At 41.1% G+C, this 72,089-nt stretch overlaps 4 protein-coding genes and 2 non-coding genes across 7 annotated transcripts; 4 read left to right on the forward strand and 2 right to left on the reverse strand.

The window, feature by feature from the left end:
• The first annotated feature begins 2,733 nt into the window (after window positions 1–2,733).
• Window positions 2,734–3,666, forward strand: LOC125308333 (putative gustatory receptor clone PTE03). Its single transcript, XM_048264759.1, has one exon. It carries the CDS (start codon window positions 2,734–2,736, stop codon window positions 3,664–3,666), a length of 933 nt encoding a protein of 310 aa, XP_048120716.1.
• Window positions 3,667–5,881: 2,215 nt separating this feature from the next.
• trnaf-gaa lies at window positions 5,882–5,953 on the reverse strand. The gene has a single exon. It is a non-coding gene; the product is annotated as a tRNA-Phe (tRNA).
• A 9,137-nt stretch (window positions 5,954–15,090) lies between these two features.
• Window positions 15,091–15,175, reverse strand: trnal-uaa. The gene has a single exon. It is a non-coding gene; the product is annotated as a tRNA-Leu (tRNA).
• A 5,829-nt stretch (window positions 15,176–21,004) lies between these two features.
• On the forward strand, window positions 21,005–22,006 carry LOC125308362 (olfactory receptor 52N2-like). The gene has a single exon (XM_048264819.1). The coding sequence runs from the start codon at window positions 21,005–21,007 to the stop codon at window positions 21,935–21,937; it is 933 nt and encodes a 310-aa protein (XP_048120776.1). The 3' UTR covers window positions 21,938–22,006.
• Window positions 22,007–46,265: 24,259 nt separating this feature from the next.
• Window positions 46,266–48,954, forward strand: LOC125308318 (putative gustatory receptor clone PTE03). Of its 2 annotated transcripts, XM_048264727.1 has the most exons (2): window positions 46,266–47,186; window positions 48,778–48,954. In XM_048264727.1, the coding sequence occupies exons 1-2, from the start codon at window positions 46,266–46,268 to the stop codon at window positions 48,838–48,840; spliced, it is 984 nt and encodes a 327-aa protein (XP_048120684.1). In that variant the 3' UTR covers window positions 48,841–48,954. The 2 variants fall into 2 exon arrangements, with proteins under 2 accessions (XP_048120684.1, XP_048120685.1); XM_048264728.1 differs by lacking the exon at window positions 48,778–48,954 and having other exon boundaries at window positions 46,266–47,204.
• A 17,114-nt stretch (window positions 48,955–66,068) lies between these two features.
• Window positions 66,069–67,001, forward strand: LOC125308298 (olfactory receptor 52N5-like). Its single transcript, XM_048264692.1, has one exon. It carries the CDS (start codon window positions 66,069–66,071, stop codon window positions 66,999–67,001), a length of 933 nt encoding a protein of 310 aa, XP_048120649.1.
• Window positions 67,002–72,089: the final 5,088 nt, after the last annotated feature.

A 72,089-nucleotide genomic window follows, 5' to 3' on the forward strand; every position in this document is an offset into this window, starting at 1 on the left:
ACTGAAAGTTATTTGGTTAACATATAAGGATAAAGAATAAAAACATAAAGGAGTATAATAATAAAAACAGAACAGTAAGAATAGAATGAAGGCAGTAGAATATGCCTGTGCATGAGAATAAATATAGTATGTACATTTGCAAATAATTAAATAGACAGTATGGGTTAGAGGTCTGAAACTGATTTTTCAGTCCCGCGCCCACCCACTCCCGCAATATTCTGTCCCGCTCCCGCATTACTGTGTCATTTTTAGTCCCGCTCCCCCCCCGCTAAAGCCCGCATGCAGGAGGGATGGAGGGATGGCCTATTCAGTTTTTCTTTCTGTCTCACGAAAGGAGCACACACACCTGAGAAAGACTCCAGATGTCTGATTTTAAGTTTCTTGGTTCTGAATGTAGGCTAACAACTGAAGTAGTCTGGTGCCCTCTTCCTCTGTCATGCTTTCGATTTCGAGTTTTGACAATGAGCAGCAGGAACAAATTGAACCCACGTAAACGACAATAGGCTATAGGCCTGCTATCCAAATCAGTTATGCTTAAACCCCGCTTTTTTTTAATGCTGCCTAACAGAACATCCAGCCGAACTATAGTTATGAACACTAGGCTACTTTAATAATTTCCATATTTAATTTTCACATTACATATTTAATTTTGGAGTGCAGTGAATCATCGGTTTGTCCCGCACCCTTAACGCACCTCTCTCATCCCGCCCGCTCCCCGAAAGAGCTTTCAAAAGTTGTCCTCCGCACAAGACTTTTTTTAGGCCAGGACCGCAGGTCTACCGGGGAGTGCAGACCTCTACTATGGGTGGTATGGTAGTGCAGTTGCCGGGGCGGGGGGGGGGTTGATAGCTGAGGATGATCGCTTCCTTGTTGTCCCTGTCAAGAGTGCCATGGCCGTGGACCCCTCAACAGACACAAGCAAGATGCAATATACAGTTGGAAGGATGGGGATAGTGCAATATCAGTATTTTGCGTTCAATGGTTGGGGCAATTTGTCAGTTGGTCTCTGTAAAGGCCAATTTATAGTTCAAAAATTGTGTCTGCTAGGGTGAATAACATTTGAAACAGCAGACATTGTTGCATACTCTGGACATCAAAGTTGTACTGGAGTTTGAGTTCTAATATATGTTGTCATGGTCACAGTGTATGGCTGTTTACTTTCCTTTCAGAGTGAGATGTAACGTTAATGTCCAAGTTGTTTTAGAAAGTAGTGGACATTGAAAGCCTAAAGCTCTGTGACATCTGTCGGCAACAATTCATTTTTGTTTGTTTGTCTTGTCTCCAGGGCTTGAAAACGAAATTATTTTTCAAACGTTCCGTTCCGAACGGTTCAGGTAGGCCTATGTTTAACGTTTTCGTTCTTGCATGCGTTCCGCCACCAACATATCGGTCCTGAACCGGTTCGGAACGCAAAATATCGTTCGTTCTTAAAGTTCCGGCAGTGTTTGGTGGGCCTATCAAGTCTATTTTTGTGGACTTTACCTTAGAATAGACGTAGGGCCTACTCATTATTTCCCCTTGATTCAGCCTATACCGTAGCTATGCCCAAAAATAATAAATCACAGGCGGCATCCAAAAACATTCAGATGGGCTATCCATCCCATAGCCTACAGACTTACTGTAGGCCTAACCTATGCCTATAAATAATTTCTTGTTAAAACATATTTCTGGATACGTGCTAAACTCCTTACCTGGTTGTAGCCTAAGTTTTATCCATATGGGGATCTTCAAAGGCTTGCACTATAATTCCAACCCTGTTTATAAACGAACCTGTCTGTTGCTGACAAGGCCTATCTCAAATTTCCCATTTAACTCTTCTACATAGAATAGGCTATAATTGCCCAAACATTTCAAATCCCGACAAGGCGTGGACAGGCAAAATAGGCTATTACGCATAGGCTACAAACAATTTCCAAATCAGTTTCAGTAGCCCACGCTACGAGCTGGCCTAAGATCCGAAGTGGCAGACGGATAGGTTACATTACAACAGCAAGACAAAATATACACATTTGGACCAAAGGTCCATTTATTCGGGGGGGTTTTTTCAAACTGCAGAAATCAATCCGTAACAACCACACCAGCTAACATTAAGTAGTTGGCTACATAGCGGCTTGTTAGCTCACATTAACAGTGTAGATGCGGGCTTGTTTTTCGCACAACCGGAAATAGTCTCCCTGACATAGGATATGCTTTTGTGAAATTTTATAAAATATATAGAGAACGAAAAAAAAAGGTTATTAACCGGCTTTGTGGATTTCAGAATAACGTTTCTGTTCCAAAACAGTTGAAGACCATTTTGTTTTCGTTTCCGTTTCCGCTCCTCGTAAAATTCTGTAAAATTCCTTTCGTTTTTGGTTTTCGTTTTTGTTCCTTGAACCGGTTCGGAGGCCTGCTTGTCTCCTCCTCCTGCAATCTCTTAGTGGATCTTAGTTTTTTTGCATGTTTGTGTGTGTGTGTGATGGGGTTGGCTGTCAGAGAATGTGAGATTGTTGGGATTGCCATCAATAGGATATAAGTAGTTCTGCAAGACAGGTGAGAGAAGTTGGGATTTCCATCGATTCTCACTGAGGGTAAGCTATTAATTTCTCATTCCAAATGCTAACCAATCTAATCTAATCAAAATTTTATTTTATCCACACATAATATAAATCTGTGCTCAAACAATAACTGTATGAAGAGAAAGAGTAATGTCGCCTATCTGATTCTGTATCCACAGTTGGTCAGGAAACAAGGATGGAGAACCTGTCCTACGTCAGTGACATTCTTGTGCTGGAAGAATTAGGACACCCTGAATCATTTGCAAATGTTGTATTTTACACACTGCTCTTTGTTTATATTGCACTGCTGATAACCAATTTTGGTGTTCTTTGTATCATCATTAGAGAGAAAAGCTTACACCAACCCATGTACTTGCTATTTTGCAACTTATCCGTCAATGATATCCTTGGTAACACTGTTATACTACCTCAACTGTTGTTTGACATGGTTACTAAAAACAGGTTAATTTCTTATAATGCATGTGTTTCACAGATATTTTTTACTCATACATTTGCCTCAGCAGCACACACCATACTAATCATAATGGCTATTGATAGGTATGTGGCTATATGTCATCCATTGCGATACAATTCAATAATGACAGCTAAGGCAGTTGCAGTCTTGACTGTGTCTGCCTGGAGTTTTGTCATTGTATTAGTCAGTGTATTAGTGGGCCTCACAATCAGGCTGTCTCGCTGTAGATCACTTATTCCAAATTTTTATTGTGACAATGCCTCCTTGTTCAAGTTATCTTGTGAAGATGTGTCTATTAATAATATCTATGGACTGTTTTACACTGTGGTGCTATTTTCCTCCTCAATGGGTACTGTTGTTGTCACATACATTAGAATTGGAGTCACATGCTGGACTAAGAAAAATGCAGAACTCAATAGCAAAGCCATCCAAACATGTGCAAGTCATTTAGTCTTGTATCTGATAATGTTACTATCTGGATATATTGTCATAATCATGCATCGGTTTCCAAAAGACCGCTTTTTAAGAAAATTCATGGCTATTCTTTTTCATGTTGTACCTGCCCATTTAAATCCAGTTATTTATGGCCTACAGACTAAACATTTAAAACTGAAAATTTTGCAACTTTTTAAAAGGAAAATAACTCACAGTTAGAATAATAACTCCTAGCATTTTGCCGCTCCTGCGTGTGCCGTGGTTGAAGTTCAACCATGTTGAACTTTGACCACGGCATCATAGATCTTATGTGCTGAGCCCGGTGGCAACCACAGCAAAAAATGTTGGGTTATTACCTCAACCAAGAGCAACCTGGCGGCAGACAAAGTGCATGCTGCATGCAATGTGAAGTCCCCTTGACAGCTAATAAGAATCCATCAAACCTTCAGTCATCACATTCACCAACAAGAGAGAGACTTTACTCATTATTGATCATGTAAAATCTTATAATTATAGTTATCTTTAGTTATCGTTCCTGGTGTGAACAGCCCTTTAGACTATATGTGTGAACCATTTCTTGTTGAGGTAAATAAGTAAAAATGCAATATTTGTAATATTTTTCATTGCATTACATGATTTTGTGACTTGTCAGCAACACACTTTGTAATAAAGTTGGAAGAGCAGATTTTAACTAGAAAACACAATTCCAGGGAATTACCAGTGCATGAAAATGCAAAACATATGGTGTGAAATATATTGTTAAAACAGATGATGTGCAACATGATGAGGTTTAATATAGTTGGAATGACTGAACTAGGTAGATGAGGTTTAATATAGTTGGAATGACTGAACAGTTAAATAGGTGGATAGTTTAAAAGGTTTAATTATTTGCTAGGTAGATAAGGTTTAATGTAGTTGGAATGACTGAACTAGGTAGATGATGTTTAATATAGTTGGAATGACTGAACTAGGTAGATGAGGTTTAATATAGTTGGAATGACTGAACAGTTAAATAGATGGATAGTTTAAAAGGTTTAATTATTTGCTAGGTAGATGAGGTTTAATATAGTTGGAATGACTGGACAGTTAAATAGGTGGATAGTTTAAATGGTTACATTATTTACTAGCTAGATGAGGTTTAATGTAGTTGGATTGACTGAATAGGTAGATGATGTTTAATATAGTTGGAATAACTGAACTAGGTAGATGAGATTTAAAGGAACCGTATGTAAGAAATGTATTTCAATTAATCATAAAATGGACCTGATATGTCACTAGACATTAAGAAATCATTTCAAATACTTATATCACTGACAACAGTAGTCCGGCCAGGATATTGTCATTTAAAAAGTGAAGTTGCAGCCCTCAACTGATGTTGATGTTGTCATGTGTTTTGGCCTGACGTGCCACCCTCCACCTATCTACTAATCACGAAGTCAGTAGTGTTTCGGCATCCGGGTTACCAGCTCTGCCAGTCAGGGGGGGGGGGGGATACACCACTCTACAGTAATTTGAAAGTGATTGCAGTACCAGTTTTGGTCACAATCTTACATACGGTTCCTTTAACCCTTAAAGGTGTAGGTTTTTGAACGTTCTAAGTTCCGCAACAATTGAAGGTTCTAAAATTCTATGTTGAATTCAATGAACCCAGATATTCTTTAGAACGTTCATTTCTCAACAACACCAGTGTGACGGTACTCCTTTAAGGGTTAATATAGTTGGAATGACTGAACAGTTAGTGGATAGTTTAAAAGGTTAAATTATTTGCTAGGTAGATGATGTTTAATATAGTTGGAATTACTGGACAGTTAAATAGGTGGATAGTTTAAATGGTTAAATTATTTTCTAGGTAGATGAGGTTTAATGTAGTTGGAATGACTGAACTAGGTAGATGAGATTTAAGTAATTATCCTGAACTATCTGTCAAAATAAGCCCCGCCCCTGAAACGTCATAAATCTATACGAATCATAAGGATGGATGGTTTAAAAGGTTTTATGCAAATTAGCCTGAACTAGGTAGGATGAGTGGTTGTCAGTTAAATAGGTGGATGGTTTAAATGGTTTGTTTGTTATTAATTATTGTTTTGTGATAGTTTCATGTGACAGTCATGTGTAGTCTGTAATTATCATGTGTCAAAGCCCCTGGGCAGCCATATTGGATGTAAAGTCATGTGACAGTCATGTGTCTGGTGTCATGTGACAGTCATGTGACTGGTGTGCCCCTGGGCATCCATATTGGATGTAGTGTCATGTGACAGTCATGTGTCTGGTGTCAAACCCTGCATCCATATATTGGAGTGTCATGTGACCATATTGGCCCCAAACCCCCATGTGTGTTTTGTGGATAATGGGGAATCAGATAAACTTTGTAAGAGTTGTATATGTTTAGTGGTAAATGGGGCTAAATACAAAAAAAAAAGAAAGAAAATGGAGTTGCCGAACCGGATTTGAACCAGGGATCTTTAGATTTTCAATCTAGCGCTCTCCCCAACTGAGCTATTTCGGCTGCAGGGCTTCAATGGTATGCAATGCATCCTACTTTGTAGGGATGGTGTTTTGTCGGGCATGTCTCTGAGTGTGTTGTTTGAGACCCCTTTCATGTCGGGGGTCTGCCTACTACCTACACATTACACTAGTGCTAATAACATTGTAAAAGACCTGTTTATGAGTAGTGGCGTCTGTATGCAGACACCTGGTTATCTATAAACCCTTTTGTAGTGGGTGTGTTTTGCCCGGCGTGTCTCTAGGATTGAGATTATAAATGCTGGGGGCGATGTATAGCTATCATTGTTAGCAGTGATTTTGAACAGAACTTACCATGGCTGACATGATTGAATCGGCAAAATCAAAGAGACGGATCACACTCACCCTGTTGGCGCTAAGCTATCGAATCCTGAAATGACTTATGCACCATAAAGGAGGAGACCTGAAACTTTTGTTAATTTTCTGAGTAAAACCTAATGATGGCGTGGAATACCAATGGTTGTTGAACGATGGGCGCATCGGAGGCTATGTTTTGACAAGGAAGATCGCGAGTGTGAAGCTATAACGCATTGACATCTCGATTTGGCGTTTTCAGGCGACATGCGCACATTACATTTCATTTTGTGATGCAGATTGGGTGATGTTTAGGGACTCTTGGAAGGATATTGTACAGCCTGCTATGGACAGTCGCTACACAGCATCATGGAATAGTCCAGCCTATGTCAAGTCTTACCACATGTATGCTAACTGTCCACAGGATTTCATTCGCCTGTCTAGCAGTGTATACAGAAGACCTACATATTATAATGAAAAAGAATTGAATGAATTCGCATATACACCTAAAGTGGAGTATCTTTGGAAAGACCGGCATGTTCTAAGTGATGTTTTCAAAAGGTTGATAGATTGTTCAAATGGAGTGCTGGTTTGGAAAGATACCAGGGCGTCAAGGCATGTCTCTTCCAGACGTGCCAAGATGATCTGGAACTGGCCAACCATTGTGAAGAAGCCGCTCCGGAATCAGCGCCCCCTCGTTCATGAAGCTTAAAAAGAGGTTTTCATAATGAAGGGTTCCTTTACTCTCAGAGCTGTTGTGAACATCATACAATGTCTCTATATGTGGATGAAGTTGAAATGACTGAAGCGCTTGTTCGGCCTGATGGTGTGGATCAAAGTTCAAGAAGTATGTTTCATCAAGAGGAATCAGTAATTGAACAAGAAATGATACATTATGACGTGGATTACTTGTGTGAGAGATTTGCGATGCTAACTTTGACGGATGATAAAGAGGATGTTAGAGAATGCCATCTTGTGGATGATGATGCGCCCCTGTGGGTGTACCTCCTACGGTAACAAAAGCGACTCTGAAGATAAAGGAGAGGTCACACATGATTGGGTAGCGGAGAAGTCGCCGCCCTCCAGACTACACCCCATGAATGGTTAGTGGTTGTATACGATCACACCAGCCGGATCATCGAGACGTTCAGAACTGTCGTGATGCCTTCAACAGATGTTAAGATGACTGATACGTGTGTATACTTTCAAAATACCTGTGGTGGGGTGGGCATGATGGATTGTTCAGAAGACTTAGAGATTGGTGTGTCATTAAACCCTGTATCATCAGCAGATGGAACCGGGACTTCTAAAGCTACTGGTGAAGACCTTGTTGGTTGTTTGGCAGAGCTACCTCTTGGACTTATCAAGGCCTGTGTGTGTATTACACTGCAACACATCATCACGCAGAAGTTACAGGAGGACTGTTTTGGATGTCAAGTAAGCCACCCCAGCCAGATTCAACATTCTTGCCTCTTTGAACCAGATGCGTACTACTTCCAAACAAATGTTGAGGATATAAAACATCGGCTATACAAAAGACCACTACTGCAAAGCGTGAATCATCTATTGGGACATTACGGCTATCAGACCCATCAAAAAAAAAAATTTGGGGGTCTGTAGAAGCTATCGTCTACTTAATTAACAGGGGAACCATACATCTGTGGGTATTTACACACTTTCAAGGAAAATCACATAAAGGATTGTGATACAAACATTATTCTTGAAACTCTGACATATTGGGACAATTAGCGGTAATGGGGAATTGGTGCTGTGGTTCAGGCCCACCAAAAGAGCGTGTGAAATATGAGCTAACAGCCTTACTGTGTAATGTCATAGCAGACGAATCTACATGTTATGCAACTGATATTGCTGTACCTTACCATCGTTTTAAAGCCTTAAAAATCAAATGACGCTTGCTAGATCATTGTCTGAAGAATGGTCCGATCTACTGAATATGGGATCCTCCGTTAACAAGGCGTATCATGTAACAGTGCATGAAATTTTAGAGAACATGTGTATGATTCGGCAAGGCTTTTTCAAGATAGGGCATATCGTAGCTCTTTGTACATATGTAACTGATGTATGTGTCATCAAGCAAAGTAAGAATGAGTCTGTGGATGTCTATGAGGTTGTGAATAGCCTAGTGGAATTTCTGGTTGCTAAGGACTTTGATGTGTGTGTTAAATTTTTAAACTACCTTGATTCTCTACCCATGATGGATATGTAAGCCTGCTTGCCAAATAAAAGATTGTGAATGCACATCGTGGTCTGTCATTAGTTGTATGGAGGGTGTCATGGAGGAGGTTCTAAATACAATCTACTACACACCTTCAAGTGAGGGTTCATATGGGGGTATAACTAGATTAAAAAGAAGCTGCCTTTAAAAAACAGGGATACATCTGTCCGATAAGGATGTTGCTGAATGGTTATCAGGGAGGATGCGTACACACTTCATAAACCTATGCGTGTCAACTACAAAAGGAATAGGGTGATTGTGTATGGTATCAACAGGCAATTTCAAACGGATCTGGTTGACATGTCCATATACTCCAGGAGAATGACCATGCTAAATATATGCTGGCGTGTATAGATGTCTTTAGCAAATATGCATGGGTGCGTATTTTAAAATCAGGGATGGCGGTTGCCGCTGCTTTTGAATCAATCATAGAAGAGGGTCGTATACCCCAGAAGTTGCAAACTGACCGTGGGAAAGAATTTGAATAAAAACAACATTCATCATTTCGCCACTGGGAGTGAATTAAAAGCTAGTGTCGTGGAGCGATTCAACAGAACTATTAAATCAAGAATGTGGCGTTATCTAACAGCCGCCAACTCTAAACGCTACTGTGACGTCTTACCTGATATGGTATCATCTTATAATAACAGTTACCATCGTAGTATCAAAATGAGACCTGTGGATGTGACAAAAGAAAATGAAAATGTGGTCTTTAAAAACCTGTATGGTGTAAAGACGGGAGCTGCCAAAAAATCTGTGTTCAAATACAAAATAGGAGAGCTTGTTAGAGTATCTAAGGTCAGAGGTGCATTCACAAAGGGGTATGAGGAAAACTACACACGTGAGTTTTTCACCATAGCAGAGTGTGTACATCGAAACCCACCTGTTTACAGGTTGAAAGACTATGATGGAGACATGTTAGAAGGTACCTTTTATGAAGAGGAGTTGCAGAAAATCCTCATAAACAGGGATAAGGCATTCAAAGTGGAAAAGATTTTGGAAAGCAAAAGAGTAGGTAGGACGCGTATGGTATTGGTAAAATGGTTAGGTTGGCCATCAAAATTTAACTCATGGGTCCCCTAAAAGATGTGGTTGATGCTTAAAAAAATGTCTTAAATCACAACACAACATACATATCCTTATTCACACTGGTGACATCATGGAGGACGAAGGGTTTTATGTGACTTTACCAAGCAATGCGTGCCGCGATATTTATCCTGACAACAGAATATCCAACTACAGAACTAAACTGGCAAAAACACTAACACTAAGGGGGGCTTGGGAGGTCGCTTTAATTGAGTTCATGTACCCCAAAACATGGGTTCCATTTCACAAAAAACATTCAAAATTCACAATTACCGATACAGCTACTAACATCCTTATTGTTGGTGAACTTCGTGAAGCTTTCTACAATAGCATTGCTGATATCATAGCAGAAATCAATAGTGTCGGGTCTCATATACAGTTTACCTATGATGAACTACTTCACAAAGTCCGTGTGACATCATCCGAAAGTGATGTTTCGCTAACATTCCGTGGGAAGCTAGCCAGGATTCTAGGTTTTGAAGATATGATTCCATTCGCGGTACCCCCCGGGAGCGTCGGTAGATACGCCCCCCACATTGCTGATTTGTATGGCGGGGAATATACATTGTTTGTCTATACAGACATTATAGACCACCAAGTTGTAGGTGACTATTATGTACCACTCCTGCGGTGTGTAGAAATAACGGGGGAGACCAAAAATATAGTCACAATCGGCTACGACAAACCACACTACGCACGTGTGTCTAAATCACACATTGACGACATTACCATAGAGGTGAAAAGTGATCAAAACCACAACGTGTCATTCAAGGCACGGCAAAGTGATTACAAAACTCCATTTCAGACCGGTAAAACAACTTCCAAGAATTTAAAAATGAAAGAATTTAATCCCTACGCGGACCCACATCGTTATGTTACATATTATCAAAACCAGGCGGGTGGCCATATTGATGGGTTCGCTGGGGCCCTGTCATGTATGGTGGATTCGGCTTGGGGGTCGCTCCTAAAAGGTCTGTACAGAATGGCTATGCCTCTATTGCGTAGGGGTATTGGACTCGCTAAACCGCATTTAAAAGCGGCAGCTAAAAATATCGTCAGTGATGTGGTGAGCAACGTCATGCAAGCCCACAACAGTCAAGAGGGTCGGGGTGTTAGTAATGCAACGTAGACACATGAAACGACCGCCAGGTGTGAGAAGAGGAAGATACACAAAGAAAAACAATGTAAAGGCTAAGAAAAGATCAGTGTCGAAAAGGAAGGCTCAGAGTAAACACCGGGGGAGTAGACCTGCTAAAAAGAGGCGTAAATCCATATTCTAACCATGGCTCTGATACACGGCATGTCGGCGGAGTGTGTCAAATCTGAGTTGGATCTTTTTACAGTGCCTATGACTCAAACGGCTATAGAGAAAAACACCTATGTTGAGATACCCCCCATATCAGCTCTGTCAGACACCGGACCCCTGGAGTTTTTTGTCGCGGGAAATGGTCAAGACTATATTGATTTGAATAATTCGCTACTGTATACAAGGTTAAAAATCACCTTACCCAACGGGGCGGACCTACCAGCGGGGGCGCCTATGGGTTTGATAAACTACCCTGGCGGCTCAATCTTCTCTCAGGTCGACATAACACTGGGGGATCGGCTCATATCGCAGAGCTCAAACACCTATCCATACCGCTGTATTATAGATTGTCTATTGAATTATGACCGTGAGGCCCTGGAGACCATTTTCTGCGGGCTGTTTTACAAAGATACAGCAGGCCATATGGATGTCGGGGGATCCTGGAGGGGCCAACGAAGGTCTCACAAAGAGAGCTGCATTTTCTGAATCGAGTAATGTTGTAGAATTGTTAGCTCCAATCCACAGCGACATATTTTTTCAAGAAAAATTGATGTTAAACGGAATTGATATCAAAATAAGACTAACTAGAGCGAAGGATGAATTCTGTTTAATGCGCAGTGATGCTGTAGCATACAAAATCAACATTCTTTCAGCAAGTCTTTTTGTGAAGAAAGTTTCTGTATCTCCGGCTGTGAGACTGGGTCATGCGCAAGCATTGCAGTCCACCACTGCTAAATACCCTATTGATAGAGTATGTCTAAAAAATTTCTCAATACCCGCTGGTACGCGGGTGGCTAATCAGGAAAACCTATTTCTGGGGGCGTTACCAAAATCCATCATATTAGCAATGGTCGATAATGATGCCCATACTGGATCATACACAAAAAATCATTATCGCGCTTTTAAACATTATGATCTGGAATTCCTAGCCGTTTATGTAGATGGACAACAATACCCGTCTAAGCGCTACAGCCGAAATTTAATGAAGCGCCTGCCCGTCACGGGAGTTTTACCAATTGGTGTTATCCACAGGAAGACATCTGAAAAACAAAGCACTGGTCATAAATCGTCAGGACTACTTGTCCGGTTACAGTATTTTTGCTTTTAATTTAACGCCTGACGAGGAGTGTGGCCAGCATCTGTCATTAATAAAGTCAGGCAATATCCGTTTGGAAGTTCGGTTCAGACAACCGTTGCCGAATACAATAAATTTGATTGTGTATGCGGTATTTGACAGTATAATTGAGGTGTCTAATCGAAGACAGATTTTGATGGACTACTACTGAAAGATCATGAATACTGTTGAATTATCGACTATTATGGATAATATATCCAAAAATACACATTTTCTAGGGTATTGGCTTGTGATCAGCTACCTAAAACACCCGTGTATCATCTACCAGCCTATGTGATAATTAATACACATAATTCAGACCAACCTGGTGAACACTGGTTAGCTATGCATTACATAACTGAAGAAGGTGATGTGTGTTTCTTCGACAGCCGGGGAACCGTCCAGACAGTGATATATTTCCTCCAAGCATATACACATTTCTGAAAAACATGGGTAAACGTCTGCTATATTCAAACCAGCAGGTGCAAGACTTTACGTCTATCACATGTGGTCAACATTGTGTGTTCTTTCTGTATCATATGTTGAAAGGGTTATGCTATGAAGATGTGATGCTTAAATACTCTGAAAATTTAAATAGAAATGATAATATGGTGTCATTAATTGTGAAAAAATTACAAGGTTGTAAATGCATGTGTAATATATTCACATGTGTGCAGCATGCACAGATCAATGATAAGTATCTAAAAAAGTGTTGAAAAGGCTTCATAATAAATAAACATGTCAAATGACATTTCAGAGTTGGGTGTTTTTATTGAAAAACAAAAGGATAGAAATACACACATTATAAGTCATACCTGTATCAAAAGTCATACAACCTTATAAAACATTATAAACATAAGAAAAACAAAGCAGAAAAATTACAATTTACAAAATATTACAACATCTGTGAACATTAGACATAAGCAATGCATAGTAATCATTACAAGATTTTCTAAAATTCAAGCCATGCTGTTGCATCTAATTGAGGTGTTGAAAAACCAGGGGATTCTGATACCGCTCTAACTGGTGTATGAGTAGGTGTACTATTTCTTTTCAGGGCTGTGATTGAATCTTTAACTAGTCTATTTGGTATTGTAGAAAGAGGGATGTTTAGCATAGCAATAGCCCTCAGAAATTCATGCCATCCTTGAGGTCGCCTGCGATGGCTCACAGCTTGTGGCCCGGTGATACTTTTTACCAGATCAAACACATGCATTACCTGGAATGGTTGTGCCGTTAAAACAAAAAGACCCAGAATCGTCCCACGATGCTATGCCTTGAGAGTTGTACATCTTTGCTAATATATACTCAGCATTCCTTTTGCTTCTCAGGGGTACATTTTTTAAAACCTCAGAGGCTACCTGATTGTTCTCAAAAGTGGGGGGCGTAGCCTGTACTGCTAAACTCTGTGACACATCATCGGATGATGACTGCAGTGGTAAACTCAGTGTCAGTGTGTTCGTCTCAAGGTCCCCTGTTTAACCAGGGCCAAATATCTCTGTTATAATGACGTATAATGCAGGGCCTTCTCATGAGGGGTCAGGTGTGTTTTACTCAAAACATTTTTCATAGCTACTTCCAACTCGTTTTCAGCAGACTGGCGCAGTGGGGTAGTTACGACATCATTTTTTAAACGGTCCAACTGTCTTTGTGGTACCAGATACATTTTCTCAGCGTACTCCATTACTTCTAACTCTGTCTTGATGTAAACAGACTGGTTATGAACGGCAGAGCAACACTCAAGAGGGCAGGAGAAATCCACCTTTCTGGTTAATAGTGCGTCTCTTTGTGCGTAGGGCCAATTTTCTTGTCAGCCAGTAACTTTATCAAAATCGTATTTTTACGTAGTTTTTTATATTGTATAGCTGTTAAGGGTATAGTACCACGAAGAATATTCAGTGTCACCTCGCAGAGAGCTAAGATTAACTCATCTGACGCAGAATGTAAAATGACACGTCTCTGGGGCGGTTTAGCTTTAAGTAAACGCCTCAAAAGAGGCAAATTTCTACCGATTCTCTCAGACATATCTGTGTCTCAGTTTGTTTTCTTCGGCACATAGACAGCCTGATGCTCCAAAAGCAAATCTGTTCTGAGGCGGTACAAATCTGGGGTTTTTGGTTTATAGTCAATCAACAAATATCCGTAGGGTTTCTCAGTGGCATTTTTAAAAGATTCAAGAAAGAATTTTGTGTTACCGGGGTACATCTGTCTCGCTAATACACTGATTTGGTTGTTATCTCTAGGGTTTTTGAAAACAATTAGATAATCAATTGGTCAACGGAACATCGACCACGACCCTCATCACCCCGCCTACTGTATGCCATAGGCCTTATTACAAATGCAGATCCAGACAGTCGCCACCCCCTGCCAATACGTTTTTAATTGTTTGATCCTAAGCCCCATACACTAACTGCTTACATCCCCCTATGCAGAGTAGTTAGCAACATCAGGGCAGACACATGGCTACCTAGCACAACCAAAACATATCATTATAATGACTCTACGTGCATGCATACAGTTGTCACTAGCCATATACAGTTCTCACAGATACATTTGTGTATGTAATCAGTTAAACAGGACGACAGCGTCTAGCCCTCTATATGGAGCATACATGGAAGGGTCTTCAAACAATAAACTCAGAGACATGTCCGGACCCAACACCTCCTCTACAAAGTGTGGGGGAATCATAGACCCCCAATACATACATACATAATTAACCATTGTGATTGTAGTCAGTTAAACAGCACGCCTGAGCCGAGCCATTTGTTTGATAAGACACATGAAAGGGACTTCAGACAATAAACTCAGAGACATGGCCGGGCCCAACACCTCCTCCGGGGATAGACCCAACCCCTCCTCCAGACATAGACCCATTTGGTCACACACACGACCCCATGATTCTAGTTATAAAAATTACAGTACATCGGATTTGGCCGACACCTTTTTAGCCAAAGCGTCTAGCAATATGCTAACCAAATTAAACTTTTTTAAAAAAATTATTTTTTAATCCATATCTCTCAACATCTCTAGGACTTATCAAAAAATAAACGTAAACTTCTTACTACACTCAGCCATTAATATAGTTGCTAGGAGTGGGGATCGAACCCACGAGGATGCAAACATCCATTGGTTCTTAAGTCCAACGCCTTAACCACTCGGCCATCCTAGCAGCACACTTTGTATTTAGACCCATTTACCACTAAACATATACAACTCTTACAAAGTTTATCTGATTCCCCATTATCCACAAAACACACATGGGGGTTTGGGGGCCAATATGGACGCCCAGGGGTTTGACACCAGTCACATGACTGTCACATGACACTACATCCAATATGGATGCCAAGGGGGCGTGGCATTGTTTGACACCAGACACATGACTGTCACATGACTTTACATCCAATATGGCTGCCCAGGGGTTTGACACCAGTCACATGACTGTCACATGACTCACAAAACAATAACAATAACAAACAACACGTGGTGACAACCACGTGGCTAATTTGCATAAAAAGGAGGCGTGGTTATGACGTGATTTATGACGTTTCAGGGGGCGGGGCTTATTTTGACAGATAGTTCATGATAATTACTACTGTAGTCTTATTAAGAGAATGAGACTGTATGCTTAAAGCAAAGATTCTAGAATCTTTGGCTTAAAGCCTGAGAAACTGACAGTTGATGCAGGTGGCCGGAACACCTGGCCTAGGATTCTAATTGCTTAAGTGCTCTATTATGATGTCATCAGCCCATGTTAAGTCTATGGGGAAATTTTGAATAGTTTTTAATTAATAGTTTAAAAAGTATAAAAGTTACAAAGATGAAAAACACAAAGCCCCCATGTCCTAAGTAAGACCTACGTAACATAGTTTGAATGAAGTGTCTACGTTAAACGGTTGAAGCTGCATTAAATGCGTTAGCGGAAGAATAAGAATAAAATGCCTAGGAAGAACAGTACAGTGCATTTTCATGCACTGTAATTAGCTCATACTTGTATGCGTTTCTGGTTTGTAATATTCAAACAATAACATTTTGGACAATGTTAAATACATCAAGTGTGTTGTAATACTCTATTAAAGTTACTCTATTAAATTAATAGTTACTCTATTAATGGGAAATTGTACCAGGAACATAAATTGTTTGTCTTGGAATAAGTCTGAAAAGTCTTTTACTAGATGATTGATTGTGTTCTGCATTTTTATTTTAGGAGGATGAGCTAGAAAGTCAGACTCTATCACACTAAAATGAAAATAAAAATGATACATCCTACAAACAATCTTGGATTACACTTTTCTTGACAGTATTGACAAAGAGTGACATGACATTGTCATGAACGTGTCATAAACAAGTCATAATTGACATAACACTTCTATTATTAAGTGACATTTGTTTTTTTGTAATAACAAGTTAGGGTTAGAGTTAGGGTTCATGTGTCATGACAGTGTTACCACACTAGGTCAGTGTTACTGACGCGCACACCACTTTCAGAATTAAAGGAAAATTCCGGTATTTAGCACTTTGAGTCCCTTTTCTGGTTTGTTTTGGATGAACTAGTGGTGGACACCGACATTTTGATGGTTAGTCCTGGAGACAATGGAGACAATGCAGACAGGAGATCTCTGAAGACTGTTGATCTTTATTCACAGTATTGCAGTGATAGTCCAGCATAAATGATGTCCAGACCAGGTGTCAAGCAATAGGGTGATGTGAGATGTCATCAGCTGGCGTCCCCGATGAGATCTGACTAACAGGTGGCTGCGGTCTATGTTTTATACTCCTTAACCTTGGGGTTGGGCCCTCTCGCCACCCTCAAAAGATACCTGTTGGCCTATCAGCATCCACCAAGGTTACGATTATTGGTGGAACCCATTGTCTCATCATGCATAAAATTATATTCAAAACTGTCTTCTTCTGGGTTTTTCCCAGATTCTGTTTTTTTCCAGTTGTAACAGGGCTTCTTATCTTGCCACCTTGCTGTTACCACCATTACATCATCCTCTCGCTCTTGACCGTCTAGCTAGTGTCACTGTGAACTCCTTCACCCCCTCGACCGTCTAGCCAGGTGTCACTGTGAACTCCTTCACCCCACTCCTTGACTGCTGGTCTGGTCTGTTTAAGATGTGTACAGGCCTTGAAGTCTCATAGTAATTGCAGGAATATCAAAGTTTATAAAAACCATACATGCATCCTTTAAGTCATAGAAATCCACCACAACACAAAGCAATGGAAATTTGTGGAAACTTTGTGGTGCCCATCTGTAGCGTTTATTTTTACAGTTTGTAAATGCACACTGAATCACCATGTTGCCTAGTCCTTAGGTTCCAATCTAATACGTCAATACCACTGTACTAGGCTACTACTACAGTGCTGCAGCAGGTGTCCCGACTGAAGTGCACAAGTTTGTCTGTTTACTTTTCAGCGCAGTACTACCAACCGGAGCAAAGTAAAATTCCGCCGCTGCTGAGAAAATAGTCCCTCAGCTAGTTAGAACGTACTGTGTTTGTAGCGGCTGTAGCTTAATGTTGATATGAGTCGATATGATGTTAAGTCGTGGACATTTTAACTAGTAAACTAATTCATGTAAAATTACAATCTTCACACACACTTCCCGTCTCCCTTTCTCAAACACACGCACAAACACAAATGCACACTGTAGCTATAACATTGTGGATTTGATTTATCGCTTCCACTGCTGTGCCCTTGATCTAAGTACGTAACTCTGAGTTGCTCCAATCTGTAAAGGTCAATTGATGGTTCAAGCAACAAGTTTCGCTTTGACAAAAGATGATGTGACAAAAAATATTGTCTGCTAGGGTGTCGCGAAGCTTTTTGCGTACATCACAAAATTTGAAATGGCAGACATTGTCGCTGTACTGGAGTTTGAGTTCTGATGTGGGTTGCCATAGTTACAGTGTAGGTCTGTTTACTTTTGTTTTGCAGTGAGATGTAAGGGATAACGGCAGCCGAGGTGTCCTGTTATACGGAATTAATGGACGAGGGCGAGGGGCAAAGAACCCACAACGCGCAGCGGAGGGGAGTTGCCTCCGCCCGAGTCCATTAATTCCGTATAACTGGACACATCCCGCTTATCACCACTGTAAAGCCATGCCTTTATAGCACGCAAAGGAAACACGCGGTTCCATTTAAAAAGAAGCCCACTAGTTCAGCTTGTTGTAGGCTACAACTTTCGTTGGCCCTATAACAGCAATAGCATGGACAGTTAGCTTGTTTACAGTTGATTCCATTGTTGTGAAGCCTGCCTCCAGGCTCAACCGTCGTCCTACTATGGTTGTTATAGTTACCATTCATAAACATTGATATGGAATGGCAATTAAACTTTTTTTTACCAGATCTACTTCATAGGTGTCCTGTTATTCAGAATTAAAAGCCACCCCGCCAGCCAATCAGAAAAGAGATTACTTCTCTCTGGGTGATAAGTAAGGGATAATGCCGGAGGTGTCCATTATCAGAAATAAATGGACGACGCGGAGGCGTGACCCGTCGCTTCCGCGAAGTCTATTTATTTCTGATAATGGACGCATCGAAGGGCATTAACCCATTTATACCATGGTCACTTACGAAATGAATAAATATGAAATCAATTATTAATACTAAATGAGTTTTAGAGCTAAAATCGTTAGTTTTTTCAGCTGTTTATCGCAACGCTGTGGAATGTTGATAAGTCACAGCTGAGCGGACTAACTCAGGCGTTGTCAAGCAACGTTACATGATACAAAGTAGGCTAGGCTATCATTTCAGAAGGCCAGCGCACTAGCTTACCGTGTCCAGAGGATGATGCGAAATTTTGTTTCAAAGAAAGTCCACAGATCATCAATCGTTTTTATTAGGCTACAGCAAATGTGCTGTACTCAGCACTCTGATCATCAAACTATTTAAACTTAAATGCTACATTTCCATTGATTGTAAATTTTGAAAGAGATACTGCCATGTCCATCATCGTTGCAGGACGGATATTTAAAGCTTGTGGCTCGCTACTACCCTGACCACTGCTTGAGATATTGGGAGATGACAAAATGTTGCTCCATTGTCGTCTTTCCTGTACTGATGGAGCCCAGTAAGCCTGAAGACTGCTCTCACAACGATGCCCCGTCACCGACATGATCTGGCGAGTTTCCAGCCCAGCGTCAGAGTGACGACCGACAGCTGTGCTCCGGAGGCTGTGGTAACAGACCATACTCGCCAAATATGTTAAAAGAAGTTACAAAATCACTCATGTTTTCTTTTTGTCTGTCTTTCTTGCCGTTGTTATAAATAAGTTGTAACATATTTAGTCTCCGTTGCCTTGGTTACCAACTAGCGTTTGAGCCAGCGCAGTGATTTAGAACTGTCATCAGGCAATTCGACCGGAACGTCTTTTTATAGGTGTAGTATATCACTTTTTAAACAACACCCTTTTCAACCTAGACCATGGTATAAGTCATGTTAATGTCCAAGGGTTTTTAGAAAGCAGTTGACATTCTATTCAACAAGTTGTTGCTGGTGCTAGACCAGTGGTCCCCAAACTACGGCCCGCGGGCCGGATATGGCCCGCCACCTCATTTTAGGTGGCCCCATAAAACATGTCTGTGGTATATAGGATCCGGCCCGCACAGGAGTACGACATCGTCAAACTATAACCTCCGTAATTTCCCCCATTCATTCTCTATGGCGGGTCTTAACAGTGCACATGTAATACTCTTTTTGTCTACTGGTGGTTGTTTTGGCGCTGTTTCGCATTTGCCATCGAAAACGGAATGAAATGTATAGTAGGCCTACTTGTAAACAATGTAAGAGGCCTCTGATGACTGCATCAGTGCTCAAAGTATTCTAAAAATGTATCAATTAATTGTTAATAACAAACTAACTTCTATTCAAGTCATAAATCTGGAACTTTCTGGTATAATTATTTATATTTTTTATTCACTCGTTCAAATGTTCATACAGAGTTCTCATCAGGTGAGTGAAAGTTAGAATGGTGGTCATTTCAGATGTTTCTGCCACCACTTCATAAAACTCAGTTTGAGAACTTCAAATTATTTGTAGGATATTGCTTGTTCACAACTTGAGCTGTGTAGCCTATGCAAAGTTCAGAATTCAAAATATACTTTTGGGACTCCCTGCTTATAGTTTTGAGAATGCTATTATTATTATTTCATTTGAGCTACATTTTACACTGATATGGCATGATGGCAATATAAACACAGATAACAATGGTATTAAATTGCAATAGCCTATAGATTAAATGGAATGGAATATTCAACTAAGGTAGACTGCCTTTGTTCACAGCGCTAAGCTATTTATGGTTACTGATATACTCCGAGTCTCTGGCCCTCTCTTAGAGCCAGGCGTAGTGAGCTGGCCCTCGGAAGAAAAAGTTTGGGGACCACTGTGCTAGACTATGAAAGCCTACAGCTCTGTGACATCTGTCGGCAACAGTTTGTTTTTGTCGAGTGACACTTGTGGCCTGAACTATAATTTAACCTTGAGTCTCTTTGGATTAAAATGCCAGGTGAATAAATTAATAAAATAGACAAAAAGAGCATTCACATTTTGGAAACACTGACCTGTGGGATGCAGTAGGGTACAGCGGTCACCCTTTAAGTTAGATCATTGTTGTTATATGTTGGTCTCTTAGGTTCTCACTTTAACTACATTCTGTTGGCCTACAAAGACTGCCTGAGACTTGTGTTTGTCTTTCCTCCTTCTCCAGCAATCTCTCAGTGGACCTTTGTTTTTTTGTGTGTGCTTTGGGAGGAGGGGGGTTGTCAGAGAATTTGTGGTTGTTGAGATTGCCAATAATAGGATATAAGTAGTTCTGCAAGACAGGTGAGAAGTTGGGATTGTCTATGAATGCTACGAGTTTCCCATTCCTAATGCTATCCAAATCAAATCAAAATATAATTGGCATATAATATAAATCTGTGCTCAAAAAATAACTGTATGAAGAAAGAGATCAATGTCTGGATCTGATTCTGTATCCACAGTTGGTCAGGGAACAAGGATGGAAAACAGGTCCTACGTCAGTGACATTCTTGTGCTGGAAGAATTAGGACATCCTGAATCATTTGCAGATGCTGTATTTTACACACTGCTATTTGCTTATATTGCACTGCTGATAACCAATTTTGGCGTTCTTGTTATCATCACTAGAGAGAAAAGCTTACACCAACCTATGTACCTGCTATTTTGTAACCTGTCAGTCAATGATATCCTTGGTAACACTGTTATACTACCTCAACTGTTGTTTGACATGGTTGCTAAAAACAGGTTAATTTCTTATAATGCATGTGCTTCACAGATATTTTTTAACCATACATTTGCCTCAGCATCACACACCATACTGATAATAATGGCTATTGATAGGTATGTGGCTATATGCAATCCATTGCGATACAATTCAATAATGACAGCTAAGGCAGTTGCAGTCTTGTCTGTGTCTGCCTGGAGTTTCGTCATTGTATTAGTCAGTGTATTAGTGGGCCTCACAATCAGGCTGTCTCGCTGTAGATCACTTATTCCAAATTTTTATTGTGACAATGCCTCCTTGTTCAAGTTATCTTGTGAAGATGTGTCTATTAATAACATCTATGGACTGTTTTACACTGTGGTGTTATTGTCCTCCTCAATGGGTACTGTTGCTGTCACATACATTAGAATTGGTGTCAAATGCTGGACTAAGAAAAATGCAGAACTCAATAGCAAAGCCATCCAAACATGTACAAGTCATTTAGTCTTGTATCTGATATTGTTGCTGTCTGGATTCATTATTGTTATCATGCATCGGTTTCCAGAAGATCGCTTTTTAAGAAAACTCATGGCTATTCTTTGTCTTCTTATACCTGCCCATTTGAATCCAATTATTTATGGCCTACAGACTAAACATTTAAAACTGAAAATTTTGCAACTATTTCAAAGGAAAATAACTCACAGTTAAGACAGTATCTCACATTGTGACTGTTAAATATTTCACACATTTGAGGAGCATTGAGTTGGCAACCATTGAAACAGCTAACATGTAATGTAAATGTTACAGAATGTTGTGATTGCAAATGGTGAAATTCTTTGACATAAGAAATACAAAGTTGCAGATTCACAAACCCAGTTAATACACTGGATAGTGCAGATCTTGTGATGACTATTATACTGGATGTGTGAACCTTTCTTTCTGAGATAATTGAGTAAAGATGCAATATTTTAATGTTTTTCTTTGATGATTTTAAATGAGTAAATACCACTCTTTTTAATCAAATTGAAAGAGCAGATTTGAATCTACTTCAATCAGTCAGATTTATCTTTCTGACCAATAATTATCTATACTAGGCTTGTAATCTTCAAATAAATTAATTGAAGATTACAATATTAATATTACAATATTAGTGACGATATTAAAACCACCAAGCTGTACTGCAAAGATTGTTGCTCCATTAAACTTATTAACCTTCATTTAGAGTGCCGTCCCTCATCAGCCACAATTATGACTACACACAGAGGTACACTATAACAGAGTGAGATGGGCAGGTTTGAGAAAGGCCTCCTGTCTTAAGTTAGAGGGCCATCAGGGGACAAAAAAATCTAATTTTCCTGCCAGCCTGTTCTTCTGGCAGTATGGTTGTCACAGTCACTATGTAAGCACTGGATCCTTGAGTTTTTTTATTATTATTTATTTAGAATCGAAAAAAAAAAATTGTGGACAGTACATACATGTACAAGTGCAATACATACAGTGCCCGCCAGAATTATTGGCACCCCAGGTGATGATTACTGAAAACAGGTATAAAATCATTTATTTAGTGATTTACGGTAATCTCACAATGACAACTATGAGGAAAAATCCAACCTTGAAGGGAAGCAAATTTATTCATTTATTTCTTAATGAGATCTCATTAAGAAATACATGTTTAACAAAAACACATGTGCCACAATTGTTGGTACCCCTGGTAGATCATATATAGAAAATGTAACAGAACCATTTTTCCATTCAACATCTTTAAGTTAATTAGAGTGCAGTAGAGTAGCAGTAGTTCATGACTTTCTTTTTCAGTAAAGTATGAAAATAAAGTGACAGAGGTCAAATCCCCTAGTCAAGACAAGAGAATGTGCTAATACAATTACAACACAACACTGTAAGTCAGTGAATGGCTTAAAAAAAGTTATTTGGTTGAAAATGGCCATATTTACAGTGAAAACAATAATTAAAAGGTTCTAATCAACTGGAAATGAGTACAAAGATCCATGTTTATCTGGCCCCAGGCGCAGTGAGGAGGATGGCAACAGGCAAAAAAAACATAAGAATCACTGTTGGAGTGTTACAGAAAAAAGTATCATCTAGCAACTACCTGAACCGTGGCACTGAGGATGAAGAATCTTTTATGGTATGTTGGTCTCAAGGGCCCACATCAACCTGGCTCATAATCACTCATTTGTGATTTGCACCCCCACCCCCCCGGTAAAAAATGAAAATGCAATATTATTCTGCTTTAATCGCCCCTATCTTCAGTTAAGATGTTCAGAACTGCACCAATTTTTATGTGTATGATTGACCTGGCATTCTCTGGGGGTATGCCAAGTTTCATCCATGGGGGTCTAAAAAAATTAGGTTATGTGTACATTTAGTGACTGTACACTCATTGGCCTGTAAATGGCGGTGAACACATATACACATGCACACACACAGGCACCCACATACTATCGGTATTAGAACGGCCGATACATAATTTCAAATTCAGTAGGATTAAAAGAAAGCCAAAATAAATATTCATCATCATCATCATCATGGCTGCATTTTCAGTATTGGCGATAAGTAGTCGTTTGTCCACTAGATGGCGCATCGTTGCAGTGAGACGTAATTTTGTTGGAAGTTAAAAGTGGGTTGGAAAAACGATGGACGCTTCCTACAAGGACTGTAATTTACTGCAGCGAACATCTAATAAGGATAGGACGATGTTCACATGAATTGTAATTCCCATTTCTTCTTGAAGCCGAAATAAATCTGAGGATGTTTATCGGACATGCTTGGTTTTTACTGCAGGTACGTTAATCTTGTAATATCAATAAGGACCTAGGTAATGTTACCGTTAGCGTTGGTTGAGTGATGGAGGCCCATTTGATTGATTGCATTTGTAGAAAACTATAAATGCGGTTATACCAAGCAAATTGATAGCAGCACTGTTTGTATCTTTCGACTGTCATTTATTGCACGTGCTACAAAATCATTCTGTGCAATGGAAGATTTACCAACGTTACACCAGTCTGATACAGTTTTGCTAAACATGCCTGAGACTGAGACGCCTGTTTATTTTGTTTTAAGTGCGTGCAGGGTGTGAGAGGGGAATCGATGTGCTTTGATTCCAGCTTGGTAGTTGTAGTCTGTGAAATTAAAAAGCACGTGTGTGTGAAGTATCCAAACAATGACACCTTCATTTCATTATGGCTGCTTTAGCAACACACCTTAAGCTACTGTGTAGTGGGTCCCATTTAGTAGTGGCTACTTCATTCGCGCTTTCCTTGACTCATGGAGCTGCGTGAATGTTATTACAACTTTTCAGCCACGATATGGCAGTTTAAGTCCGCTTGATACTGTAAGGCGTAAGCCATTGTTTTCCAAAGGAGATTTTATTTGTGTCGCCAGCATAGCCTATTGACAATTTATGTTGTAAATAGGCCTACCTTATAATCCTACCTGTAGCTTAGGGAAGTAGGATCTAGTTTACCTGTAGCTTTCTATTAGGATCTAGTTTGTTAGTTACCGTTTTGTCATAACTCCCTGATGCATTTTTGCATTTAGAATAGCCAGAGCGTGTATATATCTCAATCGGAAAATTAAACAATATCGGGTGCCTATGGACTAGGCTGGGTGAACCCAGCCTGATCTGCCCACTATTTATTTTTTGATTTCTTAAAATATTGAGCTTGGTCTGATGAAAGCCAGACTAGCCATGGACATCAGTTACACAATGCAAGGGAACATGAATCAGCCTATATTTGCACGAACAATAACGGACAAAAGCTCTTCAACTTTGGCCCGTTAAAATGTGTATGAACAGTCTAGCGACGCATTTCATCAAGGCCCATTTGGACATGTCAGTTATTTGCATCACTGGTTAGATGTAAAACAGCATTTCGTTTCAGACTACTGTTACTTAATTTGTGCATTAACAATAACGTTTCAGACTACTGTTACTTAATTTGTGCATTGACAATAAAGTATTACATGAACTAAAGATGACTAAAATCTTATGTAGAAGAAGAAACATTCACAAAAAATCCATCCATCCAAAAATGACCTTTGTTTTTGATAGCTGTTGAAAACGGCATGGAACTGACAGAGATGTTTTTGTTTATAAATACATAAAAAAATAAATAAATAAATAAATAACATTATGCTGATACCTTTTGCTTTTCCCAAATACAATGTAGCCTACAGGTGTAAATGACCTTTCATCAATCCAGTTGCAATGGATGAACTGTGATGAACTGCCCTACTTGTGATTGTTTAGAGATTTTAAAGGTATTATAACAATGCTACATCTTCTTTGGCTATTCTACAATCTATTCACCTTTTCAGCACCAGTAGGCTACTTTCTGTGCAGCCGCACACACACACTCAGGCATGCCAAACAAGCATACACGAAAGTTTCAAGAGTGGGGGATGGAGTAAAATATGGAGACAAATTGAAGTGTGATTTATTTTCGCGGAACGGATGTACAGGACTGAGCGGCGGTCATATTTTGTACCGCTATGCGGTACATCTAGTTAAAGTTTACACCACACACCGCTACAATGTTAGTGCGTTTGTGTATTGTGTTGTGCCGTTGGTTTGTGTATCTCATTGTCATGCTGAAGCTTATTAAGGCACTTTGATTATACACAGTAATATTGGAAGTTCTCAAATGATCTGGCCGCACTGTTTTGTAGGCACACCCCCATTAAGGGAGGCTATAATTGAGTTGTACTGTGCCATTCTGTTGTTTATCTTCACATATTGAACCCTATTTAGTCACCTGCAAACTTACATTTATTCTTTGATTTTTGACATTCCTCAAATGTTCGCATAACATCAGTTGCTATCTGGGTTCTGTCTGGATCTTCTTCCCTTACTACAATTACAACAGAAACCTGAACCAGAAATCTGCGACACCCAAGGGGAGGCGGTGGTTGGCGCTGAGTTTGGTGACAATCATTCCAGGTGTTATGGTAACTAAATGTGTGTGCTGTTTAGAACATATTCTTTTTATCCTTTTCTTGTTTCCATTCAAGCGTCAGCATAAAATTAAACAACGCTATACTCTGTCTTGCATTTCCTTCCCTGACTACCACCATCTAGACTGGAACATCTGAGGATGACCATCAAAATATCTCTGACACCCATGGGGAGGCGGTGGTTGGTGCTGAGGTTGGTGACTAGGGCTGGGATAAACGATTATTTTTTAAACGATTAATCTAACTATTCATTTTTTCCGTTCGATTCTATTATCGATTATCTCCCATTAATTGACTAATAGCAATTTATACATGTTGATTTACATATCTGAATGAAAAAACATGAATTCCTTAATATTGCAATATATGTTTATTGCTCTTAAAATTCCAAAATAAAAGACTATACAAGTGCAAAGTAATGCATTCTTAGTCAGAGGTAGCATTCAATAAAGTTCAGTAGTGTATAGGTCTAATTGAGTGCCTGTCACTTTAAGATGTTCGTGAGGGAACCCTTGCAATTGTAACACAATTGCACACAGTTAAAAGGCTGCTGATGTGAATGCAATTCATAACGTAGTTAGTTCAAATAACGGTTCATACTTCTCCTTGGGACAAGCACTTTTGAGTCTTGGAAAACGCTTTTCCATTTACAGTACATTGGGATTTTGCAAACATTCTGTGTCAGAGTCAATAAAATGAGCCCTGCATGAGTAATGAAATTGACAAGCAGCTGTAAGTAAGCATGCTAAACTTGACATCCAAACAGTATTCTAACATTAGCTTTTAGATACTGCTTGATTGCATAACTTAACTTACCTTCCACAGCAGCTGCAGCAGGACCTTATCCCCAGGCCACACAGTCCCAAGACCTCTTGCAGCCCCGGCAGAGTGTGATGGTGCAGTGGAACAATATGAACCTTTTCTACACTACAATATTACAATTACATTACATGAACAATTACAATATCAGACAAACCATGTCACATAAGGAGTTAATGCGGGAAGGATATGTGGTAGCCTGGTCCTTACCGCCTGTGACTACGTTTCTCTGCGTCATACAGTCTGGAACAATGTAATCTGTCTCCGTAATGGGTGGATGCTTAGTTTGAGGTTTAAAATCATTGGAGTTCCCTTAACCAATCAGCAACGTTTGGTAATGACGTATGCTGTGCACCGGAGTTCAGGCTCTTACGCTTCCCACTTCTGCTCTCAGTAGTAAACAGACCGCTGGCTAGTTTGTAGGCTACCTGACTGCCAGGGCAGTCTCTTTGTAGTGGATATATCTCTGTTGCGCCAGCCACAGACCGAGAGTTGTATACCAAAAGCGTCACGTCACCGAGATTATATCAGTTCTTGTCACACGCCAGTTTTCCTCTTATCTCTTCTCGCCGCTTATCAGGCGATTGTTCTACGCAGCCCGGTGACTTCAACAACATGATAAGCATGTAGTACACTTGTGCGTTTAGGTTTAGTTATCACCATCTGATAAATCAAACTTTTCCCAAAGCCAGTTGGAAGGAGAGTTAAACGACGTCCTTGCCATTTATAAAATTGACAAGACAAGCCTCTTGTTCCTGCTTTAATTGTGTGATGCCCTCGAGAGTTGAGACAACTTCGCGGATAGCTTCTAGCGTCTCTTCCTTCGTCGCCATTGTTGCTATGCTGTTGAACTACAAGCAACTCGGCAGGCAAGTTCTGCGTCATCACTCAACTGTTCGCTGAATGGCTCGGCTGCACGCGAGCCGTTTCACTAGTTCGCCCTTCTATATGATTGCTTCAGCTAGACTAGAATGTATGGGAGAAGTGCATGTTTGGCAAGGTAGCTGTCCGTGGTCCTGGAGTGCCTGGAGCAGATATCGCGATAGAGCGATGACCGCTTGCACCCCCCTGTGTAAGGGGGATGAGTAACAGGGCAATTGGTGAAATGGAGGAGTAGGGGGAGGAGGGGGGATGATTTCGCGAACGTCAGAGCGTGTGACGTATGGAAAAGGAGGTCGGCTTAAATAGGCCTACCCTGCGGCGGCAGTGGGTAAGTTAATTGCTGTCAATCATCCCGAAGCTCCACCCGAACTTTGTTTAGAAAACATAATTTCACTAGTTCGCCCTTCTATATGATTGCTTCAGCTAGACTAGAATGTATGGGAGAAGTGCGTGTTTGGCAAGGTAGCTGTCCGTGATCCTGGAGTGCCTGGAGCGGATATCGCGATAGAGCGATGACCGCTTGCACCCCAAAAGATCACAGAGAAAGGCCGCTACCAACTACATAAGTGCTTGCTGAGCGAGTCGTAAATCCGCTAGATTGGAGCGGATGTAAGACTGGTAGGCATCCGAGGACCAACGGCCCAGTATTTTAATTTGTTGCTCCGATAAGCTGTTGAGCGCAGCTGTTGTGGCAGCTCCTATCCTGAAGGAGTGTGCGGAGTAGCGATCCGCGGGAAAACCAGATTTGACTAGAATGGTTTTTTAAGAGTGTCTGGAATCTGTGGCTAGATGATGGGTAGCCCTTCGCCTGACAATTTAAGAGCGGGCTAGTAGACGAAGCTTGAGCTGACCGATATGAGATGTAGTGAGATAGGTATTGGAAAGGCTGAAGATCTGAGGCGGAGTTAAATGGATATGGAGAGTCCTTTTCGGGACTGATCGGTTTTACGATGTTTGATGGTAAATCGAATGGTGTCTTGGTCTAGCTGCTCTAGATCTGCGATGCACGGGTGGACATCGGGAATGAAGAGAGACGAAGGGCATGTAAACTCGCTACATCTCAGCAGCCCAAAAAGGCCAGTAGAAACATAACGGAGATGGTGGAATCGGAATGCGGTGACATGAACCCTTTGCGAAGGGTAGCGAGGCAGGTGGCGAGAATGCTTGAGGTAATGGGAATGCGGGAGTCTTGGGGGACTGGATATTGCCTACGGATACCTTTAATTAACAAGCCTATCCCGGTGTCGGAGAAGGGGCATTCGGAGCCGTGGGGGCGTTTGTAGAAGAAATGAATGCCAGCTAGGTAGACTCTAATGGAAGAGACTTTGATCCCGAGTGAAGTGTGGGCGTAGGTGATAAATGATGATATGGTGACTGCATCGAAACTGGGAAATGGTAGTGAGTGCTTTGAATGGAACTGTTTGAAGCACGACCAAGCAGTCCAGTAGGACTGCATGGTCCTGGGTGCGAGGGCTTAGAGGGCTAGGTCGACCGTGATGGGCTGAAGATAGCTGAGGGGGTGGTTTATAGGAAGATGGTCTCCGAAAAGCTGGGGAGTTGATGGTCGGGGTTGACTAGTGGACACTCGGCCACGCCGTGACTGGGGCTATTGCAGAGGGGACAAGATGGCTTAAGTCCTAGAAAAACGCGGTTATGGAGCTCCATATCGAGCGCGCCCCAGTAGGGGTTTTGGTTCCAGAGGCCGACTCTGGCAGCGCATTTAGCTGAAAACAGCCGGTGATATGTGTAGAAATGAGCTCCCCCGTAGGATACGGCTAGACCGGCGATGATGGCCAGGTAGTCGTTCAGCTCTTTGCGTCGGCTGGGGAACGCGAAACAGATGACTTCCGTGTAGTTGGTAAAAGCTACGGTGAACTCGGGAAATGACAGGGTTTTTGATGCTGGGCCAGAATTTTTTAGAGAAAAAACCAGTTCGCCGCAAACTAGATCCCGGTTATGAGAGGGAATAGGAAGGGAGGGAAGAATGGTAGAAAGGTCTACGTCTGCACCTGACAAGATGAGGTTCCTGGTGGACGCTGTGACGGGTGGTGGTTCGAATGCTGCAGCGTGAGGAGGCGGTGGCAGGGCCTGTGCTGTGGCTAAAGAATAGTTTTGCTGCCGGAACGGGACGTCGTGGTCCGAAGCACTCGCTGAGTGCTGATGACCCGCTGCTGCGGGCTGGTCTAGCGCGGAGCCGGGGAAGAGATGGGAAGGGAGAAAAGGGGGGAGGGAGGGAGCGGTCGCTGACGCGACCGGAAGGGGAGCAACCTGGGACAGGGTCGCGGGAAGTGGGACGGGGAAGGAAAGAGGGTTAGGGGGGAGTAGCGACGCTGTCGCTATCGGCGCCGGCTGAGACCAGGTGCTCGCTAACTCATAAGAGAGATGGGGAGCTAGTGAGGTGACTCTTCGAGCTGACGCTTCGTGAGTTGAGGCGTGCTGTACAGACGTGGCTCCCGGAATGGAAAGGGGAGGGGGAGAGGGGGGGGGGGGGGGAGCAGTCGTCGGAACGACTGGAGGTGGGGCAGCCCTGGACCGAGTCCTGGCTAGGGGAGGTGGATGGGGGAGGGAAAGAAGGGGGGGGGGAGTAGCGACGCTGTCGCTACCGGGGCCGTCTGGAGAAGTGGGGTTGGACCCGGAAATACGGCGGAGATGCGGCGGGAATGGGCCTGAGCCGCTGGCGACGGCAGTGGCTGTGGCTGAAGCAGCGGAATGATACGCCTGGAAGCGTGTGGTGCCGAAAGTGCTGTCGGCGTGTCTGCCCGCGAGGTGGCTGGTGGTGTGTGCTTTGTCCGGCTGAATGGCCGGGCGGAAGGAACCCGCCGGGATGCCAGAAGGAGCAGCTTGCTTCCTGGTCTGGGGAGGAAAACAAAGTGAGGGAGCGGGAGGGCGAAAAGACCGGGCTATCCGACTGCGTTAGAAGGCGGAGGAGATGGAACTTTCTATCCGACCTACAGAACGCGATGCTGTGGGAATGGAGAGTGCTGCGGATGCGAGCCACTGTCCAGTGGGTAGGGTCAACGCCTTGCTGGCGCTGGGTCCTGGTGCTGCCGCGAGTTGAGGCTGCTGAGCGGGAAATGCTGCCCCGCTTGGGGGCAGGAGAGGAGCACCTTCTGCGACCCTGTGTCCTGGATTCCCTACGCTGGCGGCGAGGGGAACGAATAAGATTATTTTCGCCCGGCGGAAGGCCCTGGGTGTCGGGTGTTGGCGGGACGAAGTTGTCCTCCAGATCGCTGGAAGAGGCGTGGATTTCCATGAGAGCTGTCTTGTCTATGCGAACAATACGCAGACTGAATGATTTCGCGAACGTCGGAGCGTGTGACGTATGGAAAAGGAGGTCGGCTTAAATAGGCCTACCCTGCGGCGGCAGTGAGTGAGTTAATTGCTGTCAATCATCCCGAAGCTCCACCCGAACTTTGTTTAGAAAACATCAAATAATGTGGGTTGGGCCAGACTACGTGCGAGACCTAAATCAAATTTAGGGCGGAAGTACGTAGGATGGTAACGACCAGGCTAGATATGTGGTGTGTGAACTGCATTTTGAGGAATGTTTCCTTGAAAAAGTGAGTTGTGTTGTACAATTACTGATACATTTTCTTTGTGTTCATGTTTAAAAAGCATACTAACTACAACCTACCTACTAACTACGACACACCTACCCATACCTATACAACTACCCTGCTTGCAGTCTCCCAGTTTCTGGGCAGTTCTGGGAAGTTTCAGACCTTCTTTATTAGGTCTGCCAAGGATTCAAACCTCTGGAGACGACCCCTTGGTACAGGAAGCCAGGAGAAGGAGAACTTCCTTGTTGACTGAAGCGGTTACATGCAGCTACTTAGACATTGGCGTCTAATTGTCGAAGTGGCGGCATTAACATTAATTTTCAAGCGTCCCACTACTGCGACAATTTTTTTTCCATTGTCGGAGTAGCGACACTTGACCTTTTTTTTCAAACATCCTGCCATTCCGACACGAGGTCATGTGGAGTGGACTTTTGCAAAATAGGCCTAGGGTGGGACTTTATTTTTTTATTCCAATATGGGCAGTATAGCCTAGGCCTACAGTAATCCCAACTTTAAACAACACACGATTTCATCACAGCTCAGATGATTCATGGCAAAAAACAATAAAAGGCTACATTGATAGCAGGGGCAACAGGATTGGATTCTATAATAGCCTACGTACAATAACTTCAACCGAAAGGTTAGTCGCGTCTCAAGGAGTCCAAGAGTGCGCCTCACACACACCAGCTCTGTTGAACAGTGAATTTTTCGTGTTTAAGAGCTAAAAAAGTTGATTAGAGAGTCACATTTGAAATGTCGGGTAGTCTAAATTATAGCCTATAGCACGTGCATCTCAGAGGAAGAGATTTTGGAGAGAGAGAGAGGATTTAACCTAGGTGATGATTATTTGTGTCTGGTGGTAATTAGACTTGAGTATAGATACCTACGAATTGTTTTGAATAAAAAAAGATAAGACAACAAATGAAATGTAACCCTGCAAGGCGAAACCAGTCGTTTTGGTAAAATTTACAAAATTAAGTTATTGTAGGCCTACTCACACGAACGGCTATAAACTAAGCTTTCCAACAATATGTATATCGAGGGTATTGCAAATACTATTGGGTATTGGATAATTGCCGACCCTCATTAGATGTGGATATCTGGAGGTAAGGATAGCCTTCAAGAAACAAACACACCCAATTCACGCTTGGACTTTTCGATTATGTTTCTAAATGTTGGGACTGATGGACACTGAACTCTGGGGGTTATTTGAACGTTCGTTGTGAAGTGGTTTACTGTAAAAGAAGCGTTGGCTATCCCGCCTGTTTTTACACAATTATAGGGCCATGAGAATGCATGCGCTAGCCTAGAGTCGAGAGAAAGAAGACTAAATAAATATGCAGACATGTTACGTGCAATTCAACAACTGCACGCATGACATATAAAAGATATATTCCTAGCCTACATTATTGTGTAGTAAATTGAGTTTATCCAACCTTTATTGTAATAGAGGGTTGTCGTAATAACGGGATGTCGTAATAAAGGGTGAACCCCGACTAAAGCTGGGTGGCAGGCTGGCAGTTCAGGTCAGTCAATAAGAAAAGGCTAAGTCAGGGGTCTCAAACTCAAATGAGCTGGGGGCCACTTCTGCCAATGTCGTCTGTTTGGAGGGCCACGTCAGTGTTAAAGAATAATTAAAAAAAAGAACGGCTATTTCCTAAAATGCAATGTTTTTTTTTAAATACCGTATTTTCAAACACAAAACTACAAACAGAAAGTGCAAGTCTTGTTATCTATTTTCAGACACCTGTGCTAGCAACCTTAGCTTATAAATAAAATAATGTTAATAAATATTAATACAAATGATAAAAAACAAACAAAAAAGCATAAAAACAGGTAGGCACATGTGTGTCTTCACACTAAATAAAAATATTTTCCTCTCATAACTTTTTAAACCTGGCAAACTAGGCGTCGGGGTTAAGAAAGCAACACCATTGGATTTTTATATAAAAATTCCAAAAGGCCATGGCTTGAAAGTGGTCAGAGATAAAGTCCTACTGTAAATGTAAAAATCTTTGAGTATAAGCAAAAGTTTATGAAGGGGGTAAATTCACCCATCTAATTTGCCACTGGATGGCAAGCACCTCTAATGATGCACCTTTCAGTAAATACTGGATGAACATATTTGAGCAGGTTTACTTTCTTTTTTGTCATATTACCCACATAACAAATCAACAGGAAAACAGCTAAGATGTATACCAATAACAGTAAACTAACACCTAAGATGTATACCAACAATAGTAAACTATTACTAAACCACAAGGCCTACAAAAAAGTATCCTGGTCAAATCAGTTCCTATCGTGGGTAATCTGAGTACCCAGAAGTTCGCATCATATTGCGGGTGACTGTAGTTCTTTAGAGCCCTATTTCTACTAGCCCTGCTGTCTGTACCACGTCCATTACGGACACTATCATCACGATTACCACTGCAACCTCCAAGCTATGTTGGGCAGAGGGTCGAAATAAGCATGGTATGCTTAGTGGACACCGTCGTATACACGCAAAGACGCACCTCCATTCACATGTCTAGCAAATAGTGGAGCAGAGTACAAATGAGATTTGTCATCGTACTTGAATCTATCGTCTATTTTAATCAGTATCGTTGTTTGTCGCAATTAAAAATAGCCTCAAGGGCCGGATTACATTATTATTTTGACATATGTCGCGGGCCGGATTTGGCCCGCGGGCCAGGAGTTTGAGACCCCTGGGCTAAGTGAACAACCAAGCTTCAGTAAATTAAATAAACAAACAAACAGGTGAAGCACACACTAACCTGACATTTGCTAATAGCATTTCTTGATAAACGTATTATATAAATGCATATAAAAATTATACCCCTCTCTTCAGATCTGGGCGTAAACCACCACCATGCCAAAACGGAATGCGGCTCACAATCAAGAGCATATTGATGGTCCACGAGAGATGCACAAATGTTGGCATGAAGATGCACGATGAGGCAGGGTGTCAATAAACGAGGTAAGTAAGGTAGCAGCTTAAGCAGAAGAAACTGCACTTTGGCGTGCGCTAGAATGTTTTTGAACACTTGAATGAACAGCGCCAGACACCTTTTTTTTTTTTTTTTGTTAAATCTTTTTATTTCAAAGGACATTCAAACATGCAAACAAATATTTTTTTATCTTTTGTTCGTGTAGCTTACAAGTCCTTTTCGAAGATTTTTCCCGCATACCTCCAACCATCCCCCCCCTCCCTCACAGGGATGCTCCTATACATTTAGAATTAGAAATAATACTACTAATAATACTAAATATAAAAAAAAGAAATGATGTAGAACAGAAAATATATTCATATATCTATACATACCTACACACATACATACACACACACACATATATATATATATATATATATATGTGTGTGTGTGTGTGTGCGCATATATACACGTGCACACACATACATACATACATACACATTAAGAAAAAAAAAAAAAATAGGGCTAGTTCATGAAAAAAAAAAAATGGGTAGGGAGGGCTTTGCTTTCAATCTCAATATGTACATATATTTAATAACCAACATAAAAAAAAAAAAAAGGGGAATACCGATGTCATGTCAAGGCTTAAAATCTACCTGTTCAAATTGATCAAACCTGAAATTATAGGGCGCCAGAGATCATCAAAAAGATAGCCTTTGTTATATTTCTCCAAAGTCATTTTCTCTAAAGGCAAGAAAGAAGATAATTGGTCCACAAAAATCGTAAAAGATGGTGATAATTCATTCTTCCAAAATAAAAGTATGCATTTTGCAAAATAAGTAACGGAGTGTCTATTCGTACCCCTGGTACGAATAGCCTTGGCCACACAACTGGGCTATTCACACCCTGTTACATAACAACAAAAACATGTTGCTCGCGTTGCTTTTTTTCGTCAGCAGAAAGTGAAGAATTCTGAACGGTTTCAGCACTAATATCTGTTCAAATTAAACTTGAGATGGAAAAGTTGTGTTTTATTTTCATAATCTTTGTTCAGTGAACGCATACAACCATCAGTTTGTTAGCTAACAGAAATTTCGTGAATATGACGTTCAGGCCTATAAACTATAATTTGACCTGCAAACCTCCACTCCTTGTGGAAGCAGATAGTGCAGTGGTCACATGCAAGGGCTGGCACGTGGGAGACTGGGGTTCGAATCCTGTGTGATGTGTTTTAGCAGAGTGAGTGTGCATGTGTACCAACGTCTCTGGAGAAAAGGCGCGCAATTTGAACAAGAAATCGGTTCTCAAACGGAAGTTTTGATTGCAACAATTAGCTAGTTCATGCACCAGGGTGTAAATAGCATGCAGTACTATAAACACCAGGGTACGAATAGCATCCACTTCTAACTGTACATTGATGCAAACAGCATACCTTATTCAGAGTGTCTATTACAAAGCTGAGCACTCTGTTATTCACACTCTGTTATGTAACAACAAAAAACCATGTTGCTTGTTTTTAAAATATATATATTATTACATTGTGTGATCAATATGCAAGATTAAATGCACAGGGGTGCAAAAAGCATACATTGATATTTGTACCAGACAAGGTACTAATAGAACACATTGATGTGTGCACCGGGGTACGAATAGCATACATTGATATTTGTACCAGACGGGGTACTAATAGGACACATTGCTGTGTGCTGCACCGGGGTACGAATAGCATACATTGATATTAGTACCAGACGGGGTACTAATAGGACACATTGCTGTGTGCACCGGGGTACGAATAGAATTCACTTCTTATTGCACCAGGGTACGAATAGCATACACTGCTAATTGTACCAGGGGTGCAAATAGCCTTACCCAATAAGTAATCAAAATGAATATTCTTATTTTAGACTGATCCAGGACTAAGGCCTTTATATCATTAAGTAAATATAGACTACTGGAAGGCCAGACACTTTTTAATAGCCTCCCCCCGCCCCCTACATTATTGTAAGCCACCCAGGACAAATGTAAACAGTTGGCTTCAACCCAGTGATCTCAAGGAACTAGCTAATGAACACATTTTATTAATAGTTATAATGTAAGCCATGCAAGAAAAATGTAAACATTTTGCTTCAACCCAGTGATCTCAAAGAACTAATGAAACAGGTGAATGAATGAACCATTTATTCTTTAAAAATCATACAAAACAGAAAACTCAAAGTATTTTGTGTTTGTGTGTGTGTTTTCAGAAAATGCCAAAACAAAACAAATCATATAAAAATGAAGGCGGCCATGGAGGAAGGGGGGAGCCTGAGAACGGTGGGGGCCCGCTACAGCATCCCCCACAACACTCTCCAGGACCATCGGCGAGGCCGCTACGCCTACCAGCCCCACCCCAGCCGTGTCCTCCTTCCGGAGGAAGAGGCTTCATTAGTAGCCTACATCATTAGGATGGGCAGGCACGGCTTCCCCGGTGACCAGGGCCGTGGCAACGATGATGGCCACTGGGATTGTCAAGGCCTCGGGACGCCAGACAAGAGTCAACTTTGAACATGGGCTGAGCCGCATGTGGGGGTGCCGTTTCCGGGAGCGCCACCCGGAGCTGTCGGCCAGGACCCCTACTCCCTAGACCGGCAGAGGGTCTTTGGAGTGACGGTGCCTCGGGTGGAGGCACTCTTTAACATCCTGGAGCCCATGATCGCAGCCAATAGCTGGCTTGATCGTCCCCATCTGGTATTCAACTGCGATGAAACAGGTTTTGGGGACAAACAGAAAAGTAGGGAGAAGGTGTATGCGCAGAGGGGACAGAAGCATGTCTGGAGACAAACGGTGACAACAAGGGAGCACATCAGCGTACACTGCTGTGCTAGCGCGGCAAGCGTGAGCATCCCCCCACTAATTGGTATGCCCAATGCCTGCCTAGCAACAGCTACGCACTAGATGGCCCCCCCAACGCCCTGTACGCCATCACCGAGAGAGGTACATGGATAGGCCCCTGTTTGTGAGATGGATCGGCCATTTCCTGCAGCATGCTCCGGCAGATCGTCCACTCCTGCTCACTTGTGATCAGCACGAGACCCAAATGTGGTGGACCTCTGTCGGGGCAATGGTGTGGAGGTGGTGTGCCTGCCAAGCAACACGATCCATGCCCTTCAGCCCCTCGATGTGTCCCTCTTCGGGCCACTGAAAGAGGCCTTCACCAAGCTGGCAACAACTATGGGCCTGGTCAGGGGGACCTTGTCCTGGGGAAAAAGCATTTTTCCTCCATCATCATATTTGCAGGTTTTCAAGAAAATCAATTAATTTATTTGTGACCCCGCTCTCAGGAGAGAAATACTGCACAGCCAGAGGAAACATTTTCCGGTTCCCCTTGTTTGATGCATCTGTTTGCAGTGAGAAATAGCATGGACATGGAGCACTTAATTTGCAGATGACCTCCTCAATTGCCTTAGGGAAAAGGACGTCAGTTACTAAGGCCTCTGCTTTTGTCCTCCCACAGGACATTTTCTTTGCTATGTTGGAATCACATAATGTCTGTTGGGTCAACTTGAGAGCGCAGTCCGAGCTGTTATAACTCAGGTTGTGTTTCACAGTGTGATACACATGAGTTAGTTCTGCAGCAGTCACCTGTTAAGAAAAAAGACTAAATGTCACTGTGTGTATTTATTTATTTACTATTTATTCACACCATATTTATTATCATATATGTGTCATGTAAAAAAAACAATGCCACTGTTTGTATCTATTTATTCACTATACTCACTGAACTCGCACACATGAACTTAACAGATATTACTGGACTTTAAATAGCCCATGTACATAAACCCCCTCCCCATTATATTTATTTCTTAATATAATTATTCTGCCTCATAGTCATAATCATTCTCCCCATATCCACCAATGCACAGTAAAGTTGTGCAACCAACATCATTTCACTACATGCTTACAGATGTGTATCTTTGTGTATGTGACAAATAAATACCATTGTGTCCTTAGTAGGTATTAGTTTTTATGTAGAAGTAAAATTAACTGATGATGACAAAACTTCTAGGCCTATGGCATACTCTTACTTAATCTAACTGAAAATTATAATTGTATTGCACATACCAAGTCAGCCTCTGGTGAGGTAGGGCGGATAAGGAACCTTGACAGAGCTCCATCCCCCTGTGCCCTCCTCTGCCTCTCGCTCTTCTGGTGATTGTTACCTGCTGCGTGCTGTTTCAGGTCACACACGCCACCATGTGAAATAGAGAAGAGCCGACGGCAGATGGTGCAATTTGCCTTGTACTCATTCTCCCTCATGCCTTCTGCCCAAGGGAATTCCGCTTCCCATTCGATACGATATCGCTGCATACGCCTTTTGGTTACCGGAGTTTTGGACGTGGCCATTGTTACATTTTTCTCGTAAATCTCGCGCCTGTTTTTGATAGCGTTGCCACGATACATGATAAACAATTCATGAAACAACCTATTACAATGCGGAACAGCGGCATTCTAGAACCTTTGGGTGCGATGTGCGAGTGATCTTGACACAGACTAACAGGGACCTGCTGGCCACTGACTGCTTTGAGAAACAGTAAAGTGTCGTTTATGGTAGAGGTTTTTAGTTTTTTGTGTGTGTTTTTCATAGTAGTGTGTGTGCGCAGTGAGCAGTTTCTCATAAATATGGAACAAAGTGCGTTCCGTAAGAGTTCAATACGGAACACCTCTTTCAAGCTTCGGATAGGTTGATATCCCTCAATGTACTTCTGCAGTGGAGCATCATTCCTTGTTGCATCTAAGGCTTCTTTAGAAGGGGCTTTCAGCAGTTCATCTAGTATGCCCTTTGATCCCTCTGGTAATTGAGAGAATACTTCTTTCTCTCGATTACTTGTGAGGTATTGTGATAGGAGAAGTCTCTCAAGACATTCCAATACAGTCTTATGACAGTGGAGTGATCTGTCATAATGTTTACCAGTAAGGACACCTTGAAGAGAACCTGATGCAATCAGCCCAGCTTCCAACAAGATATCGGAGAGACCTGATCCATCCATTTTCTTGCCCACCATCTTCAGATATGCACAAACCAGATGAAATGTACCAATCAATATGATGTTTGTCATACCTAGATTGATCATTCCAAATTAGTGGATATGCTTTCATGCATACCCCCAAGTCAAATGTTGTAACAACATACTGTTGTTGGACTTCCGCTGTGGCCTCCTCAGCATATCGAAGGCATTCTTTTACTGTCTTGTAGTCTGTAATTGGGCTTGGAATAACAGGGTAATAATCAATTGTTGTCAGACTTTCAGGAGTTCATCATGTCATTGTGATCAAACCTGTCCATCCTGGAAATTGTTGATTTGATTTGCTGCATGCTGTACGGATCAAGACCCACAGAAAATGCTTCATGGTAGCATCTTAAAGAGCCCTCTCACCATCAGGAATTACTCTTTGGTGTATGGTCATTTGAGGACTTTTCCATTGTGTAATATAGCAGTCAGGAAGAGCTTCAGCTGACTCCTGCTCAAAAGAACATCGTTTTGTTTTCCTGGAAGTGGATGGAATATCAAGTCAAGTCAAGTCAAGTTTATTTATATTGCGTATTTCATACACAGAGGTCATTCAATGTGCTTTACATAAACAAAACCAAACAATAATAACAAATAAAAGCATAGAAGGGCAATATAGTCAAAGAATAGTTAAAAGGTAAAGATCATAATAAAAAGAAAACATAAAACACAAGGTAAAAATCATTTAAAAAATAAAGAATAATTTGTAAGCAAAAACAAAGGCAAAAGTAGTAAAAAAAAGTAATAAAAGACAAGGTAGAATAATTATCAAGGCAGATTCAGAATTTGTAACTCGGCACAGTTAGCAGAAAGCATCTGAGAACAGTTTGGTCTTAAGTCTAGATTTAAAACTGGCTACAGTTCGGGCCTTTTTGATGTCATCCGAAAGTTGGTTCCACAGCTGAGCCGCATAGCAGCTAAAAGCTGCTTCACCATGTTTAGTTCTAACTGTAGGTTTTACTTGCAGGTTTTTCACCTGGGACCTGAGAGGACGAGAAGGTGTGTACTGCTGAAGCATGTCTATACTGAAATACTGAAAGTATTTAGGTCCTGCTCCATTTACTGATTTATAAACAAGCAATAGTGCTTTAAAGTCAATTCTGTGACTTACTGGAAGCCAGTGCAAGGACTTAAGAATTGGAGTAATGTGGTCAGTTCTTTTAGTTTTTGTTAGAATCCTAGCTGCTGCATTTTGTATCACCTGAAGCTGTTTAATAGTCTTTAAAAAGCTGATTTAGTTATCGCTTTCATGTGGCTGTTGAAATTTAGATCACTGTCAATTAATACACCAAGATTTTTAACAGTATCCTTTGCCTTCAACCCTTTTGTGTCAAGGAGAGTGGCAACCCTAAGTCTTTCCTCCTTTTTACCAAATATAATTACTTCAGTTTTTTCTTTGTTCAGCTGAAGAAAATTTTGAGACATCCAGGTGTTGATTTGTTCTATACACTGACACATAGATTCAAGAGGACCATAGTCGTTTGGTGATTGAGCTAAGTACATTTGTGTGTCATCTGCATAGCTATGATATGAAATCAAATTATTTTGAATGATTTGTCCAAGTGGGAGCATACAGTGCTGGCCAAAAGTATTGGCACCCATGCTAAAGTTGACTGAAAAGAGGAATATAAAAGCATCTTTTGGAAATTGATCTTAATGCCTTAAGTGAAAAATGAGGAAATATCTAACCTTTAAGGACACCAATTTTCTTAGTGAATGAATAATGTATCATAAATAAATAAATGTTCTTCCTTAAAATACAGGGGTCATAAGTATTGGCACCCCTATGTTAAATTCCCATATTCAGTTAGCCTATTAGCTGGTTTGATGCTCATTGAGCTCAATGCAAATCAAACCAGCTAATAGGCTAACTGAAATAACACCCATGCCAATCTCTAGGTATGGTGAATAACTGGCCTTTAAAAATACAAATCTGCCTGTCTCTATGGGAATTTAACATAGGGGTGCCAATACTTATGACCCCTGTATTTTAAGGAAGAACATTTATTTATTTATGATACATTATTCATTCACTGAGAAAATTGGTGTCCTTAAAGGTTAGATATTTCCTAATTTTTCACTTAAGGCATTAAGATCAATTACCAAAAGATGATTTTATATTCCTCTTTTCAGTCAACTTTAGCATGGGTGCCAATACTTTTGGCCAGCACTGTATAGAGGTTGAATAATAGAGGCCCCAAGATCGACCCCTGGGGAACACCACAGGTCAAGGACGTTGGTGTTGAGGTACAGTTTCCGATAGCAACAAAGAAGCTCCTTTCTTGTAGATATGATTTTAGCCAGATGATAACTATGCCTGTAAATCCAACCCAGTGTTCTAGTCTATGTAGTAAAATATTGTGATCAACAGTGTCAAATGCTGCACTAAGGTCCAGTAGCACTAGGACTGATGTTTTACCTGAATCTGTGTTGAGGCGTATGTCATTGGAAACTTTAATGAGAGCTGTTTCATTGCTGTGATTTGCCCGAAAAACCAGACTGAAAGTAATCAAAATACCCATTTGATGTTAGGAAGGTGGTTAATTGATTAAAGACTACTTTTTCAATAATTTTGCCAATAAAAGGTAGATTGGATATGGGCCTGTAATTGTTTAGCATGGAGGCATCCAGGTTATTTTTCTTGAGAAGTGGCTTTACAACAGCTGTTTTCAGTGACTTAGGAAAAGTGCCAGACAGCAGTGATACATTTACAATTTGAAGGACATCCGCCGCTATGAGGTGAAAAACAGTTTTGAAGAAATTGGTAGGCAGAGTGTCTAAGACACATGTGGAAGAGCTGAGATTCTGTACCGTTTTTTCAAGTGTTTCGTAGTCTATCAAGCTGAACTCTGACATCAAGTTTAGTTTCCCTCTGTTTGTTGCTGGAAGTTCAGGTTGTTGAATTTGTAATTATTTGTAAGCAGATATGTTGAGTCTGATTTTGTCAATTTTACCTTTAAAAAAAGATGAAAACTCATTGCATTTATTAGTTGAGAGAAGTTCAGGCGCTAATTGTGAGGGGGGATTTGTTAACTTATCAACAGTTGAAAATAGAATATGAGTGTTATTTGAACTTCTATTGATAATGTTAGAAAAGAAAGACTGTCTTGCTTTGCATATTTCAGAGTTATATGTGTGGAGCATCTCTTTATGGATTTCATAGTGGATCTGAAGTTTGTATTTCGCCATTTTTCTTTCAGTCTTCCTACACTCTCTTTTTAGAAGTTTAACTGCTGGATTTTGCCTCCATGGTGCTTTCTGTTTGTCCTTAACTTTCTTGAATTGTAATGGAGCAATGTCATCCATAATGTTTGCCATTTTTGCATTAAAGTGATCAAAATAAGTCTTCAGAGTCTGACAGTTGACTTGACTTTAGTGAAAGTGCTTGCTCAAAGAGAGCACTTGTCTGATCATTTATGATTCTCCTTTTTACCATCATAGCTGTGTTTTGAGTGTGTGGGGACATAGACACATCAAAGAACACGCAGAAATTATCAGATAAGGCCAGGTCTTTAACAGCTGTAGAGACATCGAGACCCTTTGTAATAACAAGGTCGAGGGTATGGCCGAGAGAGTGTGTTGGCCCCTGTACATGCTGTGTTAGGGAGAATGTATCGATTAGTGCAATGAATTCCTTGCCATCATTGTTTTCAGGATTATCCACATGCAAGTTTAGATCCCCTGATATAATAAGACAGTCAAACTCTATGCAAACAACTGATAGCAGTTCACCTAGCTCTTCAAGAAAAACTTTAGCTGAATGTTTTGGAGGCCTGTAAATTGTCAGTAACTAGATGTACCGCATACAAAATATAACCGCCGCTCAGTCCTGTACATCCGTTCCGCGAAAATAAATCACACTTCAATTTGTCTCCATATTTTACTCCATCCCCCACTCTTGAAACTTTTGTGTATGATTGTTTGGCATGCCTGAGTGTGTGTGTGCGGCTGCACAGGAAGTAGCCTACTGGTGCTGAAAAGGTGAATAGATTGTAGAATAGCCAAAGAAGATGTAGCATTGTTATAAAACCTTTAAAATCTCTAAACAATCACAAGTAGGGCAGTTCATCACAGTTCATCCATTGCAACTGGATTGATGAAAGGTCACTTACACCTGTAGGCTACATTGTATTTGGGAAAAGCAAAAGGTATCAGCATAATGTTATTTATTTATTTATTTATTTTTATGTATTTATAAACAAAAACATCTCTGTCAGTTCCATGCCGTTTTCAACAGCTATCAAAAACAAAGGTCATTTTTGGATGGATGGATTTTTTGTGAATGTTTCTTCTTCTACATAAGATTTTAGTCATCTTTAGTTCATGTAATACTTTATTGTCAATGCACAAATTAAGTAACAGTAGTCTGAAACGTTATTGTTAATGCACAAATTAAGTAACAGAAACGAAATGCTGTTTTACATCTAACCAGTGGTGCAAATAACTGACATGTCCAAATGGGCCTTGATGAAATGCGTCGCTAGACTGTTCATACACATTTTAACAGGCCAAAGTTGAAGAGCTTTTGTCCGTTATTGTTCGTGCAAATATAGGCTGATTCATGTTCCCTTGCATTGTGTAACTGAGGTCCATGGCTAGTCTGGCTTTCATCAGACCAAGCTCAATCTTTTAAGAAAACAAAAAATAAAAATAGCGGGCAGATCAGGCTGGGTTCACCCAGCCTAGTCCATAGGCACCCGATATTGTAACTAACAAACTAGATCCTAATAGAAAGCTGTTAGCTTTCCTAAGCTACAGGTAGGATTATAAGGTAGGCCTATTTACAACATAAATTGTCAATAGGCTATGCTGGCGACACAAATAAAATCTCCTTTGGAAACCAATGGCTTACGCCTTACAGTATCAAGCGGACTTAAACTGCCATATCGTGGCGAAAAGTTGTAATAACATTCACGCAGCTCCATGAGTCAAGGAAAGCGTGAATGAAGTTGCCATTTCTAAATGGGACCCACTACACAGTAGCTTAAGGTGTGTTGCTAAAGCAGCCATAATGAAATGAAGGTGTCATTGTTTGGATACTTCACACACACGTGCTTTTTAATTTCACAGACTACAACTACCAAGCTGGAATCAAAGCACATCGATTCCCCTCTCACACCCTGCACGCACTTAAAACAAAATAAACAGGCATCTCAGTCTCACGCATGTATAGGCAAAACTGAATCAGACCGGTGTAACGTTGGTAAATCTTCCATTGCACAGAATGATTTTGTAGTTACAGTCCTTGTAGGAAGCGTCCATTGTTTTTCCAACCCACTTTTAACTTCCAACAAAATTACGTCTCACTGCAACGATGCACCATCTAGTGGACAAACGACTACTTATCGCCAATACTGAAAATGCAGCCATGATGATGATGATGAATATTTATTTTGGCTTTCTTTTAATCCTACTGAATTTGTAATTATGTATCGGCCGTTCTAATACAGATAGTATGTGGGTGCCTGTGTGTGTGTGCATGTGTATATGTGTGCACCGCCATCTACAGGCCAATGAGTGTACAGTCACTAAATGTACACATAACCTAATTTTTTTAGACCCCCCATAGATGAAATTCTACGGAACTTGGCATACCCCCAGAGAATGCCAGGTCAATCATACACATAAAATTTGGTGCAGTTCTGAACATCTTAACTGAAGATAGGGGCGATTAAAGCAGAATAATATTGCATTTTCATTTTTCACCAGGGGGGGGGGGCCTTGAGACCAACATACCATAAAAGATTCTTCATCCTCAGTGCCACGGTTCAGGTAGTTATTTAGGAAAAACTGTTTTTGCGGGGGGGGGCCCAGCACGGGGAATATGGTGTATGGTGGTGGCCCCCGGGGACGAAACGAAATATTTCCGTAAAAGTCTAGTGGGGCTACATACCCACCAAATTTCATGTGCCCCGGTGGTTCGGTGTCCCGGGTATCGTTGACCAAAAATTCAGGAAGTAGATGACGGGAAAAATTCTTGAATTGTGTGCGTGTACAAGTTTATGTTTATGTGTGTGGGGTGTGTGTGTGTGTATGTGCGTGCTTGTGTGTTTGCCTGCGTATGTGTGTTTGTGCATGTGCATGCATGCGTACATATGTCTACTGTGTGAGTATGTGTCATACGTATGATTACTGTAAATGTGTGTACGTGTGTATCTGTTTATGCACATGTGTGCACATGGAATGGGTTAACATCACCCCTGGAGGCTATCCATGTGGGGTTACATGCCCACCAAGTTTCGTGTACCCCGGTCTTTCAGTGTCCCGGGAATCCTTGTTGGTGTACGGTCACTAAATGTACACATAAATTATTTTATTGCAAGGCCCCCCATGAACGAAAGTTCACAAAACTTGGCATGCATTCGGAGGGTGTCATAATGATCCTACACTTTCAATTTCGTGCAGTTTTGACCATGTCAGCCAGAGATATTGTGGTGAAAACACCTAATTTTTTGCTTTTTAATTTTTAACTATCAGTGCATGATGCTGGCCTACAAAGACAGCTTGAGACTTGTGTTTGTCTTGCCTCCTCCTCCTCCTGCAATCTCTCAGTGGATCTTTGTTTTGTGTGTATGTGTGTGTGTGTTGGGGGGCTGACAAAGAAAATAGGGTATAAATAGTTTGGCAACACAGGTGAGAGAAGTTGGGATTGCCATCTATTGTCGCTATGGGTAAGATATGAGTTTCCCACTCCTAATGCTATCCAAATTAAATAACATTTTCAGCATATCATATAAATCTGTGCACATAAAAATAACTGAGAAAGAGAAAGAGATCAATGTCTGGATCTGATTCTGTATCCACAGTTGGTCAGGGAACAAGGATGGAAAACAGGTCCTACGTCAGTGACATTCTTGTGCTGGAAGAATTAGGACACTATGAATCATTTGCAGATGCTGTATTTTACACACTGCTATTTGCTTATATTGCACTGCTGATAACCAATTTTGGCGTTCTTGTTATCATCATTAGAGAGAAAAGCTTACACCAACCCATGTACCTGCTATTTTGCAACCTAACAGTCAATGATATCCTTGGTAACACTGTTATACTACCTCAACTGTTATTTGACATGGTTGCTAAAAACAGGTTAATTTCTTATAATGCGTGTGTTTCACAGATATTTTTTACTCATACTTTTGCCTCAGCATCACACACCATACTGATCATAATGGCTATTGATAGGTATGTGGCTATATGCAATCCATTGCGATACAATTCAATAATGACAGCTAAGGCAGTTGCAGTCTTGACTGTGTCTGCCTGGAGTTTTGTCATTGTATTAGTCGGTGTATTAGTGGGTCTCACAACCAGGCTGTCTCGCTGTAGATCACTTATTCCAAATTTTTATTGTGACAATGCCTCCTTGTTCAAGTTATCTTGTGAAGATGTGTCTATTAATAACATCTATGGACTGTTTTACACTGTGGTGTTATTTTCCTCCTCAATGGGTACTGTTGCTGTCACATACATTAGAATTGGTATCACATGCTGGACTAAGAAAAATGCAGAACTCAATAGCAAAGCCATCCAAACATGTACAAGTCATTTAGTCTTGTATCTGATATTGTTGCTGTCTGGATTCATTATTATTATCATGCATCGGTTTCCAGAAGATCGCTTTTTAAGAAAACTCATGGCTATTATTTTTCTTGTTATACCTGCCCATTTGAATCCAATTATTTATGGACTACAGACTAAACATTTAAGATTGAAAATTTTGCAAATATTTAAAAGGAAAATCACTCAGTTAGGACAATAACAATTCTAATGTACTGTAAATGTTATTATACATGGTTGTATAATGTTGTGATTGCAAATGGTGAAATTGTTTTACATAAGAATGTTTTAAAAGATGATGATTGTATTATACTGGACGTGTGAACCTTTCTTTTCTTGCTGAGGTAATTGAATAAAGATGTAATAATTGTAATTTTTTGAATGTTACATGATTTAATGAACGTCAGTAAATACCACCCTTTGTAATAGCCTACACTTGAAAGAGCGGATTCAAATCTACTTTTATCAGTCAGTCTCATTTTTGATCAATAATTCTATGCGTACTAGACTTGTAATCTTCAAATAAACTAGATGTACCGCATAGCGCAGGCATGGACTGGCCATCGGGCGTACCAGGCATTGCCCGGTGGGCCGACGCACATTTTTGGGCCGGGGCTGTCATAATTTAATAATAATAAAAAAAAATATATCCACCGCGACGGTATTTGAGACACGAAATGCGGTAGGCCTAATAAACCACAAAAGCGCAAGGGGGGCAGAGAAGCTGCAAGACAAAAGGCTAAAAAGCCTACAAGTGGACGCAGCAAAATGTGTCAAAATCACAGAAATGTTCACCCCAAGGTCGACTGTTACAGCGGGTGCAGGGCCGTCGACATCGAGTGCACAGGCTGAAGGAGTGGAACACAGCTTTGATGTGCAGGAGTGCGTTTCCCAAAAGCATCGTTGCTAACTACGGTAGCAACTAACATGGTTGCAACTATGTAAGTACGACACAACTGTTCCCCAAAACGATAGTGTGAACTATGGTGGTGGAACTTACATAGTACGATGCATCGTGACACTGCGTCAGTGTTTCCCAAAACCATAGTAGCAACTAACGTTCGCAACCACTATCGTAAAGTTGTGTAGTTACAGCTACACCTCTCGACCTGTAGTATGTAGTAAGAACCATAGTAGACAACGTAACCCTGATGACGGAACACGCAGAGGACAGATGGATGAGAGGTAGCCATTAAACGATCCCATAACATTGCTGTGGGATACCATACCATAGCATTGCTGGAAGCTACAATTGCACATTACTGGACAACGTTATGTGGTACAGTGGAAAGTGAAGTGTTGTGTTAGCCCACAACAGAGCGGCCTGTGGTGAAGTGCTATGGTGACCGCAATTATCTGTGTTGTTATTATTCGTGAATTTACATGTAGCCTAATGCTAATGTGTCAGCACAGATTCTTTCGAACACCCGTTAAAGGGAAACTTGGCAGGATTTCCCCCTCTGCTGGAGAAATTGTGCATTATGCTATTTCAAACTGTGGGAAAAGGTAACGATAAAGCACATGGATTTGTTTACAAGATAGCGAACGGTTAGCATAAGTTTGGCAGAACTATGTGGATGTTACAAGGTAAGAAACACAATTTAAAACGAGTTTCTTGTTTCTCACTTCTCTTTCCGGGACGGTAAGTCTCAAGGTTGGTTTTCCGCCTGGGGACGCTAGGCGCAGCGGGGAAAGTCACCATTTTCACCGGAACAGGTAATTTAACCATCCGAATGATTTCTAAACGGGTTTATTACGTTGAAATAGTTGCCAAGTTCCCCTTTAAGTTAAGTTATCTGGTGATAAAGCTTTTGAATGCCAACGGTATTGTTATGTGAGGCTAGCATTGTAATTGTTATAAAAGGATAACGTTACATTGTAGTCGTATGTTAGTGTGTTTGGATGAAGCATCTGCTAATCATACACATAGCTAACGGTATATGGACTCTACAGCCCATTATGATGTAGTGAAGTGACTGTGCTATGGCAGAGACTGTAGCGTGTGTGCTTTACATGAGAGAGGTCAGGGGTTCAAGACTGAGTCGATGGGTGTGAGGTGAGTATGCCTGTGGAGTGGGGTTTGTGTTGTATCTTGTCTGATCACAAGCTATGTTTAGTGGGTGTATAAGTTAGGCTACTCTCAGTTATTATATGATCTTGATATTTGAACACATGAATTACGCTGAATTATGTTGGTACAATGACAGAATGCTGCTGTGAAGTTGAGTAGCCTCTCGCTTGGAGAACTTTAAGACCTCTGGGACTTAAGTGAGCATGCAGAGTGCTGTGGTCAGTGTCAAAATGTGACATGATTTTCACTGATTTAACTTGTCCTTCATGGCCCAGGTATGGGTAGGCCTGTCATGGGAGGCGGAAAAATGGTAAGTTGCGTTTGCTTTGTGACCTTTCAATCTGTGTATGTATTTTGATGTCATGGCTCATAGGGAACATGTGTGTGTGTGTGTGTGGGAGGGATCATGGGGAGAAAGTGATGGTGGGAAAGTTAAGTACATTTACCCCCTCACCCCCACCAAACTAAAAGAAATGTAAAAAACATAAACAAAAGAGGAAAAAACAGGTAATGTGGCAGGGAATTGATTGTGGGGTTTGGGTGTTTAGGGGCCAAACATATGTGCAACTAATTCCCAGTGTGCTTCCAGGCCAGCAGGAAGGTGTGCAGCAGCCACTGGAATGACCTCTTCCACCTCCTCCACTAAGAGCTCCTCATCAGCCGGCAGTGGGATGTGATCCTGAAGGGCCATGTTCCAGAAGCACCGCCACCAAAACTACACTGCACGCTTCAGGCCACCAGCGGATTTGCTCACACACCTTTCCACATGCCCAGGGCCCTCTCCACAACAACGCGGGTCCGGCTATGGGCGTTGTTGTACCGCGCCTCTGCCTCGCTGTTGGGCTCCTAGATGGAGCAGTTGACATGCTTGTATTATCATAGGGGGTTGATGGAATAAAGTAGGTCTTGAAATGTCAGTGCACTCAGGGAATATAGACATGCATTTGAACAGTATAGACTTTGCTACTATCTCAGCAGCAGAAGGCAACAACATGAGCAGCACCTACAGTAACACTGTGTGTGTGTGTGAGTGTGTGTGAGTGTGTGTGTGTGTGTTGGTACAGCTGGCGCAGATCCTTCAACCATTTGAGCATTGAAACATTTGTGCTATGTGAACTGTCATTTTGTGGTTGTGATTCAACACACAACTTCATAACTACAATGGATGAAAAGTAATGGTAAAAAAACTATCTGTGCATTTAAAATATCATGAAATACTTGTGTGTGGTAACAGTATTCAATTTTCAGTGTCACAGTGAAAACACATAACAAGGGCAACATTGGAAAAATGCTGCATAAAGGCATGAAAAACTTCCAGTGAAATGAAGGGCAATCATAAAGTAAAGTATTCATTTATATAGCGCTTTTAGAACAGAGTGAAACTCAAAGCACTTACATAACAACATGTTCAACATTGTTCATATTACATATCCATATTTATTCTGCTCTTACTGTAAGGTAACTGCTAAGATACTGCACATATTTATATTTCATTTATATTACTCTAAACCACCTTCTGCAAACCAACTGTATACTACTGTCTACACTGCACTATATTTATTGTCCTGTCTATGCACCACCTGTCTATACTTTATATATCACATTGCACTTTTCTGCCTTGGCCAGTATTTAGCCTATAGGCTATTCGGTGTGTTTCATTAAATGTGTAACTTAGCCCATTTGCTCGGTTGGCGATTTATGCTTCACTGATTAGGCTAATTAGTAGGCTACGTTCAATAGACTGTGACGTTATTATTAAAATTATCATTATTATGCCTATTATTATTATTAATGGCCTTATATATATATATTTAAAGCATTCATAGCCTAGGGCCTATTGAAATTACTGCCTATTGTTGTAATAAGTATTATCATTATTTTTTATTATTATTATTATTATTATTGATATTATAACTGATGGGCCCAGGAAACGTCATGCAATGTCAAATTGCATTACTTTTACGTGACTTAATGCGTTCGGCTCTAACCGACAGAGCCCGACATTCTCCGAACACATCTGCAACCATTGTAGTCTGAACTATGTTGGTTGAAACCAACATGGTTCAAACTAACAAAGTACTATGTAAGTACGACGGTTTTGGGAAACAGTCGTAACTTACATGTTGGTTAGTTGAACGATGCATCGTACCACGTTAGTAAAAAGCTAACCTCCGTAGTTGTACGGGAAACGCACCCCAGTGTAGTAACAAAGAGGAAGGCGAAGTACAGGTGGATTCTGAGGAGGAGAGACGTTACGTTTGATGTGCAGTGTAGTGACACAGAGGAAGAAGTACAGGTGGATTCGGAGGAGATGGACAGAGACGTTACGGAGGAGGAGGAGACGTTACCCAGCAGGGACAAATTGAGGAAGAGGTCAGCTACTGTAAATGTTAGCAGAATGAAGAGGGACGTTTCATGCAGGGAGGGCTGTTGTATGTGTGTGTGGAGGGCTGGGTGACCACCAGGGTAGGAATTTCACGGCGGCCACGTTGGCCGTGAGGCCCCTTTGAAAATCAGAGGTTTACAGGCCACGGTGATTTTTATTTAGCCTGTGGCCTGTCAAAAATAATCTTAGCATTCACAGCGCAAATTAATTTAGTCTTTTACGCAGTGGAGAAAGTGACAGCGCAAGAAATAAAGTGCGTCCAAATTCACCCATTCATCTCAGTTGAACTACTCGCGAAGTAGCCTATTCATCACACAGACATCACAAGTATCACATGAAAGAGCTTTTTCTCAGCTTTTAAACGATGTTAGGCCTACCCGATAATTGCTGAGTTGAACGGTTCGCGAGAAAAGTACATAATATTTCAATTTAGTTATACATTCTACTGAAGGTTTTGCGTCCCATGATCTCCCAACCCATTCATCTCGGTGGAATACTTCACGAACCCTTCTTTTAACACACGACAAACCATATATCAGAATAAACAGCAGACCTTACCGAACACAAGTCCCCTGTAAGTAGTCCCCTGTACAGTTAGCCGTTCTAGAGTAATCCAGTTTTGAATTTGTAGTAAATTTTGACATGCATGGATGTCTCCAAATTTGGGATTTAAGTTTTACAATGTGTTTAAATTGTTCCACATGATTTCATAACGGGCCAAATACAAAATAAATGTTACAAATATCGCCTAGATATTGGTAAATCAGAGGACAGCTGACTGAGTTTGTGAAAGTAGCCTTAGCCTAATGATCACATAATGCTAAGCATGCATCTAGGCTATTTGAGTTTCTTAAAGGTGCCATGTGTAATATCCGCCAAAAAATCAATTCATACTCCACATTCCATAAAAGATGGAGGCAGTATACCTCCAGAAAGTGAGTTGGTCTACCCTAGAGTAACAACCGAGAAACGTGTATGCAGTTTGGCTGGCGGTTATGTTGCCCGCATACCGCCTCCCATGGCCGAAGCTGGTATTATGACACCTGTCGGGCTGTGGCTAGTAATTTAGCATGCTAATTCTGGTTGATATCTCTGCAGCACTATACCTTGCCATTTTTTTAATGACATCATCACCCTTATTTCTTCTCATTCTTTTGATGCGTGTAGCTCATTTTTTGGATATTTTTACCTCAATTCTTACACATGGCACCTTTAATGAACATTTTGTGTAATATAGTACAGCGGTTAAGCCCTGAAATCAAGGGGAATTGTGCACTTTTTGAAAGAAACATGAAACTTCTACCATAGTTAGGTTATACCATAAGGTTTATTTTCAGATTGGGAGGGAAGTCAAATTTGACCTCTGAGGCCCGGGAGAGGTCAAATCCAAGATGGCCGCCAATAATATTCAAAAGTGCCTCATGTTGGAACCAAACACAGTAGAAAAACACTTAAGGTGTCATTTCCCACTAACTCTTGGGTGCCCATTCTGTATCTGATAACTTTGAAACCACCAGAGTTCAAGAAAATCCATTTATGTAAAGGTCAAGGTAAACAAAACATCAAAATATTCATTTTTTATGTATCCCAATTCATTTCTTTGTTGTCCCTGTATTATTCAGTTATTAGTTGTTATTTCATGAGATGTGTGGCTAATTTCATTTCTTCACAGCACAGAATTATCCACAGGTGACCCCCCTAGACCATTTTCACAGACCACCTGCCATACCACCGCTGGTTAAAAAAACCCTGCTTTAGAGAGTTGTTGCTACAGGCCACAGTACGCACAATGTAGAGAGCACTTCAATCGACATATTCTAACAGGTAAACATATTGACTATGAACAAACAATATTATTACATAATTACATAATATTATTCATGTTGCAAATTAATTTAACCATAGCCAGGAAGGAATTTTCCTTGGTAGTTAGCTTTTGAGGTAAACATCATGGACATTGATCAAAATAATTATCCTAGTTAAACTAAAAGACAGTCTGGAACATTTATGTGAGCTGAAGCTAGTTTATTGATTGAACAGAGTATATTGTAGATATGTCAGCTTGGTAATGTGAAATTTGTTATGGCTGAAATAGGTAATGTTAACAGAGTAGCCTAGTTAAAAGCGGTCAACCGGGCTTGAACACATTTGTAGCTACAGTAGCATGTTAATATAAGGCTGTGTCTTTAATTACTACTAATTCATTACTTCTTACTGTTAAAGACTATCAATTGGGAGATTGTTAAGGCAGGTTTTGTGGTGGACTGATGCTCAATGTTTGTACCATCAAGTACCATGTTGATGAAGGCCAAGAGAGATGGTGGCACAGCCCTCTGCTGGCAGTTTTCTTTGAATGACCCGTCAAAAGAGAAAAATGAGTTAAGGATCTCTTTGCGCACTACTTGTGCTGCTCGCATTAAGTGCATGGCATCACTGTCAGTTTCACAGGCTATCATGAGAGCTGGTCCAATGTCCTTCTCAAATCTCAGGAGTGTGTCTCTTCCGCGTAAATGTGCCCTCAGATGTGGAAGCTCAGAAAGCAGTCGTTCTTTCAGTCTGGTGGTGTGTATCCGTTCACCTACAATTCCTTGATTTCAGGGCTTAACCGCTGTACTATTACACAAAATGTTCATTAAATGCACGAAGTATTCCTAGGTTAATGATTGATATGAATCATACAGTATGAAGGCTACAGTAGCCTAGCTAATGTTAACTAGCACTGCTAGCAGCATTAACGTTACCAACCTCCCTGCTTAACTCACCACAACTTTGTAGGTCTTGTCCCTCATGCTGGCCCTTACAAAACCCACAAACTGACTCTCGGACACACAACAGTCAATAATGTGACCCGATTTAAAGTGGCTTTCACCCCTTTGGACACTCACTAAAACATAATATATTTCATACTGTGTTGCAGCATGTAGGCTAATGTTAGCTGCATTATGTAATGACATACAATGTCGGAAATGCTAAAGGTTAGCCTGTCGGCTACCTGAAAAGTTTGAGTGTTTAAACTAACATTTACATTTAACATTTAACATTAACATTTAGTCTATTTGATAGTGTATTGGCCCTGACTAAGTTCGTGTTATGTATAAACCCCAATCCTTGTTGATACAAGTACCAATATTCGTCAAGAAAGTTTTTAATCACATTAAGATTTTCGCCATAGGCAGTAAAAGATTCCGCCATCTTTATCAATATTTTTCGCTGAGAAAGTTTCAAACTATGACCATAACGGCCTTTCCACCAATCAGAGGCATCACTGTGGGATTGTGGGATTGTTCAGGATTGTGGCTAATGAAGTACTTATCCAAGAGATCGCGAATAAAAGGCATTTATCTCAAAACAGGGTTAGTGCCCCATGAACTCTTGGTGTCTATTAGGAGCATATACAATCGCTTAATACAGCCGTAGCTGGTTTTAAGTCTACCACGTGCAGTTAAGTTTTTATGGCTTATACCGCAATTGTCAATGGAGAAATTGCATTGAATTTTTACATCCGGCATCGGCTGTGGGTGGGACTGTGCAGCTCTATAGGACAGCAGCAGCGCTATGAGTCCCATACGTTTCCCACCAGCTAGTTGGCTAGTTCAAACGTTTGCCAACTTAATAAAAGCTTAACTCGTGTCACACTGTTGCAACATCCATCTTATTTGTTTTCAAGTAGCAGGGAATTCAAGCCAAACCGTTGCAACTCTGCCATCAATCATTATGTTAAGCCCACCTAATGACTCTATACACAATTTCATTGGCCTGATTAAGTTTCGATTTCTGGAGCTCACAAGCCAACGGAGAGTTGCTAGACTAGCCCTGGCAGCAAATTTAATTTGCTGCCGCTAGGGGCGCGTCCAGATTTTTAGGCTACCATTTATAACCATTATGAAAAAATCCTAATGCACTTCAGTTGCACATTCAAACGTTAATGAATCCCCATATTACATTCAAGTGCCAAAACACTAACTAACTAGCACAGTAACACATAGCTTAGCAATGTATTAGTGGCCACATTACACTCGATCTTATAACGAAAATAAAAAGTGCTTTTTCTCAAAATGACTCAGCATTTAAGTCTTCAATAACTAGGTATAAACAATAGTTCAACAAAACAAACTTTCTAAGTAGTATTACAATTTCTATTTTATAAACTCATGAAAATAATGTGACTTACCTATAAGGTTGATGGCATATACTAAAGAAAAGATGGCGTTCTAAGCTAAACACGCATCAACCCTACTGTGTATCAAAAGGAACAATCAGAGTTAAACTAACGAAAATATAAATAATACATAGTCCTGCAGTGATACCTAGTGGTGCTACACATACACTGCCTTACATGAACATGAACATTTATTTCAGAGATTTCATATGGAATACCCTTCTCTATTTGCCCTTTGATAGAGGAGGACTGAAACTTCCTAACCTCAAACTATACTACTGGGCATGTCAACTGTGGACAGCCTCTTTTTGGTTTAAATCTCATTTAAGCCTTTCTTGAGTTGATATAGAGAGATTTACATCTACCAATTTACCTCTTCAACTGTACCTATATTCTGCAAGACCAGGGAAGCTTAAGAAATCCACAGACAATCCCTTTGTAAGAAATACAATATATGTGTGGCATGAGGTCCATAAATACTTGAACGAAATTTCTAAGTTATCACATTTTACTCCCATTTGGGGAAATGAAAACTTCCCACCGGCAACAATGGGCGGATAAAGGTATTGCCAAAATAGCAGACGATGGAGTTTTAATGTCATTTGAAAAAATCAAGCAAAAGTTTGATTTGCCTGCTAAGCATTTTTTCCAATACCTACAAATCAGAGATTTTATTCATAAAAGACAAAAGAATATCTCTTTACCCAAACTATCCGCAATAGAAAACATAGCTGTGTGTATGAGGCAAAGAGGGGTTATTTCTATGTTTTACAAGACACTGTTACTTGGGACCCAAGAATCCTCTGAGGAAAAGAGACTTGCATGGTGTATTGACCTGAAACAGGAAATAACAGACTCTGAATGGCAAACTGTATGCAAGAAATCACAAACACAAACATGTAATGCCGGTCTCAAACTTATACAATATAAGTCAGTCATGAGGCTTTATATAACGCCTGAGGTTCTACACAAGTTTAATGTTAACACTCCTGATGTATGTGTTAAGTGTGAAACATGTAAAGTTACACTCATCCATTGTCTAAGGTCGTGCACAAAGCTACAAGCCTTCTGGAGAGCTTCTGGAGAGAGGTTATCCAAGTACTTTCTGCTATAACTGAGACGGACCTCCCTACATGTCCTAAACTGTGTATATTAGGACTATAACCTAAAGACATTAAGCTCAACTCCACCAACAGGAAGATGGTCACCCTCTGTTTACTACAGGCCAGACGGACAATTGCACAAGGGTGGAAATCCACATTAAGTCTGAGTGTGAAATGTTGGCTGGAGAACATTGTTCAAATTTTGCCAATGGAAAAAATGACTTATTCAATGAAAGGAAAATATTTTGTGTTTGAAGATATATGGTCATCCTTTTTGGAATTTGTTGGAGGCCCTCAATTTCTTTTAGCTCTGAACTGACATTCACTGCCTTTATCTTGAACCGAATCTGAACAGAATACTGCTATTTGAACTGGAACTGGTGTAAGAAACTCCCATACTATCTACTACCTGTACCATTGTTTGTACCTTTCATTTATTCACTTCTTGTTCCATTTATTTTCTTTGTGTGCATGTGTGTGTATGCATGAGTGTGTGAGTGTTTCGTATTTACTTTTCACATTTGCATTCTTGTTATTGTTACTTGAAGAAAAACCAAATAAACATATTTGGAAAAAACAATAATAAGAAAGTCCCCCTATTGTGTTTGTAGCCTAGCTTATGTTTATTAGTTGAGCTGTTGGGAAAACGTTACGAACTTTAGCCTGGGTGTACCTATAACGAACCTGTTAGCAAATGTGTAGCAAACAGATTTTTCAGGATAATTAATTACCAATCACATTTCACATGTCAAATAAAGCCAGCTGATATCTGATAAACGGGTCCGTACCACACACAATAAGCGGACCAGTATTGCATATGATAAACAGATCTGGAACACGTCAGTAATACAGACTATCATACGGAACTGGGCCAGTCTTAGCCCTTGTTGGCACCAGATCCGTCAAACGGATCCAGACCAATTTTGGACCGATGTGCGTTTGGACGCCGGATCAAGTTCATTATGCAGATCCATGCCGGACGTTGTGGTAGGTGTGGCCCAGTTCCGTCCCAGTGTATGTTTGCTATCTGGGTAGGTAGCTCTCTCTCTCATAGCCCTTTCACGGAGGTCCCGCAGCTCTTCGTTGGTATATATTCCGACTCGAAAAGATAAGGACGTCCAATAAGGGTTCATCGTCGATGTCTTCAAATTCCTTCAAATAACCTGCCATCTCTTATGTCTTCTGTTGCGTTCAGTGCTTCTCTTTTGCACAGTCCTTTCTTTCGGCGACAACGTTTCACGCAAGATTCACTTCACATCCCAGAGTTCTGTTTTACCAAGGTGCCTGCCTGTATGTGAACCAGACGTGAACGGTAATGGAAGCTTAGCGTTAAATTCTGTCAGGAAGACTCAATGCATGCGTCACTCATTCATTCATTACTTCCGACCAATCACCAGTCTGCATCAGCCTTTATAATCACTTTACTTTGTACCTGCCTGTTGCTTTCAGGTGCCGATTTTTTTCGATGTTCATTATCCATGCACGGGTAGCTAGTCATTCACTTCGCCACAACTTTAACATGTGATGCAGTCACAGACCAGTAGCTTAGCCTACCTTACGTTCGCTTCAACTGAGTTGGACGAATCTCACCAAAGTCTCGGGGGTTTCCATTAATGTAGCATAATAGCTTGTAAACGTCGGAGAGTAAGGTAGGCCAAATTGTTGCCACTATTCGGGTTGTCCGCCCGGTCTTATCAACGGAAAGAGACAAGTTCCGCGGCTTGAAGGTTCTCTTTCACCCTAGTCTCGTGTTAGATCCTAGTTGCTTAAGAGGTTAACGTTGTATCGCTAACAACGCAAATATGGTTGCTAAACTTTTCTGACGAAAACCGTCAGACTTATCAGGCTACGCTGTTAACATACATGTACGGAACCTTTTAAAAAACTCAGTTAGGCTACTCAGTTATCGACACTCGCGATGGTTTCCTTGCCAAAGTTGCCATGATACAGCTTTGCTAGGTCCACATCCTAGGCAAATTGTCTCGCTGGTCAGGCTGTTGTGTATGGAAGGCCAACAGGGACAAAAGTACTCTTCCTTCTTGGCTGCAGTGTTAGTCGCAGAGATGCTGTTGGTATTGTCTGCAGGGCGGTAGGCTACTAATGTCATTAACCCATAATATTTCCGATGCACCTGAAGGCCATATTAATCTTATTTTCATTATCTCATGTCTGGCTGATCATTATTGTCTGTCATTGTCTGTTACTATTGGTTATGTGTCTACAGAATATGTAGGCCCATACATTGTGTTCGTTGATTTAACTAATGGCAACGTAATGTATCATGGCTGTTTATTTGTCTGCGTGCTAGGTCCTTTTGAAAATGCTATGTCTCCTCTCTAACCACTCCATTCCTCCTTGCAGGTCTTCAGGCTGTAAGGACTAGAACAAGATCTTTCCTCAAACTCTTCTTTGCCAAAAGAGCAACACCTCTAGCAGGCACAAACTCTCCTTCAGGCCAATACGGCACTCACCCTTATACTTTTTTCCAAGCACAATGCACTTTGCTTGTCGTCATTCGTAATCTCCCATTCGTCCACGGCAGCCCATAAGCACAGGGATGGCATTCCTTCCCATTTCTTCATTACTTAACATCTTAATAATCTTTCAATTTCAGGAGCAGCTCCTCTTCGTTTAATGTAAATGCCTCTCTCTCTTTAATTTAAGGGTATGCATCTGTCGGCAGTGGAGTACTGACCCTCACCGTAACTATCTACTTCATGCAGGGATGCGGGGCTGGTTCACGTAGGCCTATAGCCAAAACGTTCATCAGTGCTTTGGTTCATATTTAATCTTACTTCATCCAGGTCATGTCAAAATCGAATATCCATATGTCCTCGAATCTCAATCACATAATTCTCAATCATCATATAATCAAATCAATCAGCAATTATTAGGCTACATCACCAATTCACTCTAACTATTTAATTTACAAGGTCTGTGATGCTGGTTCACATATTCTAAACACCCACTTACTCTTGGCTCTGGAGCAGTGCTTTGTTACTCATTTAATCTTATTTCACCCAGTCAGCATGATGAGGATTACTCTTCCATCTCTTGTCTTTATTTTAGTTATATGCTAAACCATCCTCAGCGACCATCCATAAGTGCTAGTGTACTCCAGCTATATATCTGTTGATTGTATTTTGTCTTGTCCTGTTGTGTCCTTAGGTCTGCTGCTGGTTAGTTAACCCTGGCTCTCTTTTCACTCCCTATCAATTCACTCCTTGAATGTGTTCCTCATGGCTTTCTATGGGTTCATGCGCTCTGGGGAATTTTGTTCTGACAGCCAGGTTTTAACCCTTCTCAGGATCTGGCTTGCTCAGCCATCCTCTTCTCCCACTTCTATAGTGTAATTCTGAAACACTCTAAAATGGACACCTCAGGTCTTTGTCATTATCAGAGATTCTAAAGTAAATAACTCTTCTGTCCCTATACTTCTATGATCAACTATCTTAAACTTCGCCACACACTTCTCCTAATGCACCTCTCTTTCTTCTACCCACTCTCTATGTCTAAACAATGGTTCAGAATCCACTTGTCGACAGCGGTTGGTAGCTGCGGGCTCTCAACCTCCCAATATACTAGCCATTCCTTTCGCATCGGCGCTGCAACGTCAGCAGCCGCTCTAGGATTACCTGCATCCTCAATCAAGTTGCTCGGAAGATGGTCTTCGTAAAACTTACGAGTCCTATATAAGACCTTAGGATCAAGCCCTTCTAGATGCGCAAATAGCTCTCGCAAGTGTCAATTAAGGTAAGCTACCTTGCAAAGGTCTGGTGGTGGTTATTCGGCTCAGCTAAAGCATTATATTAATTACGTTGGACCCGAGCCACTCTTCTCCAGTCACTTCACGCACAGCCCGGCACTTTAGGCACAGAATAAAGCGTTAATACATTGTAGTCACTACGCACCGCCACCCTTGGTCTAGCTTCTGCAAGCAAAACCTTGGGTAATCACGTCACAACAGTTAATTTCCTTTATCCTTCCATCACCCCACTTCACTCATCATATACATACGCCTTAGCTCGATTTCGGCAGTCGACTCGAATCATAATCATCAAATCGCCAATCATCAATCGTTATCGAACCGAACGATCATTAAGCACTTTCCACGGGGATTTGCACCACATTGAATTACATCTTGCCGTGCAAGAACCGAGCTTACGACTCGCTGCAATCGCTGCAGACCATGCTGGTCATTTTCTTCTTTTCACGAGAGTGCTCAAGCTTTCTATCTGTTTCTCTATACCTTTTCTCTCTGATCTTATTACCCATGGGCAATGTCTATTTCATGTTTTCCTGTCTCGTTTAGCTAACGTTACCTATGCTGCTCATCTTATTTTGGGGGGCCTTTCCAAGAGCAAGGTGCAAAAGCATGGCTCACTCTTTTCATCTTGCCCTTGGATCTGCTTTAGCTCCATTCCGTTGCAGGATGCGGCTTGCTCACGGAAACAGTCATCACATTTAGGGGTCGTACTTAAATCGGATATAATCTGTCATGGACACTACACCGTGCTGTTATTTTGGGTAAGTCAACATAATAATTCATTAATCTGAACCTTGCTTGTTTACATTTCTATCCTAATAGTAGGCCTATACGTCGTGCTATTTAGCTTTCTTTAACATGGCTTTACCTCTGCCGGATGGACAGTAGTTGTTAATTTCATCTGCTGTACATCTAGTCCTTGCAGCTTCTGTTCACCATTGAACCGTAACAAATGGATTTCACAAACTGTAATATTTTGCATCAACTTGCTTATCAATTAAGAGCTAGCTACTCCATTTGCTTGTCACAAGGCTCACAAGAATCTATGGACTGTATGGTTACTGAGTTCTTAATTACTAAAGACTCACACAGCAGTAATGAGCATTTTGTAATCAATGTACTTCCTCTTGCAAATGTCTGGTGGTGGTTATCTGAATTTAATCATATTACTCATCTCTTCGTTTCTGGTGCCCGTACTGGCTTGGTTGCATTTGTGCAGGTCATAATCTTCTTTAACTGCAAGCGCTATTTCGTCTGCACTAACCTGAGCTTCTGCAACTGCAAGCTCATTGTCCCCCGAGCAACTGCGAGCTCTATTCTGCTGCACTGACCCTGAGCATCTGCAACTGCAGGCTCTATCCCCTGCACTGACCCTGAGCATTTGTAATTGCAAGCTCATCGCCCTGCACGTTGTTAGTTAACCCTTAAGCTAAGCTTCTGCAAGCACTAGTCACTCAAGCAGTCTTGTTCAATGGGTTGAACATCTGCAAGCTCAATTCCCTTCCATAACTTTAAATCAATCATAGAATTTGAGTCACAGGTGGTTGAATCCATCATCATAATCATCCTCATCAAATCATCAGTTTATTTTATTAAGTTAATTAAGTATATTCTTCATGTGTCTCTGCTGTCTGTCTCGCTTTCTCTGATTCATCTCCCGAGCTCAACCGGATAATACAACATGCACTGTTTAATACTGTTATGCTCTATTTCAGAGAGGATAACCATCTAAGCATTCTGGTGGGTATCTTTATTTCTTATTCTTTGGGGGTAGGCTCCACCCCTGCCGTCTCATACCGGCAGGATCTGCAGGGTCTGCACACTTTGGTGACCTGGACGAGGGCCGGGGCCTATGCCAAAGACTGTCTTATTGTTGCTTTTGCCTTTTGTATATCCTTTGATGGATTAAAACGTGTGTTAACTTTCATTGTACCTCCCTGAGTCTTTCTGATAGAAATGGAAGCTTAGCGTTAAATTCTGTCAGGAAGACTCAATGCATGCGTCGCTCATTCATTCATTACTTCCGACCAATCACCAGTCTGCATCAGCCTTTATAATCACTTTACTTTGCACCTGCCTGTTGCTTTCAGGTGCCGATTTTCGATGTTCCCACCCTCCCTCCCTAACCACCACCAGTTTGGCCTTGTCCAGATGTCCAGGGGGTAGGCTCCGCCCCTGCCGTACCCATCTGCAAGGGTCTGCACACTCGGTGACCTGGACCGAGGACGGGGCCTATGCCAAAGACTGTCTTATTGTTGCTTATGCCTTTTGTATATCCTTTGATGGATTAAAACATGTGTTAACTTTCATTGTACCTCCCTGAGTCTTTCTGATAGAAATGTGTTTCTTTTTAATAAACTGCCTGCACACTTACAAAGTTCCCAATGCTTCGGTTTACATGTAGAGACCCTCATTATGCTACTGTGTAAGTGTAGTGCTATTTTGAGCCTTGTTAGTGGTATAGAAATAGCGATTTCTTTCTACTGTATGTGTGCTCCGAAGGCTAGCGTTAAACGCTAATAGCGGTTTGCAATAAAACTGGTCACATTCGACTAGCATGAAAACAAATCCCAGCGAACGGTCGAACTCGGTACACATGCGTTATTAACCCCTAGGTTCATTTTGCGCCGGAATGGTCCTTTAACATAGCAACCTACTTCTGTTGCAGATCTGTTCAGCCTGCCGTTCACATCTGTTTAACACAGTTTAATTTTAAATGTGACGCGATATGCCAGCATTTGAAGTGTCAGGTCCTCTGTAGCTAATACCCACAGAGTAACATGAGAAACGGGAGCAATAAACTAGATGTACCGCATAGCGGTACAAAATATGACCAATAATTTGGTAATTTTAATATAACCAAGCTTATATTAATTTGCACAGATAGAAAGGATAACTACTCTTTAACTACTTACAGATTCCAGCTCGTTCCTTCGCTTTCCTTGCCTTAGTGCTTTTTCTTAGAGTGTTCAATACTTTTTCCTTGTGTTATTCCACTTCATTACACATGACTCTACTTATGGAGTTGTTTGGATTTATTATGTGTGGATTACCTGAGTTATTACTAATGTCACGGTCTGAGGACCGGCACACAGGATTGGACCCAATAGCAGACATCAAATCAGGAATTGAAGGGAAAAGACTTTAATGTCAAAACTTAGCTTCAAAAAGGCAGCTCATAAGGAAACCCTGACAGGGCAGGAACAAACTCCACAAAAGGCAGGGCAAAAACAGTCCAACACTCAGAAGATTTCGAAACTTCAAAAAACTGATTAAATTCCAAAAGGCAACACGAAATCCAAAAACACAAAATCCAAAATCGAAGATCACAAAAAACAAAGTTTGACACAGAGTACACTGGAGACAAGGACTTGACAAGGACTTACATGATGTGACTGAAAGACTCAAAATAATCCAGCAAAGAACACAAGAAGAGACAGGGTTTAAATACACAGAACCAAACAGGACTAACAAGACACAGGTGGAAAGGAACAAGGCAATAATCAGGGAACAAGGCTCAGGTGAGGGGTATGGTCAAGGAGCAAAAGCACATGACAAGGGTAAAACAAGGAACACATGGTACAGGACACGGGGAGTAAATTAAAGCACAACAGGAAGTGACATAGGAAGATATAAGACAAGGCAAAACACACAAGAAATACAATCACTACAGAAAACAAAAAATGCATGGCCAGGACCTAATGATCTTGGGCCGGATCCTGACAACTAATGCCTGGTGAAAATGTTGTGCCCCCCGTATTCCACTTTTCAAGGGCCCTCTCCTCCATTGGGGCCCTATACTCCCCCCCCCCCCCCAGTTTGACGCTCTGTAATCTGCTGAACCTTCTGCTCGTTTCCAAATATTAAAAAACTCTCTGCAACTCAACATTGGCCTGCCTGCCTCAGCTGCCTGTGAGGGGCTTTTCAGTTGTGCTGGATTACTGTTCACTGCCAAGCGACCAAGGATGAGTGCAACTAAGTTTGAAAATCAACTACTGCTCAAACTTAAAGGAGAACTCCGGTGATTTTTCACATAGATCTCCATTTCTCAACGTCACTGTGTACTGTCGGTATGAACAAAACTGAAACAATCGGTTTTACCTAGCTCGAGTTGCTGCAGCTACAGCGCTACACACTGGGAGCATGGACATGGCTGCCTTAGCTGCTGGCTGCAGCAACTCGAGCTAGGACCAAAGTCCTTTTAGGCAAGTACCTCCACTCGGCGGCCATATTGCAACGCTTTTTGGGCACTTATCGGGCATCTATTTTGGCAGAAATGCGTGTGCGTAAGGCTTCTCGACACCAATCTTGCTCCAGCGGCGAGATCACAACAGATGATTGGCACGATGTCTTCACAGCACACATGATTGGCTCAATGTATTCACATGTTGACATTTTGCCGCGGAAGGGTTGTGATATGTGTAGATGTTACAAACTAACTCCATGCATTACTATGGAGGATTTTTTGAGTGCTGTATCTCCTCATTAGAAAGTCTCTGGTAAAACTGGTTGTTCTGGTACCCCCAAAAAAAAAAAAAAAAGTAACTAAGTAACTTGTAGTTAAAGTACATTTTAAATTAACTACTTTTTACTTTTACTCGAGTACATTTTCAGATCGGTATTTTAACTTGTGCTTGAGTAATATTTCATCAAAGTATTGGTACTTTTACTTGAGTACAATATTTTCATACTTTTTCCACCTCTGGTCGGTGGTTCAAGAACCAACTGGTAGGGAGACTTCCACAGCAAATTGATATATTCAGTATACGTTACCTCAAGAAATGCAAGTCTGACTCATGCGTCGGGGATTTCCTCAATTTGGGTCTCAAATCCCCTCACTGCACCAGAGATGTATGAATACAGGTTTGGCGCAAGGCATCTTAGCCCTGGTCCCCCATGAACAATTGATACCGCCATCATCCTTCCAACTTAGAAAAATTTGTCTGTGGCTGTATAGTACTAATATTGTATAGTTCCATAGAGTATAGTTCCATGACAAGTCAGCCTAGAAAATCGCCATGTTTTTTTTATTTTCCGTTGGTCTTATTACGCTTTCTAACTTGGAGGAGACAAGTTTTAAATAGGAAAATTGCCGGAAATCTTAGTCACTTTTAAATGTAATGCTAGCAGGCAAGAAGCTAATGGTCTAATCAGATTCAATGACCTATGCTTGGCTGGAGCTAAAACTGGTATCGTCAGACTCAGAGAACAGCTGGATGAACTGGAGAAAGGTAAAAATCAATTGTTTAACTCAGTGGGAGTGGGACTTAATGAACTGAAGTGGCCTCATTGGTTCTCACATTAACGTCATGAAAAATGTCCAGTTACTGGTTTGTGCTGCCTCCTGCTTGCACACTCTCAGAGGATACATTTTCATTGGCTGTCAAAGATTTTATACAATATAAGTACTTCTGATGTACAGGTGTTTTGAGAAAAATTCGGGATCGTTATCTGTTGTTACAAAAGGTAGGTTATATGCATGAATGTCCCGTTCCCAATGCTATTCAAAACATGATTTTACAAGATGCACTACATAACATAATAATGTCTGGATTCTGTGTCAGGTATGCAGAGAGCAAGGATGGACAATAGTTCCTCTGTCAGTGACAATGTTGTGCTGGAAGAATTAGGACACCCTGAATCATTTGCAGATGCTGTATTTTTCACACTGCTCTTTGTATATATTGCACTGCTGATAACCAATTTTGGTGTTCTTGTTATCATCATTAGAGAGAAAAGCTTACACCAACCCATGTACTTGCTATTTTGCAATTTGTCAGTGAATGATATCCTTGGTAATACAATCATACTGCCTCGTCTACTGTATGACACGATTTCTAAAGACAGATTAATTTCCTATAATGCCTGTGTTACACAGGTATTTTTCAGTCACACATATGGCTCTGCTTCACACACCATACTAATCATAATGGCTATTGATAGATATGTCGCTATATGTAATCCATTGCGATACAGTGCAATAATGACAACAAAAGCAGTTGTGACCTTGTCTGTGTCTGCCTGGGCTGCAGCACTTGTATTAGTCGGTGTATTAGTGGGCCTCAGTCTCAGGTTGTCTCGCTGTAAATCACTTATTTCAAATTTCTATTGTGACAATGCATCCTTGTTTAAGTTATCTTGTGAAGATGTGTCTGCCAATAATATCTATGGACTGTTTTACACTGTGGTGCTATTATCCTCTTCAATGGGTACTGTCGCTATCACTTACATTAGAATTGCTGTTGTATGCATGACTAAGAAAAATGCAGAACTCAATAGCAAAGCAATCCAAACATGTGCAAGTCATTTAGTTGTGTATCTGATAATGTTGCTGACAGGATACATTGCTATAATCATGCATCGGTTTCCAGAGCACAGACTTTTAAGAAAGCTCATTATTATTCTTTTTCATGTTATACCAGCCCATTTAAATCCAATTATCTATGGCCTACAGACTAAACATTTAAGGCTGAAAATCTTGCAGATATTTGCTAGAAAAATCAGTCACAGTTAGAGGATTTAACATTAATTAGAAGGAAAATGGAAGTCTTTACACTGATTAACTATGTGTAAAATGTTTAATCTACAAATAAAGGAAAATACTTTTTATTTCAGACAATTTCATACTTCTTTACCAACAACACATTAGTAATGTCCTAAATATGATTTATATGATATCCTTAATCAAAGCAACCTCTTGAAAGATGAATATTTTATGAAACCTTGTTATATACATCTTTATTTTAATTTATGCCTATATGTATTTATAAGGAAATTACAGAGGTAAAGTGTTCACTGAAATTGCAAGAGAAACTAGATGTACCACATAGCGGTACAAAAATATGACCGCCGCTGAAAATTAATCAAATTTGTCTCCATCTCCTGTGCGCGTGCCTGCACTCTAAAACTACTGGGTTGAAAATGACCCAAATTAGGTTGTTTCTAACCCAGGTGCTGAGTCACTATGGGACAGCAAACATGTTGGGTTAGAATGACCTAGCAAGATGGGTTGGTAATTTAACCCAACCTCTGGGTAGCCTAATCAACCCAGATATTGGGTTATTCCAACAGGGATGTTGGGTTACAGTAAACCAGAAAATGGACGTGTCCTTTTGACCCAATAATGGTTTACATTAACCTCTTTGTTTGGGTTTATTTGACCCATTGTTTATGTTGAATTATGTTATGCTCAATTTTATTTTTAGATTGTGGGTTATAAACATCTAAGCCATAGAAGCAAACAAGATTAAAGAATATAAAACTGACCATTTTTAACAAATTACTCACTTAGTACTTCATCATCATTACTCACAGAGTACATCTATCACTACTATTTATTTATTTTTTATAAATAATTTCAGGAACAAAACATTAGCATTTACTTAATAATATAAGAAAATCTTGAATCTTCAATGTTACATTTATTTAAAATGTATAAAAAACAGTAAAAAGCAGTCATCATACATCATAGGCTTGTGGGGGCATGAGGTTGGGTAGCAGCCTCAAGGCCTTGTATCCCTTGACATCTAGAAGAACGAAAAAGAGGTTTTAAACAGAAGACTAAGGGCTGATTGTTTAAAATATTTAGTAAAAACGTTGATGGTCAGGGTTAGTTATGGTAATATACATAAGTAGATGAGTAGAATAGACATGGAAGTGCTGAAAGTTGTGCATTGCTGTGTAATCTAACTACAGATGGGATTCCCCTCTCATCTTGCTAGGCGAATGACTTTTTCCGCAAAAAGTCCCCATCCCCCCCACCCCCCAATTGGCTTTTTGGCCTCCCCTCACCACTCAAGGTTAAAGAATTCTCAAAAAGATTTTGGTTAGGGCCTTGGAGTACCTACCATTCCAGGACAAAGCAGTCTAGGGAACTCATCAATGACCTCCTGGATTGTTTTGGAGCTGTTCGCTTTCACCCATTCAGCCCTAACACGATCTATCGATCGATCTGTCCATTAGCTTAGGTTTCCTTCCTTTTTTCGGTGGGGCAATTAGCCAACAGAGGGCTCTGGTATGTCAATATTTTTAAAGTTCACAGAAAGTATCTGCCCACGAGGAAGAAAACGTAGGCCAATTGAGGGATCCCAGATGCTTTGCACAAAGTGAAACAATGTGAAAGCGTTTGGTGCACCAGGCTAACCATTAACCGATCTCATAATAGATTGCAACAGTCCCGCCCACTGCTGATTCCGGAAGTAAGAATTCCATACAATTTCTCCTTTGACAACTGGAGTATAAGCCATAAAATCGTCAGGCTATTTCTTAGCCACGGTTCTTTAAGGGAGATGAGTGAGACACAGACCGTGACTATGGGAATAGCGCTCTTGAAGCCATTTTAAACACGCCTTTTGGCGGAGTGAGCTGTCACTCATAGGTAGCCCCGTCTACCTGTAATAAATTACAGTGACACTCACTCCTCATCACATTCACCAGCTCTTCAAGACGAGCAGGCAGAAGGGGCATCGTTGGTCTGTGCCTCTCCCTCTCTTTCGGTCGACTCGTTCGACACAGACCGTGACTCTATGGGAGCCTTAAAAACGCCCCTGATGCCCAGCCAGTACAACGTGACACTAGCCGGAGCCAACTAAAGTCCTCCATCAAGCAGTGTCCGTAAGCCCCGGACCACTCACCCCGAATATAGCGTGCGCAACAACCGGCGCCGTAACATCAAGGCGGTAATGCTTAACTAAATTTAGTCTCTGTTTAGAGAGCGCATGTCCCTTGGCCCCAGTCGCAAAGCACACAAACAGTTGCTCACTGCGCCAGAATGATTGGGTCTTTTCCAAATGCGCAACGCACGAACAGGACAAAGCGCATGAAGTCTCTATTGCTCCTCCGAAGAAAACGGAGGGGGGGGGGCAAAAAGATGAGAGCTGCAAATCTTTTTTTTCATAGATATTAAGGAGTTAACTTTTTACGATTTTTAGAAAATCTGCTTAGGTGCATGCGTCACGCGAGCGAACCTGTCATTGTAGCCTACTGTACCAAGTGACGCGACGCGACAGACCAACAGCAAGTGCCAGATCAAATGAGACAGACTGAGGTAGGCTAACTTGCAAATATGGAAGGCTCTACGTTTATACCAAAACATAATAATGTTTGGCTTCACAGATGATGTATCTGACAAGTCAAAGGAGAAATGAACAGCAGTCTGCAAGTGTGTAAAATAGCGACATAACAACCACCACGTTGATTTTCATCCGAAGTTAGTCGTGTTAGAAACCTAACATCAAATTTGAGGCATGTTAAGAGTTGGCTTTGAATATATTATGCTTTTTAGTTAACGCCATATTAGGTTAAAATGTGTGAAATGGCAAAGTGAAACATTTTCTTGTCTAAGTTTAATCTTGATATATAGCGAAAATGTTGCCAATGTAACCTAAAGTAAGTGCCTCTCTTTCTCCCTCCCTCTTAAACACGTCCTTGTACCATACAGCCTGGTAGTAGGCTAACAACAGTAAGTAGGCCTAGCTAACTGCCAGCAATCAGCATAGAAAGGTATCTTATTTCACATGTTAGACTTGTATAATAGGATATAGCATTGACGGTCCTAAACCCTCCTAAAACCCATTGCGCTGTCGCACTTGTCAAAGTTTGGCAGTGACGTCGGCGGCAGCGTTTAATTGATTGATTAGTTCACTTTTTCAACATTGTTGGTTCCCTGGAGATGTGACAGGTCAGGACAGGTGTAACTCGAACTGTTTAAATATATTTTCATGATTTGATGTAGCCTAGGCCAGCGGTCCCCAACCACGGGGCCGTAGCCTACGACATGAGTTTTAAAAAAAATTTATGCAAACTAAACTAAATTTAATTCGCAATAATGTCACGTTTTTACATGGCATAGGCCTATATGCAGTTGTTTGATTGCACGCATGTTTGCATTTTTCAAGGTCTATTTTCTTACGTCTGTCTGTCCAGCCTTCAACACTTTTACATATTGCCTTCAGCGCTGCGCAGCCTCAGGTCAGCTCACTTCACTTGATCAGTTCTTGGCGAACGGTAGTGTCACACGAAGTTAGCTAAACTGCTAGAATGAGCAACAAAAAACAAGCATCTTTAGCAGGTCACTGGCCAGAGTGTTTGAGTTGCGAGAGCCGCTGCAGAGATTTCTTACAGAAAAAAAGTCACCGTTAGCTGCACATTTTAGTGATGAGGACTGGGTGTCAAAACTCGCTTACCTGTGTGACATATTCGGGTTGCTTAATGACCTCAACCTGTCACTCCAGGGGAGAATGACGACTGTCATTTATCTGTCACAGATAAAGTCGCTGCATTTAAAGCAAGCTTGATTTGTGGGGACGACGAGTGGACCGGGGTGTATTTGATATGTTCCAAACAGTAGTGGGGGTTTTGGGAGAGACTGAGGCAGGGCCCTCTCTCGCAGCTGGTGCGCGATCACCTTGTTGCGCTTTCAAATGAGTTTGAGCGTTACTTCCCATCCTCCAAAGATCCACGGCAAACCAATGAGTGGGTCCGCAACCCATTTGTCAATATCCCGAATAGTCCTAACTTGTCAGCGCAGGAGGAAGAGCAGTTGATCGAAATTGCAAATGACGGTGGTCTTAAGAGTGTGTATAAGGAAACCTCTCTGGCGGGTTTTGATCAAAACCAAAGCAGAATATCGAGATAGCCGTAAAAGCGCTGAAAACGTTTCCCACCACGTATCTATCGCGAGGCCGGGTTTTCGGCAATGACTGCAACTAAGACCAAATTGCGCAATCGACTGGACATTTCAAACACACTGAGGGTGTCACTGTCTTCTATCACCCCCAGATGGAAGCTTCTTGTTGCAGGGAAACAAGCAGGGCTCACACTGATTATATTCGTAATGCACATTTAGTTCCCATGTTTTGTTCCCATATTTTGTTAAGCATGTTCACACTTTAGCTTCAAGTTGTTCAATATTCATAGTTCATATTGTTCAATTTTTACTTCTTCAAGTTCACGTTTTTCACAAGAGATCGTTACCTTCACTGTTCATACATAACTGAAGCTAGTTCTTTTCAAGTAATGCATGCACAACACATATGGAACATGGAACCCCCGACCCCCCGCCGGTCCGTGAAAAAAAAATAGGAATCAAACCGGTCCATGGTACATAAAAGGTTGGGGACCCCTGGCCATAGGACACTGACTGGATCTGCTTCTTGTTATTTTGATTCAACGATCAAGATGTACATCCCCAACCGCCCACTGCAGTCTTCTGCTGAGCGTCTGTTATGTCGACCAGTCTTAAACGCTAGGTCAAATTCAAGACTCTTTCCCTCAGTGGTTCCATGTTGGTGGAATGAGTTGCCCAGTGCTCTTCATTCCTGTGATAGTTTTTGGTCTTTTAAGAGGGGTCTAAAGGCATATCTGTTCAACATGCACTTAGTTCATTAAGCGCTTCTTAAGTGTTATGGTTTGTATAGTACTGTGTTATTTTCATTAGGCTGTTGATTAATTTGACACTGTTTTTTTTTATTGATATTCTCCTTAATGTAGTGTTACCATATTATTGTTATATTATTGATTGAATGGGCATTGTTATTTATTATTGCCCCCTCATTTTCATTGTTTATATTTAATTAGGCTATTGATTGATCCCTGTTATTAT

This window comes from Alosa alosa, chromosome 15, assembly GCF_017589495.1.
Source record: "Alosa alosa isolate M-15738 ecotype Scorff River chromosome 15, AALO_Geno_1.1, whole genome shotgun sequence".
NCBI lineage: Eukaryota > Metazoa > Chordata > Actinopteri > Clupeiformes > Clupeidae > Alosa > Alosa alosa.

Coding starts and splice junctions, on each gene's coding strand:
- LOC125308333 (XM_048264759.1), top strand. CDS start 2,734: ATGGAGAACCTGTCCTACGTCAGTGACATTCTTGTGCTGGAAGAATTA.
- LOC125308362 (XM_048264819.1), top strand. CDS start 21,005: ATGGAAAACAGGTCCTACGTCAGTGACATTCTTGTGCTGGAAGAATTA.
- LOC125308318 (XM_048264727.1), top strand. CDS start 46,266: ATGGAAAACAGGTCCTACGTCAGTGACATTCTTGTGCTGGAAGAATTA. Junction 47,187..48,777: donor AAATATTTAAAAGGAAAATC/ACTCAGTTAGGA, acceptor ATAGTTGCCAAG/TTCCCCTTTAAGTTAAGTTA.
- LOC125308298 (XM_048264692.1), top strand. CDS start 66,069: ATGGACAATAGTTCCTCTGTCAGTGACAATGTTGTGCTGGAAGAATTA.